Here is a 72089-nt window from a genome sequence, read left to right as displayed (position 1 = left end):
ACCCTTGCGGAGGCAGGGAGAGGGGATGCACTTCGGGCCCTCCTCTCCGGTTCATGAGAGGGTCCCTCCAGTGGACTCGATGGGGCTCTCTCCTCCGGCTGCAGCTCCTCTTGGCTGGCTGGTGGCTCCCGGGAACCCGTGGCAGGGGTGTTGCCGGAAGATCTGGAAATGAAAAAGAGTAAAATAATAGTATTAATTATGTCTCTATTAAATGTTTTGTAGACAAAAAAGGGATTAAAATGTTAGCAATACCACAAAAAAAGCAAATAAAAAAACCAAAAAAAAAATAAAAATAATTTTATATATATATATATAGATAGATAGATAGATAGATAGATAGATAGAGATATATATATATATATATATATATATATATATATATATAGAGAGAGAGAGAGAGAGAGAGAGAGAGAGAGAGACATATAGACACTTACTCCCGGGAGGCACTGCCAGTTACAAGGAACTGCAGCTCGTCGTGGAACGCCACTTTGGCGCGTTTTGAAGGAGAGGCCCCACTGGCTTCCACCTTCCTCAGCTCTCTCATGAACCGGTCCCGCACACTCTTCCACCGTGTGCGGACATCATGTTCTGCAATCATAAAACAAAATTAACAATTACAAAATAACACACAACCAACATTATTAATATTTAATAAAGGGTCCATTCACATGGAGTAATGGGGCACTCATTTTTGTGGTGTCTTTTTTTCGCTTTCAGTTCATTTGTATCATCAAGTTTGATATGACTAGGGTTCCTGTTTGTGGTTTCGTTAAGGGACGGGTTATTAAGATGACCGCAACCTAAATTACAAATGTTCCAAACGGCTAAAATTTCTTTTAAAAAACAACATTAACCCAAAAAAGGCCAAAAAAAAAAAAAAAAACACCTTGACTACATGTGAATGGACCCTTTATTAAGGGCTCGCTGACATGGTGTAACGTGCCGCGTGATGTGGCACGTGTACGCCGCCTGACCCTTTTGCGTGCCCTACATGCTCGCATTCAGTTGAATGGGAGCGGGGATGGTATGCATGGTGCTAGTTTGCGGCCGTGCATTTATTCCCTGCTGCAAACTAGCGCTACCCATCCAATCAACCCTCCCATGCCAATGAATGGGAGCATGTCCGGCACACAAAGAAAGGGTCACACAGCATACATGTGCAACATCAGGCGGCACGTGACACCATGTGAACAAGCCCTTTTTTAAGCTTTCTGAAGAAACCTGCAGAGATATATATACTCACCAATCTGTGTCTTTTGCCGAGCTGGGAAGCTGGCCCATTGCTCATGGTAGAGTTCGGCGCAAACCTTCAACCACCCGGCGTCACGGGCATGGCGATCCCCATAAAGCGGGTGGGCTTTATCCCACAATCGTGGCTTCTGGTGAACCTGCATGTTTACAAGCAAACCAAAACAAAAATTAGTCACCAAAAAAAAACATAAAACTATGGCCCTTCCTTACTAAAAACATTGTGCCAACATATAGCAATGGCAATGGGTTTCAGAAAACAAATACATTACCAAGCATGCTGGACCATAGTACAAACACCAATCTCCATACTGTCCCGAATTCCAACATGCAACCAATGTTACGTATGTGGCCAAATGCAACCCGGCCCCCCCCACCCAAAAAAAAAAAAAAAAAAAAAAATAAGGAAGGCATCGCACTTACTAATGTGATGAGACGCTTCACATTGATGTCCATGCGGTGGTAACTTTGGGATGCGGTGGGCCCACTTCTCTTTGGAGCCGGTTCTTTTGGGCGGGTTGACATGTTTGATCTGTATGCCAAAATGTTTTCAAAGATTAAAAACTTTTAGTCACTTTAAAAAACATGTAATCCAAATAACAAACCTTGAAATACATGTTGCAACAAAATGGTATGCTACCTGTAATTAAAGTGTATGAAAGTGTCCTTTGCAAAGCCATGGTAGCATAGGTCCCAATTTGCATAATTAATTAATAAATCAGAACTTAATTAAAATATATATAAATACTTAACCCTAAAAAATAAAGACAAGACAACCAAAATTCATTTGTGGATGTTATTTGGCCACGGTGTTTATTTAAGGTAACGATAACAATCAATAATTAATCAATCCATCAATCAATAAATAAATAATTAAATAAGTGAATAATAATAAATTAATTAATAAAATAATCATAAATACTTTAATAAAACCAAAACCATCAAATAAACTTCTCAATAAAAGTAAAGTCCAACCAGCATAAGCTGATCGACTAACCACCTTCAAATAAACACCATGACGTCGTTCTTAAAACAATCACCAGCTTATCTGGGGTGGGTGGGCGGGGGCTTGATTGAAGAGGTTCTATCCGAATGACCCGAACAGCTGATTTCCCAGGTATTTATATTCAAATTTCCCGCCATAAAATTGACATGCTCCAATCAGCTGACGAGACCGAACAGCTGACCACTTGAACACGCCCCTTTTAGAAACATCTGGAAGGTCTCGCCAGCTGACCGGAGTGACCTTTCCCCTACATTTCACTACTTGAGGTGACTTGAAAATAGGCGGGAACATTAACCCTTAAACTGCCAGGCAAACAAAACCACAGATTCCTGAGGAGAAATACTACATTTTATTAAATGGTTACCACAGGTTATGCTGTGACCATGCCACCATGAGTCCCCCAGAGCTATGCAGCTCTGTGGGGCCCCCCCATGGTAGCATAGGTCCCAATTTGCATAATTAATTAATAAATCAGAACTTAATTAAAATATATATAAATACTTAACCCTAAAAAATAAAGACAAGACAACCAAAATTCATTTGTGGATGTTATTTGGCCACGGTGTTTATTTAAGGTAACGATAACAATCAATAATTAATCAATCCATCAATCAATAAATAAATAATTAAATAAGTGAATAATAATAAATTAATTAATAAAATAATCATAAATACTTTAATAAAACCAAAACCATCAAATAAACTTCTCAATAAAAGTAAAGTCCAACCAGCATAAGCTGATCGACTAACCCACAGGCCAGAAATCAAAGATTTCTGGCACCCCCAAAACACCGTAGCCACTTTTCAACAATATTCTGTAAACCTAAGTTAAAAATATCGTTCCCTATTTCTGATAAATGCACACCATCGTTTCTGTAAATACCTACCAAAAAGCCCTCCAGGTCGGTATGCCTATAAGAGAAACCATTCAAACTAGGCAAGAACCGCGACATTGCTCTGTTAATTCTTTTTCTTATCTTATCACAAAATTTGCCAGCAAAACCACTCCAAATCAGACGAGGAATAATTTCAGAGAATACTAAAACCGTTTGAGGCAATAAACATCTAATTACAGCAAAATCACGCCTCATCTCCCAGAGCAATGTCGCCGTTCTTACCTTGGCTACATCGTTACCACCACAGTGAATTATAACTAGGTCAGGATATGGAAACATATTAATCAACATTTTAATTTCATCTACCACTCTATTCCATCTTAGACCCCTGATACCATGCCAATAAATAGAAAGTTCCTTTGAAGCTGACAAGTTCGTTGAATAGCTTCTTCTGGAAGCCCGCTCCTTAGCCCAAAAGATAAAAGAGTGCCCTATAATCCAGACGGTCAGAAAGGCACCTATTTAAAAGAAATATAATTAATCATTTGAGATATAACTCCGGACGAATATACAATTTACATCTACTTGAGTTCCAACGCCCGATCTTTTTGATGATTGATTCCTCTATCCCTGACCTAGCGGCTTCAGTGGCCGCTCCTATACGAAAGGAGTGTGTCGTGAACCTAAAATCAGATAAACCTAACACCATTAGTGATTTTTTAAGAATGGATGAAAATTGGAATTTAGTAAGTGGTTTAAAATTAGAGTGCATCAGAAGGGCTCCTGATCCTACTGGTCTTAACTCTAACCATGAGCGGATGGTATGAACAGGGCAAACCTTCTTATCTTGCAAGCAAGACAATGTCAGCGTTTGACCCCTACCAGACTGGTCCGTTTTTGACTTTTTTATTAAAATGTTAACAGCTTTCTCCTTCATTTCTATATCTGAAATTAACAAAGGGGAATTAGAATTAGCATTGGGAGCAACCAGCTCCCCAATCCTAAGTGCGGCAAAAAATGCCAGCACAAAAGCTGTCTTAAATAACCCTGTCTCAAAATTATCTTTACAAACCTGGGGTAAAACATCGCAAATATCACATAAAATTTTGAAAGATATCGGTCTCCTGTTATCTTGTCTGTGTAGATTCTTACCATATCCTTTCACCAACTGTTTGATGGGAAAAAGACTCATTAACGGAGCGTCACCGTTTAGCTTCAGGAAAAAAGAAATACCTGAAATATATTTCAAAACTGTGGACAATGACTTACCCATTCCAAACAGACTATTAACAAAGACCAATTTTAAGCTCACATCTGTAAGCCAACAATTAACATCCCTTGAATCACAAAACAAAACCCATTCTCTCCAAGCTGAAGAATATTCTTCCCAAGTGCGAGGACTAACCGAATTTTTGATATTACCTATTATTGCTCCCAAATCAGATCCCATAAATGACTGGGACAAGGTGTTCCAATTGCTGCTGCTTCCGGTGCCAGGATCCTGAAAGTGTCCCACTGGCAACGAGAAATGGCATCGGCGATTAAGTTTTTTCTGCCTTCCAGATATTTCGCTTTAATCCAGATATTCAACTTGAGGCATAATAAAACTAAATGCCTCAGTAGCCTTGCTGTTAACGCACACTTGGAAGAAAGCGCATTAATCGCAAACATCACACCTTTGTTATCGGTGTGTAACAAAATTCTCCTATTTTGAAAGTCCTTACCCCAAACTACGACAGCTACTAAGACGGGAAAAAGTTCCAACAGCACAATATTATTCGTTACTTTATTCATTATCCAAGACTTAGGCCAGCGTTCACCTGACCACTGGTTCTGAAAAAATGCACCGTACCCTACACTCCCTGCCGCATCCGTAAATAAGTTTAAGGACTCAGCTGATTGAAAATCTTCCTGAAAACAACTCTTCCCGTTATACTGATCCAAAAACTCAAGCCAAATGCCTAAATCATCCTTAAGGGATCTTGTCAATCTTATATGACTCCTTGCTGACTTTAAACCTTTTGTAGAATGGTATAGGCTTTTACAAAAGACTCTCCCCATGGGCATGACACGAGTCGCAAAGTTCAACAAACCTAGCAGGGACTGCATCTCCCTTAGTGTCGTTTTATTTCTTGACAACATATCAATTATAGCTACCTTTAATCTAACTAATTTATCTGATGGTAACCGAAATTCCATTCTGATTGTATCAATAATTATACCCAAGAATTCTAACTCATTACACGGATAAACTGTTTTGTCTAAGGCTAAGGGTACTCCAAAAAGGTCGCAGACTTCTATGAATTTATTCAAAAGATCATAACATAACTGGGATTCAGCGTCTCCAATAAAGAGAAAGTCATCTAAATAATGTAAAACCCCACCTCTACTTACTATACTACTAACTACCCAATGTAAAAAACCAGAAAATAATTCAAAGTAAAAACAAGATAACGAAAAACCCATTGGTAACATCATGTCATAAAAATAAAAACCCTCAAAAAACATGCCAAGCGAATTGTAACCTTTCGGATCTACTGGTAACAAGCGGAAAGCTGACTTAATATCTGCTTTTGATAACAAAGCGCCCTGACCAGCTTCCTTCAATAACGGAACCACATCATCGAAGGACGCATATTTAACAGATGTTAAAGAACTATCTACTTCATCATTTAAGGAACCTCCTGGTGGATAAGATAAATGATGTATTAGCCTAAAAGTACCTATTTCTCTCTTTGGAACGATTCCCAATGGGGAAATTCTAAAGTTAGCAAACGGGGGATGTGAAAAAGGTCCAGCAATCCTACCTGCCTGAACCTCTTTTACTAGCTTATCCAGAACTATTTCCTTAAACCTATCAACTGACTTTAGATTGTTGTAACATCTACATCCAGAACCTCTAAACTCTGGCACGAAAAAACCTCTTGAAAAACCTAAAACTAATAACTCAGCTTTCCGCTTGTCTGGATAATTGTTTAGCCAGGGGAGCATTTTTTCCAGCTTCACCGGAGTCGATGCTTTTTGAAAGCAACTCTCTAGTGCTGGGTTGCTGCTGACTACTCTGCATCCTTTTAAAACACTTTGACACTGGATGGGAGCCTGAGCAAAACGAACATTCATGTTTGTATTTGCAATTTTGCTGAAATTTACAATTTGTATCATTGAATGCGAAACAAACTCCCTTTTTAAAGGGCGTTTGAGAAGCATTGAACGATCTTGCTGGTTGTGATGTCCTCTGTGGAATCATTAAATTGATCCACAGACCAACATCTTTAACTCCCCATTTTAAATTTGGGTGAACTGCAAGCTTCTGCCGGAACATCTCGTCATACGAGAACCATGCAGTACCCCCAAAATTCCTATAGGCTTCCAGCACAATATCTACGTGCTGAAATAGTCCACTACATTTGTTTGGGAATTTTTCTCCCAAAACAGCCGAATAGATACAAAAACCTTGCAGCCAGTTATTAAACGACCGAGGTGCAGTACGTTTACGCTCCTCGTCTTTTTCATCTTTCTTGTCCCCACGCAAGATTGGTTCTCTTGCTGAGGGCAACAAAGATAAAATATCAACAAATTCCATTTTCCATATCTTTTCTTTTACTGTATTATTCAAATGAAAGCCTAATGGAGACAATTCACAATAAATAGCCTCCTTAGCGCACGTCTCGGCCACTCCATTGCCCTTCTCCAATAATGGGAGACGGCTTAAATTGGGCGTAGAAGTGGACGACACCGGTGCACCAGGACACCATACATTCTGTAACATTGGATTCATTTCATTTATTGTAATATTATTAGGAATCACTTCCCTTGCGCAAGACTCTGCCACTCCGCTGCCCGCCCCAAAGCTTGGGGGGCTTGATAAAGTGGGCATTGGAGTAACAGACGCCGATGCACAAGGAAGGCAATCCGCATTTAAAGCATTAACATTTTTTGACAAACTAACACAACTATTCATAAAAGACAAAAATTTAATAAACAAATCATTACTAGGGACAGACAACATAGACTGGCTCTCACCCATCTGTGAAGCACTTCCTCCTTCACCGCTGGTACCAGCTGCCGCTGTTTCTTGGCTCCGGCCTCTGGACGACTCCCTGTGGCCCGCTCTGCTTCCTTCTTCCTGCTGCTGGCTGCGATGTAGGCTCTTCTGCCCTCCTGAGGACGTGCCTCCCTCGGTGGTACGGGCAGGCCTTCTTCCTCTGACTTCGGGTGGCGGAGGGACCGCCCACCGCTCACCTGCTTCAGTCGCCGGCTTGATGACACCGGACGACCTGGACTGCCGGCGCCGAGCTCCGCCTCCGACACGGCTCTGGGAGGGAGGGGGAGGCGTGTATGCGCGCCGGCCCTTTCTAGCTCTTTTGCCGGCCGGGCGCCACGCCTCCTCGCTCCCCCTCCCCTCCGCTTCGTCGGCGACGTCACCCAGCAGCGCGGCTTCTTCCTCTTCCGGCACTCCGACCGACAGGATGTCCTCTTCAGCCGGATCTTCAGCGCCTGCCGCCGCCAGCTCTTCTGCTCCAGCAGACGCCAACTCTTCTCCCTTCGCCGCTTCTTCTTCCTCCGCACCGACCGCCGCCGCTCCTTCGCTGAGGCAGCGCCTCAGCCACTGCTCTCCGCCGGCGGACTCCGCTCTCCTCAGCAGCTGACGCAGGAGCTCTTCCATGGGGCTTGATTGAAGAGGTTCTATCCGAATGACCCGAACAGCTGATTTCCCAGGTATTTATATTCAAATTTCCCGCCATAAAATTGACATGCTCCAATCAGCTGACGAGACCGAACAGCTGACCACTTGAACACGCCCCTTTTAGAAACATCTGGAAGGTCTCGCCAGCTGACCGGAGTGACCTTTCCCCTACATTTCACTACTTGAGGTGACTTGAAAATAGGCGGGAACATTAACCCTTAAACTGCCAGGCAAACAAAACCACAGATTCCTGAGGAGAAATACTACATTTTATTAAATGGTTACCACAGGTTATGCTGTGACCATGCCACCATGAGTCCCCCAGAGCTATGCAGCTCTGTGGGGCCCCCCCATTATTAAAACTATATTAAATGTGGCACTCATTTGTGCCTGATTTGTATGGGGAGCGGCATGTTACAGGAGCATGTACAGTGCCTTTGCGCTGGGGGTCTTAACAGTCTGCATTGACAGTGATGTTTATGCCACGTTTAATGGCGGCTACAGACAACCGTAAGCACCGCGGGATTTAAAGGTTGCGTACATGCTCCTGTAACACGCGACTGGCGGGAAATAAAATGAATACATGAGCATCAAACAGCAGCTGAATGGACCACCATAATTTTTTAAAAAAAGGTGAAAGGATCACTAACAAAATTAAGAACTTGAAATGATAAACACCCCCCACAAACCCCCCCCCCAACACCCCCCCCCCAAAAAAAAAAAAAAAAAAAAAAAAAATATATATATATATTATATATATATATATATATATATATATATATATATATATATATATATATATAATATATAATATATAGTGTGCGCATGACAAAGTTGCTAAAAAAAACATGCCATTCCATTTTGAAAAAGGCAGCACACGTTGAAAAAAGCATCCTTTGTTAACATGTGCTAGCATCGAAGTGAATGGCATGTGTTTTGAAGCACTCATGCATATAGGTACAAAGGGACACAGCATCAGCTCCATTACAAAAATGTGTGCTATGATTTTTTAAAAAAAAAATTGTTTCAAAAAACAAAAAAAAAGCCTACTATGGGCCATTATATACACTGCTATTGGACCATATACTATGTGCAGAGGACACAGTACAGTACACAAGAAATGTGTTGCGATTTTGTGTACCAAATCTTAGGAAATAAAAAAAACCACATCTGATAACTGAAATGAATTATGCTAACATTATTAAAACCAAATTTATCCAACAAAAAACCACTAAAAAAAAAAGGTTACTTACATGAAACACACAGCTCGGTGCGTATTGGCACTTGTCCAATTTGGATGCTGTCTGTTTCGTTTAGTTAGGGCCCTTGGACTATGAAAGAAAGAAAAATATACAAAATTTTTTAAAAAAAACTTAAAAAACACAACCCCCCCCCCCAAAAAAAAAAAAAAAAAAAAAAAAAACATTTATACATGAGGAGACAGGTACAGGTACTGTGACATCACACTGTGTGTATTATCTCTGTCCTGTGACATCACTGTGTGTATAATCTGTGTACTGTGACATCACTGTTTGTCTACCCAAAAAAAAAAAAAAAAAAAAAAAAAGGCTACTATGGGACATTATATCGACTGCTATTGTACATTACACTATGTGCAGGGGACACTAGAAAGCATTCTACCGTGTGATGGTGTAATGGTCCTTAACATTAAAAAAGGTGTGTGCTTTGGCCCTTAACATGAACTGTGTTGCTATTTTGTGTGAAAAATCATATTCAAAAATACACATACGATAACTGCAAGTATTTTAATTAAAAACCAAACTAAAAAAAAAAAAAAAAAAATTTTAAAAAAACTTACATGAAGAGACAGCAACAAGGTGTGGCAATGTCAGGATGGCGGTCAAATTTGAATTAGCGGTGTTTGACTATTGAAAAGAAAACAAAAATGGTCAAAATCAAAAGTTTACGAGAAAAAAAAATCTAGACACAAGACAAATGTATAGAAACCTATACTTACATGAGTAGGCAGGCAGTCTGAGGTGAATTTTCAAACGAAAAGTTTTGAAATTTAGCTTGCACTAAGAAAAGACAAAGTACATATAAGTGCAAGTTGAAAAACAACAAAACCACCCCAAAAAAAGCCATTTCAACAACTTTTAAGCCAATACTTACATGAGCAGACAGTTGGAGCTCCTTCTCCCATCAATTGATGTGTGGAAAGATGGATGTGGAAGATTCTAGGTGTCCTAAAATGGCCGCTGGCTTTTGGTGACGCCCACAGCCCAGCCCTTTTGGGCGTTGCCCATGAATATGGGTTAGTTTCATAGGTCGCGTTTTTTACGACCGTTATGCCGCGTATACGCCGCGTATACGCGGCGTATACGCGGTACGTGTACGCGACGTTACGCGACGTAACGTCGCGTGAACGCGACGTGTACGCTAGTTTACGGCCGTAAAAACACGGCCGTAAAAAATACACGCGTAAACGGAAAGACGGCAGCATTTTACTGCAGAAATCAATGGAAACGTCTTTTTACGGCCGTAAAAAATACACACAAAAAACGGACAAAAAACGCCAGCGTTTACTCCGTGTGAATGCAGCCTAAGAGAGATTTAGTTTCAGATAGAGCGAGGACATGATATTAGAGACAGCAGAGAGACAGTCACTAGTGTTCTGTATGAGTGCAGGGGTGATGTCATGGGAAGATGTGTATAATTGGGTGTCATCAGCATAAAGATGGTACCGGAAGCCAAATCTGGCGATGGTTTGTCCAATGGGGGCTGTGTAGAGAGAAAAGACCAGGGGGCCTAGGACCGAGCCCTGAGGAACCCCAACAGCAAGGGTACCATTCAGTACCATTCAGTACCACGGGTGTCGGGCATTGACACAACTGTGACAGAATCAAAGATATAAAATACAATAGACAACACAACTCAATAGAGTTACTGGTGGAAACAAGTGTAACATATAAGAGCATATTAGTCATGAAGTATATATTTAGGCATGTTAGACGTAGACATATATTTAGGCATGGTCAATATAAGACTATGAGAGATGGAAATCAAACTTTTCTGTAATCTTTTCACCATTGTCTTTAAATGCAGACATTGACTGACATTCTCCAATGACTACACATTCTGTTCCTGTGAATATCATCCCTGTGAATATCAATAGTGAACCTCAAATTATTTTAAATATTAACACCTTCCATCACTGCTATTTTTACTTTGTTTTCTTTTTAATTCCCCACCTTACAGATTTTTTCTGTTTACGGAGCTGTATGATGGCTTATTTTCTCTCTACTGTCAAGTGGGTGGTTTTGGGTCAAAGCAGACAAAGGAAGGGGGAGGGGGATGTTTCATTCAGTACTCTGTCACTGATGGGACAATGTCAGAGCTCAGAATCCTGCCCTCTTGTCTGCTCTGGCACAAGACCACCAACTTGACAGTAGAGAACATAATTAGCATATCCCTAAACTAACTGCACTAATTGCTCAGGAACTGTGAGGGCTAGAGAAAAAACTCCAACTGCTCCAGAATCAGTTGGCAAATATTACAGCATGCAAACAGATAGAGTTGGAGGTGGTGAAAGATCTCTTTAAAGGGGTTTTCTGGGCAAATTTTTTTTTTCTTATAAAGGTCTGTTAGTGCTCGTGATGAGGTAATAAGTACACCCATATACCTTTAGCAGTTATTGGAGTGATTTCTGGGTGTCTTTGGCTGCTGCTGCATCCTCTGTGTTTGTTTACATGTTGTAACTTCCTGCTGTATAGTTTCCTGTGTAGCTGCTGCACTAAGGGCTAGTTCACACGTGAACTGCCCGCGCGGGTTTTGACACCGAGAGAGCCGCGGCGAGCCGCGTCTCTCTCTGGTCAAAACCCGCATGCTGCACCATCGCGGTCGCGGCTTTCCCCTCCGCTGTCGGCTGAAATGAATGAGCCGACATAGGAGGGTGCTGCCGGGGGTGGAAGCCGCCTGAAGAAAGGACATGTCGCTTCTTTTCTCCGCTAGCAGCAGCCCGCCGCTAGCGGAGAAAAGAAGGCTTGCGGTCTGCATAGACCACCATTGTAAAGGGGAGGTTTTTGACGTGAAATCCGCTGTCAAAAACCTCCCCTTTGCTCACGTGTGAATGAGCCCTAACTCCCTTTTACTCAGCCCCCCCTCACTTCTTTAAAAAAAACAAATACATCTCATTAAGCCTAGCCTCTCCCGCCCTCACTGTCTCGCTAAGCCTAGTCCCTCCCATTCTCACTGACTAGTGATCTTGCCCATACTAGCTCCTCCCACTCTCCCCATCTCCCTGGCTAACTATTCCGCCCACTACTAGAAGACAGGGAAAGGGGGAGAACCTATTCCCCAAACACAGGAAAGCTGTCAGGATACGGAGTCGCCGCGGTCTCCTTGCTTCAGTCTTCATGCCGTTAGCCATCAGGTGTGTTTCCTTGCTGCTATTTAAACTCCACCCAGGCATGGATCCTTGCCAGCCATTCACTTTGTGTTTTCTGGTCCCCCTGCTCAGTCTGATTCCCTGTCTGTTTGTATTCCATATGTTTGTATGTCTTTTGATTTGGTACCTTTTATTATATCTCTTGGCTTGACCTCTTGCTCGTCTGACCTCGCCTTCTCTTCTGTGTCTTGCTGGGACTTGTGGTCCTCCCTGGTTCCATGCTGTTTAGTCTTTTGTTTTGCATTGCATTTACACTGTGCTTTCTGTTTAGGTGTGACCCCGTGACTCCAGTCCCTAGGACTTTTAGGGCCTCCTCTTCCCTAATCCTAGCCGCCGGGATAGAAGCGTAAGGAGTCGTGGTAGGCGCACTTCAATTAGGAAGTGCATTGGTCTGCCTCATCTCAGATATTACAGCATAGTTATAGCTGCAGGGCCTGCGACCCCTTTTGTCCTTAGTTGCACAGTGTTGCTTTCCCAGCTGTGTCACCTTGCACTGCCTGACCCTGACTCCAATCCTTACATAATGGCTGGCCCTTACCCTAGACAGGCCGCCCGGCAGTTTAGTATGGATGCCGAACACTCCGTAACTGACTGCCTGGACAAACTGTCAAGGCAGGTGCAGGGCATGGCTGGGTTAATTAACCAAGTCTTGCAGCGTCTGGAGGCTTTGCCTGATCCAGCATCAGCCGCTGCAGGTTCTTCTATTCAAACACCAGTTTTTCCCATATACCCGTCAGGATCCTAAAATGCTCTTGCCTGACCGTTTTGACGGTAAACCAGACAGATTCCGAACATTTCGGGAATCTTGCCGTTTATTTTTCCGTTTTAATTTCCTTTCTTCTGAAGCAGAGCAGGTGGCGCTGGTGGTGTCCCTTCTACGAGGGTCACCACAAGACTGGGCCTTGGCTTTACCTGCTGGAGCTCCAGAATGGAATTCATTAAGTAAATTTTTTCAAACATTAGGTCAGATTTATGATGACCCTAATAGAGTTGCCTTGGCCGAGTCCCATCTGTTGTCTATTCAGCAGGGAGTTAGAACTGCCGAGGACTACTGTACGGAGTTTTGTCAGTGGAGCTCTCAGTCAGGGTGGACAGACAGACCTTTGTTAACCCTTTTTAGACAAGGCTTATCTGATTCTGTAAAAGATGCTCTAGTAAGTCATCCAGTCCCTGAAAATCTAGGAGACTTTATGTCCTTGGCTATTTCTATTGATAGGAGGCGTAGGGAAAGGCGTAGAGAGAAATTAAGCAGATCTAACCCCTTTGTCTGAAGGGAAAATCTTAGCCCGTACTGCTGAGGTGCAGTTTTTTGTTGATTGTTTACATGTTGAAAAAGTGTCATTTTTTGTTATGAAAAAACTTGCTGCAGACGTTATTCTTGGTTTACCCTGGTTGCGTGTACATAATCCAGTGTTTGATTGGGAAACTTCGGAGTTGGTTAGATGGGGAGATTCCTGTACTTCTCATCTTAATACTGTTTGTACTATCAAAAACGATATCAAAATTCCGGAATTTATTACTGAGTTCAAAAACGTCTTTGACGAGCTCAATGCGGAGGCCTTGCCTCCACATCGACCTTATGACTGCGCAATTGATTTGGTTCCTGGAGCTAAACTACCCAAAGGTCGCATTTTTAACCTTTCAGCTCCAGAGCGCGAGTCCATGCGCCAGTACATTAAAGAGAGCCTATCTAAAGGACATATCCGACCTTCAGTTTCTCCTGTGGGGGCGGGGTTTTTCTTCGTTGAAAAAAAAGATGGTGGTCTCCGACCTTGTATTGACTACAGGGAATTGAATAAAATTACGGTCAAAGACCAACATCCTCTGCCACTCATCCCGGATCTTTTTAACCAGGGGGTGGGGGCTCGATGGTTTTCTAAAATTGACCTCCGCGGAGCTTACAACTTGATTCGGATAAGAGATGGGGATGAGTGGAAAACCGCATTTAATACCCCTGAAGGTCATTTTGAATACCTAGTTATGCCTTTTGGTTTGAGCAATGCTCCGGCGGTATTTCAACGTTTTGTGAATGACATTTTTAGGGATCTGTTAGGTAGATATCTAGTAATTTATTTAGATGACATCCTCATATTCTCACCGGACTGGGAGTCACATCAGCAACATGTAAAAGAGGTTCTTCTTAGGCTACGTCAAAACCACCTCTGTGCTAAGTTATCCAAGTGTCAATTTGGAGTCCAGGAGATAGGTTTTTTGGGATACATCCTTACTCCTGGTACCATTGGTATGGATCCCAGAAAGGTATCTGCAGTACTTGAATGGGAGAAACCTACTACCTTAAAAGAAGTTCAAAGGTTTCTAGGTTTCGCCAACTATTACCGAAAATTTATCCGAAATTTTTCTTCTATTGTTAAACCTCTCACCGATTTGACCAAAAAGGGGGCGGATCCTGCCTCCTGGACACCAGAGACGGAGGTAGCGTTCGCCACCTTAAAACAACTCTTTACTTCTGCCCCAGTCCTGGTCCATCCTGATCCTGAATTGCCCTTTATTGTAGAGGTTGACGTTTCAGAAGTAGGTGTAGGAGCCGTCCTGTCTCAGGGCACTGAACCATTTACCAACCTCCAACCTATCGCCTACTTTTCCAGGAGGTTCTCCACTACCGAGGCCAATTATGATGTTGGCAATAGAGAGCTTCTGGCGATTAAGTGGGCCTTTGAAGAGTGGAGACACTTCCTGGAGGGGGCCAGACATAAAATTACTGTACTGACTGACCACAAAAACTTATTATATTTAGACAAGGCGAAAAGATTAAATCCCCGTCAAGCCAGGTGGGCTCTATTTTTCACTAGGTTCCACTTTGTAATTACCTACCGTCCCGGCTCAAAGAATACTAAAGCAGATGCCTTGTCCAGAGGTTTTGGTCTTAGTGGTAGTTCTGATGGGGAACCTGAAAATATACTTGCTCCTGGGGTGGTAGTGGCAGTTTTGACCTCGTATCTTGAAACCCATATTCTCAACACTCAGGATGCTGCCCCTAGTGCGCTACCACCAGGTAAATTGTTTGTCCCTAGCCACCTCCGCTTGGAACTCTTAGAGGAGATCCACTCCTCTGTTCTGGCGGGTCATCCAGGCATTACTGGTACTGGGAATCTGTTATCACGTACGTATTGGTGGCCATCTTGGCAACGGGATGTTAAAAAGTTTGTTCATTCTTGCGAGACCTGTGCCAGATCTAAGGTGCCCCATGAACTTCCAGCGGGTCTTTTACATCCACTCCCGCTACCCAATCGACCCTGGTCACACATCTCCATGGATTTTATTACCGATCTCCCATCCTCTAAAGGAAAATCGGTAATTTGGGTTGTAGTAGATCGTTTTTCTAAGATGTCCCACTTTGTTGCCTTGAAAAAATTGCCTTCAGCTAAATTGTTGGCCTGGTTGTTTATCCGCCACATTTTACGTCTGCATGGTATTCCTTCAAATGTGGTGTCGGACAGGGGCGTACAGTTTGTGTCCAGGTTTTGGAAAGCCTTTTGTAACAGGTTGGGAGTCTCTCTTTCTTTCTCCTCAGCCTTCCACCCAGAGACTAACGGTCAAACAGAGAGATTGAATCAATCTTTGGAACAGTATTTGAGGTGCTTTGTGTCTGATTGCCAAGATAAATGGAATGAATATTTGCCCATGGCTGAATTTGCACTAAATAATCATGTCAACTCCTCAACTCTGTCGTCTCCTTTCCATATTAACTATGGTTTTCACCCCAGATTCTCCTCAGGAACAGGCAATGAATTTGCCTTTTCCTCAGTAGAGGACGTTGCTAAATCTCTCTGTACTGTATGGGCTGAAAGCCTGGCATCACTGAGAAAAGCCCAGGCTAATCAAGTAAATTTTGCCAACAGAAAGCGCCGCCCTGGACCTGACTTTGTGGTGGGTGACAAGGTCTGGTTATCCACTAAAAATCTCCAACTTCGTGTTCCATCTACTAAGTTTGCCCCGCGTTTTATTGGTCCATATCCCATTTCTGAAATAATCAACCCTGTGTCATTCAAATTATCACTTCCTAGGTCCCTCCATATTCACCCAGTTTTTCATAAGTCCCTACTCAAAAAGTATGTTCCGGCAATGGTCACTCGTTCCCCACCCGAACCAGTGATCGTTCAGGGGGAACTAGAGTATGAGGTGGAACGGGTCATTGATTCATGCAGAGTGTGGAATTCCCTTCAGTTCCTCATACATTGGAAGGGGTATGGACCAGAGGAGCGTGTTTGGGTGGCAGCCAGAGACCTTCACGCTCCTAGATTGGTGGAGGAGTTTTTCCGTTCTTATCCTACTAAGCCAGGGGGTCCTCTTGAGGGTCCGGAGGCCCCCCCTCAAAGGGGGGGTACTGTCAGGATACGGAGTCTCCTTGCTGCGCGGCGTCTCCCTGGGAGACGTGTTAGGAGTTCTATTGGGTGTGCTTAGGTCATTAAGGGTTAATCTTTTCCTTGCCTTCAGTCTCCATGCCGTTAGCCATCAGGTGTGTTTTTCTGCTGCTATTTAATCCCCACCCAGGCATGGATCCTTGACAGCCATTCACTTTGTGTTTCCTGATCCCCCTGCTCAGTCTGATTCCCTGTCTGTTTGTATTCCATATGTTTCTTGGTTTTTAGACCCGGCTTGTATTTTTGACTATCCCTTGTCTTTTGATTTGGTACCTTTTATTATATCTCCTGGCTTGACCTCTTGCTCGTCTGACCTCGCCTTCTCTTCTGTGTCTTGCTGGGACTTGTGGTCCTCCCTGGTTCCATGCTGTTTAGTCTTTTGTTTTGCATTGCATTTACACTGTGCTTTCTGTTTAGGTGTGACCCCGTGACTCCAGTCCCTAGGACTTTCAGGGCCTCCTCTCCCCTTATCCTAGCCGCCGGATAGAAGGTTAGGAGCCGTGGTAGGCGCACTTCAATTAGGAAGTGCATTGGTCTGCCTCATCTCAGATATTACAGCATAGTTATAGCTGCAGGGCCTGCGACCCCTTTTGTCCTTAGTTGCACAGTGTTGCTTTCCCAGCTGTGTCACCTTGCACTGCCTGACCCTGACTCCAATCCTTACAAAAGCTTAGTAAATATTGCTGGGGATAGGGGAGGGGAAATAGTAATGGTGACATTCCATTTTGGAAGTGGTGAAATGGAATGTGACTGGATTATTAGAAAGAGTCCCTGGAGCAGTCACATGACTGCTCCAGGGATATGGGTAATTATACATTTTTTTTTTTTATTTTTTTTTTTAGTTTAAGTAAATTAGAACTTAGGTGGGGGAGGAAGTTTAGTTTAAGGGTAAATTGTCAGTTTACCCTGGATAACCCCTTTAAACTTTTAAGACTTATACAAGCTACATATTCATGTGCAGAAACACAGAAAGCAATTGGCTGGAACTTTGTTAGTTGCCAGTGAACGAAAGGACCTTATATTCCATTATCCTGATCTATATCCTTATGCAAAGAAGAAAAAATTGTCTCAGCCCGTATTACAAAAATGATAAATGTCTCTTACTGTTAATGCAGGAGTAGTAGGTGCTTGTAGTCATCTGGATGCCCGGGACGTCATGTCCGGCACAGACACAATAGAAGCAGCAAATTGAAGTAGTCTCAGCACGCCGGATGATACGTTTTTTTAAAAAAAAATTCCAAATTTTATTGTGGAGACATGCTCCAAGTTAAAAATATATATATATTGTTCTTGGAAAAGCAGCCGATGGATATGTCCTTGTGCAGACGGGACAGAAGGACGAGTAAGCCTACGCGTTTCGGGGATATGACCCCTTAGTCATGCCATTTTTTAAAAAAACGTATCATCCGGTGAGACTGAGACTGAGACTACTTCAATTTGCTGCTTATATCCTTATGCAAACTCCTCCTCATGTACTTCCATAAATTAGTATTATGCGACTGACATGTTATGCTTTCCTTCACACAAATCCTATTTCTATTGCCCACAAGCTACACTTCTCTGCTGAATGAAACATCCTAGCAAAGGAGCATGCCTTTATAACTGATAGGGTGACAATGACAACTGTGCAGTAACATATTAAGTCAATGAAAACGTATCATATAAAGCACAAAACTGCAGAAAGCACCAGCGCCCATTAAACTAATTACTGACTAATTTCCTAATACGGTAAATGCTAATATCTCCGAAATGTACACTGCAGGCCTATAGCATCACAGATCTGAACTACCACATGTACAAAGGCTCTGAATATAAAATGGTCAGACAGTTAGTTCTGCTTTAACACCCATGCTGTACAAAGTCACACATTTCTTCAAGATCATAAAACGATATGACCGACTTGGAACAGTCTCTGTTATCATAGCAAATGGCTACAAAGTTCCACCTCCCTGAGACGGCACAACATATCTAAACACTTGCACAAATGTCATGTTTACGGATGTTTTCCTTTTTTTTTTTTTTTTTTTGCATGACAATTTTTATTATAATGATAGCAATGTAGCCGAGTCCTTCATTCAGGATATGACATGAACACATAGAGTATATGAATGAGAAATGGTGCTTGGAGACAGAATTGCATAGATCTGGGAGCAGACATTCATAGTTCATTAGCATCTAGTAAAGAAATCTAAAACTTCAGCAACATCACCAAGAGGTTTTATTTCTCTGAACAGACAACATTGATATACATCTCATAGAAGGAGATAAATTGATTTGTTGTATCTAGGGCTACATAGCAGCAAAATATTTGTAGTATCACTTGTGTGTGTCACTTACACTTTTCATTGTATATTATATTTTAAAGGTACATATCATACATCATACCTTCTGACAAGTCCTTGTTGGAAATATTTTAGGGCTAAGGCCCCATGTAGCGGGCTGCAGCAAAAAAGCGCTGTAGGAGAAACCACGGCGGCAGCGCATTAACATTTTTTTCCAGCAGCACTTTTCACAGAGTCTGTAGAGGTTTTCTGTGCGGACATTCTGCTTCCATTATACCTATAGAGAAACCACCAGCATTTCCATAGGTATAAATGACATGCTGCGATTTCTAAAACGCAATGGGTTTGGAAATCACAGCATGTCCACTACGTATATTTTTATGTAATGTGTGGATGAGATTCTCTAGAATCCCATGCACTACACGGGGACTGGGAAACGCCACATTTTTTTTTCTGTGGTGTTTATGCCGCAGTCACACTGAAGCATTTAGACCTTGTAGGGATCTGCTCTAAATTGGACTACAAGGGCTTGCGGTTTAGATATTGTAATGGCTGCAGTAGCTAAATTGACTGACTGCTACACATCATATGGCAAGTGATAAGCATCTAAACATAACTGACAGCTAGGCTGTTAAAAACGCATCACAGAAAAAAGGCCACATTTATCTAATACCAGTTAAAACATGGCTCTGTGCTGGTTGCAGACAAGCCCTTGCAATATATATAAACTACAAGTGCAAAATGCTAATAGAGCACCCACTCATCCTAATAGAGCACCCACTACACCTACAATCCATGAGAGGGGTGGATGCCAGTATTTCAAATGCAACCATATACAAGTTATAGAAAATGGTAGTCACATGATAATGTGAGGTGCATAACACTGGTAGTTTCCCTGTAAGTATAATAGAAGCAGCAAGTCCACAGAGGAAAAATCTGCAAGCTGTCTGTGAAAAGCGCTGCGGGAAAAACCACAATGCGTGGAGGCTTAGCCTTAAAGTCAGATCTACACCAGTTGGAATACATTGCAGTGAAGTTGTTGGGCTGCAGAGGTCGTGTCCCTCAGCCAAACCTTTGCTCTGGTTTTGGAAAAGTGGAGAGGGCTGTTTAGAAGTAAAAGTCACACATTTTGTTCACAAAAATGGCTTTGCACAAAAGGTTTTGATTTTTTTCTAATGCCATGCTGATTACTCTGTGGTCTTGTATGTATTCAGACGTCCCTCTCATCCTCTTTAGTAAATGCAGTCACAAGCAGCTGTGCGTCTTGTGGATAAACCCTTTCTATCATGAGAATGAGCTGTCCGGTTGCGGCTCATGTTGTGGAGCTGTTGGGGAAGCATATGCCCAAGCTGTGATGCTGGCTGCCAGAGGCAGTGTCCACTGAAGACACATTGACATGAGGATTTCTGACTGAGACTACCCTGAGGCTTACACATTAGTTTTATTTTACTCTCTCTGCTGTCTGCCAACAGCCCTATGAAGAACGTCTCTGAGTTGTAAACAAGCATTTGCTTTTATTTCCAGTGATTTTCCCTGCAACTATTTTGGTGCTTCAGTTCTAACAAATATATTGTCTATCATTGTACATGGTTGATCTTTTCACTCGGCAGTTATAGTTTTGGTCTTTAGGACAATATCAGGTCAGTGTCAATTGACTTTTATTTAACCTGTTTTTATAGGCAAACTCTTCCAGCTCTCTCTCCATAAAAGGCAGCTTATACTACTATTGGGTCCATAAAGACTAAGTGGCTGTATTATGGTGGGCTCTAAGGATAGTGAGAACAGGAATGCCACACACCACTGAGTTAAGTGATTTTAATCAAATGGTCGATAATAAGCAAGTAAATACTATCAAGCAAATCAAAGACAGTAAACAAGAATATAAGCAATAATTTACCTAAGCTTGGGGAAACCAAGTGTCATGCATACTGACACCCCAAGATATACAAGCAGTTCAAAGATCATAGGAAACCAAGATGACATCTGCAGTCAAATGGATTACCTAGTATATAATGTGTTGAACGTTAATAGCTTTCTAGACCATTTCCTTAATCCATAGAACCTTCCAGAAACTGTTATATGTGCATGTCTTATGGTCACAGGTTTGGAATATGACCACACACCTTTGTATAATACAGATCCAAGACTTTCTACAAAGCTAGAATTTAAGTAGAAGAACTATCAAGAAGAAAAATTAACCAATTTAACAAATCTTAACCTAATTTCCATTACCTCCACCATGACGGCTACACAAGGAGGTTGACCTCTGACCCACTGTAGGGACAGGAACTGAGAGACTCGGTAAATAAAACCTCATTCACCAGTGTTTCCTGTCCCTACACAGGGTTGGGTTGAGAGGCTCTCCTCCGTCTGGGGGATAAGTAAAGAATTACGACAGTCCGGCCCTCGGTCGTAGTCAAAGGCGCCTGCCTCCCTGGGCCATTAAGGACATGGGGGTATCGCTCCGGCCTGCCCCTGGGAGGAAAACTCCCCCCTTCCAGCGGTCTGTTAGGGCTAATGCAGGGGGTATTGTGGATGCCGGCCCTGGCCAGCACACAGGGGAGGAACGGCCAACCTATGGGCACTGGCGTTCTAGGATGTGGTGTACATGAGGCAGCCAGGCGCAGTGGCGTGCATCTGTATTCCCAGCTACCTGGGAGGCTGAGGCTGCAGAATCACTGGATTCCATCTAGCTGCAAAAGGTGGGGTCATTATATGAATTCCGGGCGGTGAGTAAACTAGATGGCATTCCTGCAAGGTATGTGGTGTATCACTGTATGCTCCAGCATGTTGCTCTCTGAGGCACAGCTGTTGATCATAGATCCCCTGGCTGCTTCCGGCTTCTTTGGTGTTGTGAGTACTTGGAACAGCTGCTCTGTACCTGAGTTATTTTTTTTCTTTTAATGGGGCAGAGTGTCATTTGGGCTTCCTTTCTCCAATTTTAAGTAGAGATGGAAGGTTCCCATAGGAGCAAGGGTGTATTAAAAAGTCCCAGGAAATGTCCTCTTTGTAGGAAAGAGTTGGCTGATTCCTATTCTAAAGCCCTATGCTCAGGAAGTACGGCAAAGGCACTTAAGGAGGGGAAGCCGACTGTGGAGGACTTAAGCTTTTTCATTACAAAAGAAGTCCAGTCCTCCAATTCTAGCCTCATGTCCTGTCTAGATGACAGGAGGAAACGTAGGTTTATTTCTCTTAAAGCCTTAGAAGAGGTAGGACTTTTTTGGCTTATAGGAGACTTTCCCTGTGCGAAAGACAAAGCTCAGCTAGGGAAAGCATAGATGGTAAAGTACTATTGAGAGGCAAATTCCCAGGAGCCCTAGTGTATAACAGTTGCTATTAGATGGAGTAAAGCTACGTGGTAGCAGTACAGTTTGCTGATTATCTCAGGTGAAGCCTCGCTATCTTGGATTCTGATAAAATGTTTTGCACATGTGCCTGTGCAACACTGTCTGGTGGGGCTTCAGTAATAGTTTGGCCTGGTCTGATCACCACCTGCCACATCCTAAAAGGGCGCGGTGAGTAAGGTCAGGGCTGAGGCCTGGTCAGAACCAGCTGTTCTGCTATGTTAAAGGGAGATGAGTCAGCAGCAGCAGCCTGTGGTGTACAGATAGCAGACAGTGCTCACTGAGACTTCCGGAGTGCACACTGGAGGCTAATTAGCATATGAATAAAAACGGGCTCATTCAGGAACTACTTAGGGGATTAACATACAAAAGGTACGTGGGAAATAGCCTTTCTAAAGGCTATGCAAGTATATGTTTAGTTAAAAATGACTTTTCCCAATGATAGAGCCCCTTTAATGTCCTTTATTTTTATTTTTAACGGACATCCAATAGTAGGTTCACACTAGCATTTGGGTTTCCATCCTTTGGCTCTGCATGGTGACCTGAAAGACGGAGACTTAAAAAGCAGTTACATGCAGAAACCCGTGGACCCCATAGGCTATAATAGAGTACATCAGGTTTCCCGCAGGTTTATACCAAAACTTGTGGAAAGAAAAGTCTTCCTTACATGACTTTTCTCCCCGCCGATTTTAAGCAGATTCTGCAGTAGGTTAATATTGGCATGAAATGAGGTGCTGTAATATGAATTAAGCTCAGGGAATTGTTAACAACATTAAGCTTGTTGTGTTACAATGGTTAGATATGCTGATCATGGGGCAAATAACATTTTTATTTTCTACTACATAAAAAGCCCACATATAGAAAAGCCTGCGGCAATAAAATAGTTGATATGAGACATGGAGGAAGAAAGGTTTGTATTTTGTTACAGCTGACATCTGCTTTGTGTCTTTGGTCCAGAAAAACAACTTAGAGTTAGTTATTGTCATTGATTCTGGCTTGGTCATCTTCCCATTGAATGAAAACAGACAGAGATCATTTAATGTTTTAGAAAACTCTAAATCAATTGGCTGAAAAGAAATGAAAACCCAGAAGTTAAAGATTAGCTCAAGTCCCTGAGCTCCGTAAGGCAGCCTTTCATTCTGTGGTTGTTCAAAGCTTGGCTGCGTTGGTGGAACTAATGTAGTGTTCTTCTCACTTCTTGTTCCAGGTTAATCTGGGTATTCTTAGGAAGTAGTTGGCATTAAAGTGTGATATTTTCTACAAGGAGTAGAGTATTGCTCTAGGGTCCTTTCATGCATTGCTCAGAAAACTGACTTGTGTTTCAAAGAGCAGAGCAAGTCATTGTGTCCTCTGTCGAGTGGCTGAAGTTCACATTCACTGCAGGATTCATTTTATTTATAATGATAAGAATAACACTTTTTATTCTTGACTTTACTGTGTCAAATATCCTTCACTGAAAACATCCCCTTGTAATAATGATATAATAGGGTAAAATACTATCTAGCTTCAGATTAAATTTCTAAAGGTTATTTTGTTGTGTCACATGTATTTCGAGGTAAAACATATATGTAATAGGTTTTTAATATAACTTATATATAGCTATAGCTGCTGGTGAACTCTGGGGGGAGAGGTACGACAAGACAGTGAGCCCTAGGCTGAACCCCCCCTTCATCCTTGCCTACTTGCCTGAACTGTCCCGGGTGACAGATGACAACTTGGCAGCAAAATCCTACCCAGATATAGGTGATGGTACAGAATGAAGACAAGACAAACAACAACAAAAGGGAGGTCAGCTAGCCAAGGGTTCGGTAAGAGTCAAGCAACACAGTACAGAAACAAGATCCAAGAGAATAGTCAAAGATAAAGTCAGAGGTCAGGAATGTGAATACAGGTAACAAACAGCAAGAAAAAATAGCCAGCACACACAAGGCAATTGCAAGCACCAATGTGAATGTGAGCAAACAATAAATAGGAAGGAAGAACCTGCCCCAGACCTGATAGGAAGATAGACTGTCAGTCGCACAGGTAGGCTAAAATTAACAATTAGGCTGGGGCCCCACGGTTCAGAAACACCACAAATTGCCTGCGGTGGAACGCCACAGGAAATATTGCAGTGTTTTACAGTAATTACAAAGTGGATGGGATTTGTAAGGGAATTGCAATAGGAGCAGTTTCCTAGTAGCTGCTTGAAAACCCTGGAGGAAGGAGTACAACAAGATAGTGAGCCCTAAGCTGAACCCACCACTGCCTCTACCTGCTTGCCTCACTGCCCTAGGCGGCAGAGGACAACTGGTCGATAAAGCCCTTCCTATATAGGTGAGGGAACAGGATAGTGTTCACAAGTGTAGACAAGAAGAACCCTAAGCAAGGAATCAAAACTGAACACGGCTCCTGCACCACAGCGTGCAAGCGAATGTTGCAGAAGTTTGAACGGGTGCAAACATAACAATAGGTTTCCCTATAAATCCATAAAGTGCCTTTGCCAAAGGAAGCACTATTATCTTGACCCAAAAATCTACACCCTACTCTGCCAAATAGACATAACTATAGAAAAATAACCATTGATATTGCAATAAAAGAGTTGCTTACTCCCCAATTGTACAGTCTGGGAATATTAGGCAAAATGCATGTTTTGTGTCTGCTTCAGTATTTTATGGATTTATAGGGAACCCTATAGTTATGAATGTTGGCTTGATGCTACGTGTTTCATAGCTGGATTTTGTAATAATTTTGGGGGTGCTGAAATATATTTTATTTATATTGATCACATGTATTCATGATATGAAAACAGGAATATGTACAGTACATATGGGCCCCCTCTCTCTATGTACAGTCCTATGCAAAAGTTTGGGCACCCCTATTAATCTTAATCATTTTTAGTTCTAAATATTTTGGTGTTTATAACAGCCATTTCAGTTTGATATATCTAATAACTGATGGACACAGTAATATTTCAGGATTGAAATGAGGTTTATTGTACTAACAGAAAATGTGCAATATGCATTAAACCAAAATTTGACCGGTGCAAAAGTATGGGCACCTCAACAGAAAAGTGACATTAATATTTAGTAGATCCTCCTTTTGCAAAGATAACAGCCTCTAGTCGCTTCCTGTAGCTTTTAATCAGTTCCTGGATCCTGGATAAAGGTATTTTGGACAAACAATTCAAGTTCAGTTAAGTTAGATGGTCGCCGAGCATGGACAGCCCGCTTCAAATCATCCCACAGATGTTCAATGATATTCAGGTCTGGGGACTGGGATGGCCATTCCAGAACATTGTAATTGTTCCTCTGCATGAATGCCTGAGGATTTGGAGCGGTGTTTTGGATCATTGTCTTGCTGAAATATCCATCCCCGGCGTAACTTCAACTTCGTCACTGATTCTTGAACATTATTCTCAAGAATCTGCTGATACTGAGTGGAATCCATGCGACTCTCAACTTTAACAAGATTCCCGATGCCGGCATTGGCCACACAGCCCCAAAGCATGATGGAACCTCCACCAAATTTTACAGTGGGTAGCATGTGTTTTTCTTGGAATGCTGTTTCTTTTTGGACGCCATGCATAACGCCTTTTTTTTATAACCAAACAACTCAATTTTTGTTTCCAAAATGAAGCTGCCTTGTCCAAATGTGCTTTTTCATACCTCAGGCAACTCTATTTGTGGCGTACGTGCAGAAACGGCTTCTTTCTCATCACTCTCCCATACAGCTTCTATTTGTGCAAAGTGCGCTGTATAGTTGACCGATGCACAGTGACAACATCTGCAGCAAGATGATGCTGCAGCTCTTTGGAGGTGGTCTGTGGATTGTCCTTGACTGTTCTCACCATTCTTCTTCTCTGCCTTTCTGATATTTTTCTTGGCCTGCCACTTCTGGGCTTAACAAGAACTGTCCCTGTGGTCTTCCATTTCCTTACTATGTTCCTCACAGTGGAAACTGACAGGTTAAATCTCTGAGACAACTTTTTGTATCCTTCCCCTGAACAACTATGTTGAACAATCTTTGTTTTCAGATCATTTGAGAGTTGTTTTGAGTAGCCCATGATGCCACTCTTCAGAGGAGATTCAAATAGGAGATCAACTTGTAATTGGCCACCTTAAATACCTTTTTTTATGATTGGATACATCTGGCTATGAAGTTCAAAGCTCACTGAGGTTACAAAACCAATTTTGTGCTTCAGTAAGTCAGTAAAAAGTAGTTAGGGGAATTCAAATCAATAAAATGATAAGGGTGCCCATACTTTTGCACCGGTCAAATTTTGGTTTAATGCATATTGCACATTTTCTGTTAGTACAATAAACCTCATTTCAATCCTGAAATATTACTGTGTGCATCAGTTATTAGATATATCAAACTGAAATGGCTGTTGCAAACACCAAAATATTTAGAACAAAAAATGATTAAGATTAATAGGGGTGCCCAAACTTTTTCATAGGACTGTAAGTGTTATTATTTTTTTTACCTTGTTGTGCTCAATTTTCTGATATAATCTTATTGTATGCATTTCCACTTGTACAATTTGTAATCTGTTTAGTGAATAGTACCGGTAGCATCAATGGAAACCCGCTTAGAACAACATATAACCTTGACTAATGTGTATCAATGTGGCAGTAGTATGTGACTGGCCTAGAACAGAAGTCTTTACAATCTGAATATATGGGCATCAGCATTTCAAAGTCACACAATTTAGTCTCAATACAAAGTTGTCCCTAATATTTTTACCATTGTTAGTTACATTACCAGCACGATTGTGTTTAATTAAATGTGACATTGGTAATTAAAGGCGACAATGGGGGGTGGGGAGTTTAACTGTGTGTAATTTACTGTAGCCGCTGCTTTTTGTAACTTTGGGGAATCCATCATCATATGCACAAAAGATAATGAAATTATTTCATTTATATCCATGCTCTTAGACTCTTAGGGGATGAATGAAAATCTCAAAGGCCTTATAAGATGAGTTATCGGCCAGCTGAAATCTAAGACAAAGGGCAGAATTATGCACAAATCTCAACCTTCTAGCTAATTCTAGATAATTCAAACCCCCGGAGAATCACAATGCTCCAGACCTGCATTAGAAGAGACATCTAAGGGTTTATCAAATAACATATCTCCTTGTCACGCACAGATCTCAAGCATTTCCATACCCTGGAGTTTGAAATTACAGCTTTGTTTGAATAAGTCCACGGGGATCCAAAGAAAGTCAATGACAGAGACTCGCATTCATTAAATGAGAACGAATCAAAACTACAAGGTGAAGTATTAAAGGGAACCGGTCACATGAAAAATGCTGATCGGTCTGTAGGTTATAGAACAGGAGGTCCTACGTGACAGGTTCTCTTTAAGTGAAAAAACAACAAATGACAGCATTATATTGATTGTGGGAAAGTTGCAATATGTATGTGGGAACATGGGTGCTCCTGGGTGACATAAAGTAGATATATGTGCCTTATAGTTGTCTATTCCTATGTTTCTAATCGCAATGTAATCTCCACCGCATAGTACTGTGGTTTAACATTAATATTGATTATTCTTGTGCATTTGCTCTGCTTATCTCATCTGTCATTATGTGGAGGCCAAAACATAATTTCTTTATTGATTAGAAAATGATGGGATTCACGTAGAGTTTTTGACATCCAGATGTAGCAGAGTTAACTTGAACATCTGCACTGGGTTAAACTGCTGCAGCGTGATATCTTATCTTATCAATCGCAATCGAAAAGTTGTTGGAAATTTTTTTAAAAAAATTACTTTTCAATGATTTTTGTCTTCTTCTGTGACAAGATATCACACTGCAGCAGTTTAACACAGTGCAGATGTTCAAGTTAAAACTGCTACATCTGAATATAAGATAATACCACATACAATTTATGTGGAGATTTTAATTCTTTAATTTTTTACTTAAAAAATTTCAATTGTGTCCTCTTGAGGAAAGAAGGGAAAGTGGAGGGCATGATTGAAACTTTTAACCCATTCCAGATATCTGCTGGAATGGTATGGCAGATGTTGAGTATTTAACTATGCGTATAATATGAGTATTATACAGAAGAGTCCTGGCGCTAATGTCCTCAATCAGTATCTGCACTGATCTCGGGCATTAAGTCTTATTTTCCCAGCAGTACATGGATGATGCCAATTTGAGGAGGATAGCCCATTCCCTGAATGAAATCTGGGGCTGACGCCCAGGCTTGTCTGGCAATATGTTTTATTATAAGCTGCTCTATGCAGCCTGTAATAGAACTACCAACACTTTTCAATACATTGCAATGCATTGCTTTAGTGATCAGACCCATTGGTCTAATAATTACTTTTAAAAAATAATTAAAAATAAAAATTAAAAATTCAGATCACACCCCGTTCCCTAGAACACATATAAAAATATGAAAAAAACATACACATGAGACTCCCCTGTGTCCGAAAACACCCGATCTACAAACTTATAAAAATATATTTCCCATATGGTGAACACTGGAGCTAGGAAAAAAATTCTGGGTATCCCCAGAATTGTACTGACCTATAGAATACAGGTGACATGTCATTTTGGCTGCACAGTGAACACTATAAAAACAAAACCCTAAAATTGCAGAAATGCAGTTTTTCTCCAATTCCACCCCATTTTGAATTTTTTCCAGCTTCCTAGTACAGTATGCAGAATATTAAATACTACCATTATGAAAAACAATTTGTCCCACAAACACTAAACTCTGTGAACAAAATTTTTTTAAAAAAAGGGGGTTTGGATGGCGGGTATCAAAAACAAAAATTGAAAAATGCCTGCGGCGTGAAGGGTTAAATATGTTAAAGTTGTATCTAAGGTCAGGAGGGAAGTGTTTCTAATTAAAAAAAAAAAAACTAAAAACAAGAGCTATGTGACACAATCTGAAATTAGCTGGGGGTAGAACAGAAACTATGTCAGGAAATATTTCACTGAAAGAGTAGATGAGGCTTAGAGTAAACCTCCAGCAGATGTGGTTGGTAAATCTACAGTAAGTGAATTTAAACATGCCGGGAATAAGAACATGTCTGTCCTAAAATAAAATGGGAATAACATAAGAGCAGACTAGATAGACCATGTGGTCTATTTCTGCCATCAATCTTATGTTTCTAAATCGTGACAGGACTCCTGAGGCCAGGGCCCACAGGCCGGAAACACTGCATTTTGCCTGCGGCGGAAGCACTGCGGGAAAAATTGCAGCATTTTACAGTATCTTTAAAGTGAATGGGATTCATGCGAATCCCATATCCACTTTGCGTTTCAAACCACAGCGCGGACACGCAGTGATTTCCAAAACCGATGCCTTTTTGAAAATCGCAGCATGTCAATTATAGCTATGGAAACACCAGTGGCTTTCCCGTAGATATAATGGTAACAGAAAGTTCGCAGAAGAAAACTCTGAACTTTCTGTTCAAAGCGCTGCAGGAACAAACACGATACGTTCCCGCCGCAGTTGTTCCCGCAGCGTTTTAGTGCTGCGTATCGTCCCATGGGGCCTTAGCCTAAAAGAAACGTTGTGAGTCCTGCATACTCCACCCACACATGGTGATTGACAACCTTCTCTGTATGCAGAGTAATATAGTGAAAGCTCTCAGTCTGAATGCCACTTCTTTCCCATATTATGTCCCTCTCTCAGAAAGAGCAGGAAAAAACATCTGACAAGTTTGCTTAAAGGCTTTTTTTAGTCAAAGCAAAAAGTATAATGTTCTTAAAGAGGACCTTTCACCACTTGGGGCACATGCGGTTTTATATACTGCTAGAAAGCCTACTATCGGCTTTCATGTTCTGTGCCCCAGGTGAACAGCTATCTGTGCCAGTACCGTAACTCTTCACCGTCAGAAAGGCGTTTCTGACAGTCAGGAACACCCTTCCTCACAGTAGCGCCTATAGCACTGTACTGTGAGAGTGGGAACATCTCCTCCCCTCTTGATAGTGCTCGTCTCCTCTCCGCTCTCACAGTACAGCACTATAGGCGTTACTGTGAGGAAGGGCGTTCCTGACTGACTGTCAGAAATGCCCTTCTGACGGTGAAGAGCTACAGTACCAGCACCGATAGCTCTTCACCCAGGATACAGAACATGAAAGCTGATAGTGTGCTGAATTCAGTGAGCTATTGGCTTTCTAGCAGTATATAAAACCGCATGTGCCCCAAGTGGTGAAAGGTCCTCTTTAAGAAAGCCCTCCATCTTGGAAATAGCATTATGTGTCCAATCTATCGGTCTCTTCGGAGCAAACAGGTGTTTCCACTGCAAAGACGTCTGTGTGCCCCAGATACAAAATAGTACAATATTTTTAAAATCTTATTATCTATAGAAGTCATCACATTATTTGTTAACCTCAGGAAAGATGCATCTCATGTACACGTATAGCTGTTTCCAGACACTTGAAAAGCTAATTCGGGTGCTATCTGTTCCTTTATAGTTGCTCTTCATGTCTCGGTGTGTATTAGGCATAAACATATCATACTATGATAGTACATTGAAATAACTGGAGTAACTTTGTGATTGGTACTTTTACTATTGCAGCTATTTACAAGAGTGAATTACATAAGAGAGACAGGTTTTCTATTATGTCGCCAACATCTGTTACATGAGCAGATGATTCAGGATTGTCAGCAGCTGGAGACCTTAAAATCAATTTCATAAACTGAAAAACCTGGTGAAGAAGAAGGGCTCAGGTTGTGAATTCTCTTACTGTAAGTATTATCAGTCATTTCTAGACTATAATGGAGTATAAACACATTGGTTTACATCCTATAGGGACAGAATTACAGCTTCCCCAGTGGTTGGTACTGAACCACTGCTGTACTATCACTGCATAGGTTAGTAGGGTTGCCTTTCAGACTCCTATTTTTGGGCTTTTGTCACAGCAGTATTTGGGTCAGTAAACCAAAACCAGCAGTGGTTCCAAAATAAAGAAGAATCTCAGATCTTTCCAATAGGTCAGAGTTACACTAATATTTTTTTGTAGTACTAACAATTGATTTTAACAATTAAATGAGTTTATATCTAATCTAATGAATTGATCTGAACCCACAGCTGTAGCTCAATCTAAAGCTAAAATCAATGAGGTGGGCTACTTAAGTCACAGACTAGTCCTGGCCTAAGGATTGTGACACCCAATGTACCTGCCACATACAGTCCCTGGCCACCGGTGTTACCACTTCGCTGTATGGCTGGGTTCACAAGGGGATTCCGCATGTCATATTCCGTTGCGGCTGCCGCAACGGGATGCCGATACAGTGCACGGCATCATGTTGTGGCTTTCTGCTCCAAATTAGGTCCAAATGAATGGGCCTAGTCTGGAGAGTGCTGTCACAAGGCAGACACTGCGACTTATTCAGTCGCGGAATCCATCTAAAGAAAGGGCAGCTCATTTCTTTTTTCCGCTAGTGGCAACATGCCGCTAGCGGAAAAAAAGAACACTAGCAGTCTACATAGACGACCTTTGTGAGGGGGCGGAATATGACGTGGATTCCGCACCAAAATCTGCCCCCTCTTACACCGTGTGAACGGGACCTAAGTAAAACATTGACTCTAATAAATACAAAAAAAAAAATGAAGAAAAACAGGGTGGCACTACCGTCACTTTAAATGTCCAACTTGCATGGAGAAATGGCAGCAAAGTTCATGGATCAAGCCTGTCAAGGCTATGCCTATATGAATGTGATGTTCAACATCCCACAAATAAAGTCATAGTAGAAAAATGATAGTAGAAAAAACAGGGGGCACTCACCATAGGCAATTCCTTCTAAAAATAGTCCTTTATTGTAGAAAAGTAAAAACAAACAGGGAGGGAGCAATGACACAAAGGCAAATATAAGGCAACAGTCGTTTCGTGCCTCAACTAGCGCTTCCTCAAGCCATCTGGCACACCTTTTTAGAAGGAATTGCCTATGGTGAGTGCTTCCTGTTTTTTCTACTATTATTCTAAAACAATGACTCTTTTCAGCTGGATTTAACCTGTTCGGTAACAGCAAAACTAGTGGCCAGTCATGAAATGTAGCTGAAAGGAATCAGTGTTGTACATACTGAGAAGTCATAGCTATAGCCACTTCCTATTTTATCGTGCGTCACCACCTTTAGGCTAAGGCCCCATGAGGCGTCCTGCAGCAGAAAAGCTCTGCGGGAAAAACTGTGGCAGCAACGTATCGTGGTTCTTCCTGCAGTGCTTTAGACAGAAATGTCACAGAGGTTTCCTTTGTGGACTTTCTGTTAAAATTATATAATTGACATGCTGTGATTTTTACCGCAAAGTGGGTTTGAGATTCGCTAAAATCCCATCCACTTCGCCCTGACTGTAAAACACCACAATTTTACCCACGGCGTTACCACCATGGGCAAATCGCGTCATTTACTCCAAGTGGGTCCCCCTGGCCTTAAGCTAGTCATACATATAATATATTTATCTGCAGATCTAGTTAAATTCGGTGAAATCTGCTGAGAATCTGATGTCTATATTAATAGCACATGCTACATACGGTTCATTCACAAGGAGGAAAATGGTGAGGAATTTGGGGTGGAATTTCAGTGCTGAAAAAAAAAAAGCCTCCCATTGACTTCAATGGGTTCCTTTTTCTGCTAGCAGGACTTTTCTCTTTGCTTTTTTTCTGGTGGAAACCCGGAGGACTCCATCATAGTTTAGCTTTTTAAGTGGATTGGGAAACCCGAATACTAGTGTGAACCTAGCATAAGATAAACTGAATCTGCCAATGATCTACAGATAAAATATCTTATGCATATAACCAGCTTTATACCTTTACTCTGTGTATGTTCCAATTTTGGGCTTTGACTTACAAATACTGAACATCTTCACATACTTTTAAACAATCTGACAAATGAGAATTACATTGTAGCTTGATGGTATTTGTATAGCTTTCTAAACTTACTTTCTTACTTTAAACTGCTTTCTACAGTATTTCTTCTATATATTGACTTGTTCTTACACAATTATTCTATTTAGTTGGATCAGTGAGTATTAGCGTTAATATAGAAAATTCTCTGCCTTCCCTTTGAAATACAATACTATAATTTAAGGATTACTATGGTTCTATGTAAACTTCTTTACAGAAAAGCCTACAATACAATTATTTGTGTTAAACCAATTCATGGATGTGTTTTGCTTCTCTCTGCATTGAATTATTGTTTTCTTTATAATAATGCATCTTGGAATTCTCAAAATCTAATAAAAAGAGACAGCAGCCTGTGTGTAACAAGTATATGATCCTCGGGAGCACTTGGCCCGCTGTGCTCTTTGAAGTATGTTTCATATTTTCTCACTCTCCACTGAACTTTTGGCATCTTCGTCTAGTACATCTTGAAATGATAAATTGTTGGGCCTGAAGAGCACATCATTCCTTCTGTACTTGGTATCGCCTGAAAGATCTGGGCATATACCTTTTTATATGCCAGGGCGTGCGGCTGCTCTCTTATAGCAGCTTCTGCTCCTCTGTTCCCCACCTTTGTCTCGTTTGCTGTGCTACTAGATGGCAACTGTCTAAAAAGCATCAATTCAAGTTAAATAACAAATGTTACTAGAAATACGGCGAAATGTGTACTTGTAGACTGTATAAATAGTACAAGTAATGTAAAAATCTTTAAAAATGAATTTTGCATGGATGCCTGTGTACATGAAGACAGCGATTATTATTACATGTCAGTAATATATAATGTGTGCATGCTCAGCAATCTGGGGTAGGTGTGTGAATGAATGTTTTATCTGCATTTTGTATCTGTGCAGCCTCTGCCACTTGGGCCTGCCTGCATCCTGCAGTGAACCATTACTTTACTTAACATCAGGCAAATATGGCCTCTCTATCTGTGATAAGATTATGTATAATGCTTCTTTGTATGCAATTTTTTTGTATAAGAACCCTTGAGGCAGGTTTAAAGCTTGTGTATAGACAAATATGGCCTATTTCAGTATTATAATTTTTAATGATATCTCTTTCAGTGAATTGTTTTTGATCATAGAATAGGGGCTTGCAAAACATGAGGAGTTGGGGACCCTTCATGCAGGCTGCAAGATTATGTATTATAAATATCTACTAATATTTCATGTTGTTAACTAATTTTTAACAGAATGCAGGAATTACGTTCCGGCACATTCCAGCCCAAATTAAGCACTGTGTGTACTTTGTTATTGTGCAACTGGCATCTTATTTAAGCTTTACGAATGTGAATTTACAGAACTAAGCATCCATGGATTTAGTGGATTTCAGGTATGTGAGCGGATGTGTTATCAGTGTTTTGCACTGACGTTAGGTAAAGCAGGGTAACTGCAGGATGCAAAGAAGCACAGGTACAGCCTACATCATATGGCACTTGAGACTGTCTACATGCTGCAGTGAACCATTGTCTCACCTATCATCAGGCAAATATGGCTTCTCTATTACGGATACAGATGTGGATACACAAAGCTTGGTGACCCTTGGAAGGTGAAAGAGTTTAGCAGTATATTTGTGGTGTTAAACTGTAGCCCTTTTGGTCTAAAGAGCTTCTAAAGTACTGAAGTTATTGGATGGTTAAATTGTGCAATGATGGGGCTGGATGACTGTGATCCTGAATGTACATAGACCTATGTGACTGCAGAACTATGACTGTACACTAAACCAGAAAAGGCATCATTTTTTCAGCTCTTGAGAATTTGCTACAGTCTCAAACATGCTGAGTTTATTGAAATTATATATGGTTTATCACTTTTTTATAGAATCTTATAAATATCTTATGGCAATGAAAGTGTTACTCATGCAGAATACTTTCAATGTGTAATGGATTGCAGGACCATGATGCTGAGTAATTCCATCGGAGTTTGCCAACAATATGTAATCTGTGTCTCTATGTGTTGTTGTATTCGGCAGCCTGTCCCTTCTTTGTTTGTAATGAATGGGACTCTCCGATTTTGTTTCTTGTTAAATCAGTAAACAATGCAACCGATTTGGCAAAAAGGGATGAACGGCAACATCTGAGCTGACTGCACCAAGGAGATAATGAAAGGAAAGGCTATTCCTCACCGGTATGAGACGAGTCCTTGTGTGTCTCCCAGCATAAGAAAGTGGATAAAGAATTCAATTTATGCTTCAAACTGCAGCAGATTTCACTTTACATTCTTAATTATGTTGACTTGTAGCCGGGTTTTGTATTATAAACAGGTCTTTTCTGAAACAAAGACATTGATCTTCAAGGGACCAAGCCACTAGGAATTGTACATGTGAGTACATAGCGTTAAAAAAAATTCTCCACAGGTTATGTAAATAGAAATTTGTATAACAATGTATTGTAAAAAAAAAAAAAAAAAAGATAGAACAAATCCCAAAATTCTTTCATTATGTTGTAATAATGTTAGTGTAATACCCCGCAAAAAAAAAGACTTCATGAATATAAAGCAGAACCCCCCCACACCCAGAAACTCCTAATCATTTCTTACACAACTGTAGATGTGTATTAGATGTAGGCCAGCCACAAATGTATTTAATCTGCATATTTTGGTCTCCATCTACTTGCTGGTTTTTGTAAGTGCACCTTTTAATGGGTTTGGGCACAGGCAGTGTCAGGAACGTCCTTCTCTACAGCAGCACCTATAGCACTGTACAGTGTGAGCGAGGAGGAACGCCCCCTCCTTCTCCTGATAGTGTAGGTATATGGACGAGCACTGTGAGAAGAGGGAGGGGGGCCCGTCTGACGATGAAGAGCTATGGTACCGGTTAGATAGCTCTTCACCTGGGGCACAGATTGTGAAAGCAGACAGTGCGCTGAATTCAGCGCACTGTCGGCTTTCCAGCAGTATTTAGAACTGCCTCTGTCCAAAAATGAAAGGGAGAAAAAAATGGAATTCTAAGGATAGAATCCCTTTAAAGAGGACCTAACACGTAGGAATGGCCATAAGGCTAAGGCTTTTTTGTTGCAGTTTTTTGAGCCGAAGCTACAAAAGGCTACAAAAGGAATGGGAAATATATAAGAAACTCTCATACTTCTCCCTTCTGCTCAATCCACTCTTGGCTTTGGCTCAGAAAAAACACAGCAAAATATGCTTAAAAAAAGCTGTTTCCGAAAAGTGGGGCCTTAGCCTAAGAAAGGCTATTTTTCTCCTACCTTTAGAAATCTTCTCCGCGCTGCCATTCGGTAGATATCCTGGTTTTCTTCGGTATGCAAATGAGTTTTCTCACAGCACTGGGGCGGTACCCAGCGCTCAAACAGCACTGGGGGACCATGCTGCAAATTCTGCTAGTGGAAAAAAAAATAGCAGAACCCATTGAAATCAATGGAAAGCTTTTTTTTCAGTGTGGAAAATTCTGTTCAAAGCACTGCGGGAAGAACCGCAATGCGTTCCCGCTGTGGTTTTTCAGAATGCGGAGGATTTGAAATAAAAGTGAATTTGTGCAATTTTCTTATGGGATTCATTTTTATGGCATTCACTGTGCAGCCAAATGACATGTCACCTATATTCTATGTTTCGGTACAATTCCAAGGATACCAAAATTATATGGTTTTATTTACAATTTAACCCCTTAACAAAAATCCAAAACTGCACCAAATTTTTTTTTTCTCTAAAAGTTGGCATATTCTGACACCCGTATCTTTTTTATAAGGATGAAGTAAAAATCCAGCGTCAACCAGGTGGAAAATGATTTTTCAGACTTTTCTCTTTTCGGACCCCAGACTATAATGATTGGCTGCCTATGGGAGTGTTACTCACTAGAGATGAGCGAGTAGTATTCGATCGAATACTACGGTATTTGAAATACTCATACTCGATTGAGTACCACTCGCTATTCGAATGGAAAAATTAGTTGCAGAACCAGCGTTGAATGGCTGAATGTTATACAGTCGGCCAATCAACGCTGGTTCTTCTCCTACCTTTAGAAGTCTTCTCCGTGTAGCTTCCCCGCGGCGTCTTCCGGCTCTGAATTCACTCTGCCAGGCATCGGGCCTGGGCAGAGCCGACTGCGCATGCCCGCGCTACAAGAAAATGGTCGCTTTAACTGTAAGCGGCCATTTTCTTGTAGTGCGGGCATGCGCAGTCAGCTCTGCCCAGGCCCGATGCCTGGCAGAGTGAATTCAGAGCCGGAAGACGCCGGCGGGATGCTGCACGGAGAAGACTTCTCGGAGGATCCAGCCTGACCCTCACTCGTGGACTTGGTAAGTTCAATTTGATCGAATGTTGCCTACCCCTGAAACAAGCATTTTTTTTTCCCATAGAGTATAATAGGATTCGATATTCGATTTGAGTAGTCGAATATTGAGGGGCTACTCGAAACGAATATTGAATCTCGAACATTTTACTGTTCGCTCATCTCTATTACTCACCACTTCTGTACTACAGCTCAATTCCCTGCTCTTTTATGTCATCTTCAATGATGTCACAGGCCCAAAGACAGCAGGAAGTCATGCTGAAGCATGCGAGAGGTGAGTAACTGGTTTTTATGTTCTTACTTCCTCTGGGCCTCTGATCATTATACTCTGGGGTCTGAAAAGACCTGCTCATGGCCGCCTTTGCTTCCCCTTCTTCCCTCCAGCGACATGGTATGGAATGCATAGGGCCCCCTGGAGGGCAGAAGTGGAAGCAGAAGTAGCAGTGAGCAGGAAGGGGGATTGTTAAGTAAATAGGGCCCGTTACCTACAGGAGTCACTCCAGCAGGTAACAGTCTATTAAAATAAAATTGAGCAGCCTACTGGGTCCCCTAAGGTCGCGGGCCCTGTGTCAGCTGCTGCAGCAGTACTTACAATACTGGGGACAACCCTGTACCCAGTTTTACCTCAAATTTCCATGGTTGCATGGCAAGACCCGATCCATGCACAGACACGTTAAGAGTGCATTCACATGGATGAAAATGGCGCTGAATTTGGCGTGGAATCCACGTCATATTCAGCACTGAAAAAAAAGCCTCCTATTGACTTTATGGGTGGCTTTTTTTTTTAGTGCCGAATCTGAAGCGGATTCCACACCAAATTCAGCACCATTTTCCTCTGTGTGAATTCACCCTAAAGTAAATGGTAGAATATGAAACAGTTTATGCAAGAGAAACAATGTAATGCCCTTTGACATCTGCTTTCAAAGAACACTGTTATTTAATATTCTCCGGATTTAATGTTTTCCAGGCAATGAAAACATAGACTGCATAAATATATTCTTTTCTTATGAATAATACTATATTTGTCTTTCTTTGCACTGCCCTTATACATTTGGATAGTGAAATCTAGCTATGTGATTCTAATAGTCTGATAACCACAGGCAGCATGAAATGCCTACAGGCTCGCCTATTACAAAGCACTGTGTTTTACTCTGAAACACTGCAATGTTTCTGAGAAAACAGTCTTAAAATGTGCCAGACTCCCCTCTGGCTTCTCCTATCGGTCTCGTCCTGATTGACAGTTCCTCCTTATTTGCAAACAGGGTGATAGCTATCAATCAAGCCAAGCTGAGGAGGAAGAAGCTGGAGGGGGAGGGCGCTTATCACACACATCTCCCAGTGTCCTGCTCTGAAATGTGGCAAATATAGTGATTTGTAATATGGGAGCCTTTCGTTATTTCATACTGCCTGTGGTTCAGACAGCATGAAGCTGCTGACAGATTCCCTTCTAATGCAAGTGTTTGAAAGCTTAATACCACTTATATATAAATACAGAGTAAATACAGTGACCCCAGCAATTGCAGCTGTAACGTGCATAGACGACCTAGTCATTGATACTGGACATAACTGAAATCCAGATAGAAGAAGGTATCAGAACATGCAGGGGAAAAAACATTTTGCAGAATTTTATAAAGTATTTTTAAGATAACACATTATATCAAATATCTGTATTTTGGTTTTGCAATTGTGAAAGATCTCTGGATGTAATAACAGTTCAGCTCTTCGTGGCCCTACTAAATGATGTTCATTTCAGAAGTAAGGTTTTCCCCTCTTATATTTATCTTAAAACCTCGGATGGGTATAAAGGTCTGGGGACAATTGCTTTTATTTCTTCCCCGGTCAGTGTTCTACCAACTGTATTCACTTGCTTGTAAACCTTTAGTACATTTGCTGGTTTTAAAGTGATTGTGTTAAACCATAAGTTTTTGGTTTTATGTTCGGCTATGGTTTTTCAAGGTTGACTGGGTGATAACCTCAGAGTCTTAATACAATTTGCTGTTTCCCCATTATATAGAAAAATTACAGCTGAATTGAAAAGATATTTCTAGAGAAGTACCACCTATTCATAAAAATGAGCTTTACTAAAATACTGCACCCTATACAGACCGTTCCCATGTTACTGAAGAATAAGGGGGTTATCTGCATTTACCTCCTTTATATAAGCCCACAAACATCTCAGGATAGCACTTTACCAGGTTTTAGTGGCAGAGTCAACTTCCCGAATGTTAGCTTGTTGCACTGTAGGTTTGCAGAAGTATCGCCAGACAAACAGAATCCAGGAAAAACACAAGTAACTTCTTCCAGGTTGATCCGGACTTCCACTGTTTTTTTTTTTCTGTTTTTTTTTCTCCACTATGTAAAAGTCCACATGGACACCCCAGAAGAAGCCAGCAGGCAAATCTCAGGTTGGACTACAGACTAGCACCTGCTTCATATAGAGAACTCTTTTTATCTATGGTTCTAACTCTATTTTATATTCAATGAACTGAAACTGTGCCACACTATGGCTTCTTTTTTTACCCTACTAACTTCAGGAGGACGTTGTGTGGATACTAAAAAACAGTAGAAAGGGCCAATGAACCTGGAAGAAGTTCCTTTTGTTTTTCCTGGATTCTGTTTTTCTTGAGGGAGATACTTGCATAGATAATCTCTAGGTGAACGCAGAGATACATTTTTGTTTTTATTTTAATGTGGAGGGCAGATTCTAATTCTCTCTACGATGTTGCACCTAGAAATAAGTTTTAAAGGGGTTTACTGGGCAAAAATATTTTTTAAAAAAATCTGTTAGTGCTAGTAATAGGTTAATAAGTGCAGCCATATAACTTTAGCAGTGTTTTGAGTGATTTCTGGGTGTCTCTGGGAAGGCCAAAATGCATCTTCTGCATTTGTTTACCTGATAGATCTTCCTGCTACAATACATTCTGGTATTTGTAGACTCTCACATGATCTCCCTTTCACTCCTCCCTGTCTCCCTAGCTGTTCCTCTCACTGCTAGCGCTTCCCAATTCACTCAGCCACATCCCTACCCTATTATACTTTACCTGTCTTGGTTCTGTGTGGAACGCACAGCACTGTGCCGTAGCCTTTAGAGATGAGCGAACACTGTTCGGATCAGCCGATCCGAACAGCACGCACCCATAGAAATGAATGGAAGCACCTGTGATGCTGACTTTGCTGGCGGCCGGCTGGCATCACAGGTGCTTCCATTCATTTCTATGGGTGCGTGCTGTTGGGATCGGCTGAGCCGAACAGTGTTCGCTCATCTCTAGTAGCCTTCAATACATCTCTATTACTTAGGCTCCCAGCTTGCGCAATACATTATGTACTGTCAGCTTCAGCACTAAGACTCTGGCTATGTTACACATATGCGTGCCGACGTCAAGGAAGGATATGGAGCCATATGACCACCCCAGGGATATAGGTAACTATACATTTTTGATTATGTAATTTAGAAAGTAGGAAGGGGGAGGGTGTTTAGATTAGTGTAGGGATTTATAGTTATCCCGGACAACCCCTTTAATGTTAGAAGAAACATGATTGGCAGTAAACATCTTTTTCTATTTGTGACCTTAGTTTTGATAGGTTGGTATTCTACCTTGCCTTTAGTTCCAAGAATAGTGTGATCCTTGAAAGAACTTTTACATACTCTCTAGTCTACCCAAAAGTGTGAATGGAATATTTCTACTAATTGACACTATAGTAGCCTGCAAAGCTGACAATGAGCCACTTTATTTTAGGAGTCACACGTGATGAGTAAACATTTGCCTTTAATAAATTACCCTGAATTCACCCAGGGGCATAATTACAACAGAAATATTATGAAGGTTTCTCACTATTACACCCACAAGTGCCTAAACTACTTAGGGCTCGTTCACATCTGCGCCCAGGTCTCCGTACTTCAGGTTTCCGTTTCCTGCATAAAACAGAGCAGGAGACGGAAACCTGCAGGAATCTTTCTCACCCATTCATTTGAATGGGTGAGAAAGATGTCTGGCTGTGAGCGGCGGTGAGCGTTTTATGCTCTTCGCCGCGAAACCGGGTTTTATAATCCGGACACAGAGTCGGACATGCAGTACTCTGTGTCCGGATTAAAAAAAACGGTTTTGCGGGGGAGAGCATAAAACGCTCACCGCCGCTCATGGCCGGACCCGGTCTGTGGTTTCCGTCTTCTGGCATGCAGAAGACAGAAACCACAGAACGGACAGCTGAACGCAGGTGTGAGCCTAGCGTCGCTTTCTCAAAGTTTTGTTGAATACAGCCCATGTTCCTGCCTTTTGATGGATAACTACATTTCTAAAATACAAACTTACTAACTGGAAACAGGAGCAGTCATCTAATGTCATTGACACAGTCATGTACTAATCCTAGAATATATTCAATCTCAATCCTTTGTCATACTACAGGAGGATGTGGTCCCCAAATAGAAGACTCCTCTTTTGGGCTTGGGGCGAGAGCATTCCAAGACATATAGCTCACTAACAAAATCCTAGAAATCCCACTTTACACTCATGTATCACATACTGTATAAAAATACCACTGCACCCTAATGTGCTGACTGCCCAAATGCTTTACCTAAATGTAGAGTCAACAAAACCAATTTGTTACATGGCATCTAAAAGTGTGCCAGTACTGGTGAATTTTCACCACTAGTGAATTCACAAATAAAGGATACTTGGCAGCTGATCCTTCCAAAGGAACCATGGTCCCTTCTATTTCGCTATTCCACCCATACTGTTAAAAGTGCTTCATGTTTACCTTTAGGTAGAAAAAAAGATGTCCGCTGGCAGGGCAACTTCAAACTATGGAGCCCAGTGTATCTGATATAGTTACTTAAATAACCTAAAAAAGTTGGAATGTTGTGTAAAATGTAAAGACAAGAAGAATGCAATGATTTGGGAAACTCATATAACCATAATTTATGCACAGTAGAACATAGGATGGCTATCAGGAGATGAAAGTTCCATTAAATTTGATAAAAAAATATGAGTAATTAGAAAAATTTGGTAAATTTGGTATTTCTGTAAAACTCTTGATTCTGTCCAGAGATGTTCTTCCCTTTTCTATGCTACACATTCACTGGCGTGACATTGTGACAAATTTGTGCCCTTTTGATAAATCTGGTATACAGACACTAGATAGGCTACCCATACACAAAATATTGGAAATCTCTCATTTGAGACTGAAGTGCAGGGTGAAATATATAAAGACTGGGGGAGATATATAGAAACCAGCATATTATACATGTGTCTTTATGACCCCTGTCCAGCGAAGGATGCAGTGAATCTAGATTTTGGAGTCATTTACCTCAAAAGTGGAGAAAATTATGATGAATATGGGATAGGCGATAACCCGTCCAGGCATCGTCCACATTTAGAATAGTAGCAATGATGGTGCAAAAATGCCAATTACAATGATTTTAGTAACAAGTCATCAGTTTTCAAATAATTTACATAAAATACTGGAATAAATACAATAATGAATGTTTAAACAAGTTTATAGAGTAGTAATTTTGGCTATTTTCACATGTCCTAGACTGCTGCATAACTAGATAGAGTGGGGCATTCTTCTATGTGCCTTGCAGTACATTAATGTGAATGGGCTGTGAGGCAGAGTATTCGCTGTCTGTATCACTCCGAATATCTATGGTGCTCATTTGACTCAGCAACCAGTAATTGCTTTGTTTATCTTGAATGTGTCAGCTCAAAGATACCGTTTGTTATGTTCCTTTCAAGAAATCTTAGGCACTGGTAAAGTCAATGTCACAGAAAACAATTATAGGTAATATGTTAGGAAACTGAATGGCCCAGTATGGCCTTCCCCTTAATGCAACATCAGTTCAAGTCTTTAAAAAAGATCTGAAAGCCACAATCTTATAAAATTATGAAAATATTTGCAAAAATATAGTGTGTGTGTGTGTGTGTGTGTGTGTGTGTGTGTGTGTGTGGGATTTATCAGTGCCTCTATGTCAGTTTTATGGCATAGAGGGATGGATGTGTGTTGCACATTTAGCACAAGGTCCTTTCTTGCACCATATGTGCGCCACAACCCCCGTTCTATGCCTTGCTCTCCACATATGGGCAGGGAGCAGAAAAGGCAAATGCAAAGATGCCATGGTTAGACATATTCATTATGCTCTTGTGCACATTCCTATCAGGCCTGGTGCACAAGAGCCAGTTTTAATAAAGCTGCCCCAATGTTCCTATTTAGTAATGAGCAAATACTTCACCATATTTAATTTTGTGTTTTGCTACATATAGCAGAAATAGCTTCTGCCCAAGACTTTGTCTGCGTGTTGTTGGTGTCAGTGATGCGCCCGCTTCGGCATTTCAGCAGCTCTCCAGTTGGCCCACCGCTGAATTTGTTCCTCTCGCTGTGCCTGTGAATGTTGCGGCATCTCAGCAGCTTGCTGGCACACCATATAATGAGCGTGTTGTTGGCATCGATGATCTGCCTGCTTTGGTGTTTTGGCTGCTCTAAGAGCTGCTTTACGCCCAGCTTGCTTAATCCTCCTCAGCTCCGCTTGAGGAGAATTCTGTTACTTCTGGCTACCCTCATAGCTCTCGTTATTTGAGAATTTTGCAACCAATTTGATTTTCGTTTTCCCAGTGTGTTTAAAATTGAGAAACTGACAATTTGTATTAAATGAGTTTTCCCATCTCAGTGTGTCAGCACTCTGCCTGCAGTGTATGCTTCTCACTTCCTTTCTCTCCCCCCTCCTCCCTATGGCTGAACGGGACACAGAACACTTATGCAGATCAGATAATATGTAGATGTTTGTACAGAATGAACTGTGGTATCTATGTGTTTATAGAGAGAGATAATAGACCAGGCTTTATCAGCAAACTGCAATCAGCTGAATGATAGTCCTGAAAGCAAAAGCAGTTTAATATTAGTAGGATACATAAATTAATAGATAGTTTGTAATCTGGATTAACACATTGGACATGGCTTCACAACTATGTGCCAAATTTCATCCAAATCCATTCAGCCGTTTTTGTGTGAGTAACAAACATCCAAACTTTGACATTTATAATAATATAATATTAGTAAAATAAAATAGAATTCCTTTGTCCTCTATTCCTCAGAACCTGACCCTCAATCTAGAAGTTACACTTCACTCTATGCACTTAGTATAGATATATAATTTACAGCTGGTGACTGGCTCATTTACCTTCAGTTATATGACTTTATTTATTAAAAGATGGCTGGACCATTGTACCAAACAAGTTCTCTTATCTCTTGTGTCTCCCTGTTTCCTCATAGGAGTAAGTTAACTGCTCCTGAGAACTTACAATCTATTGTTTGATATTTTAATTTTGTTGTCACATTGTAATGTCAAATACTGTATGCTCTGAGTTGTAAAGTGTTGCACAATATGTTGGCACTATATAAATAAAATTATTATTATTAGAGATGAGCGAACAGTAAAATATTTGATATTCGTTTCGAATATTCCCTCAATATTTGACTATTCGAATGAATGATGAACCCCATTATAGTCTATGGGGATAAAATGCTCGTTTCAGGGGATCTCACTCTTCGACTCAGGAGAGTCACCAAGTCCACTATGACACCCCAGGAAATTATGCCAACACCCTGGTATGCAACTGGGACAGCAGGGGAAGCATGCCTGGGGGCATCTAACATGCTTAAGTCACTGTATTACGTCGGGATCCCTGTCAGCTTGCGATATGAGCGAACTGACTTTTTCCCATAGGAATGCATTGACCAGTGTTGATTGGTCGAATGCCATACAGATTACAGCATTCGGCCAATCAACGCTGGTTCTGCCGGAGGCTCATCTGTGAGGAGGCGGAGTCTAAGATCGGACCAGAATGGAGACCGCTGTGGACCGATCTTAGACTCCGCCTCCTCCGGCAGAACCAGCGTTGATTGGCTGAATGCTGTACTCTGTATGGCATTCGGCCAATCAACGCTGATCAATGCATTCCTATGGGGAAAAGTCAGCTCCCACATATCGCAAGCTGACAGGGATCCTGATGAGATAGTGGCGTAATACAGGTACTTGGGCATGTTAGATGCCCCCAGGCATTCTTCCCCTGCTGTCCCAATTGCATTCCAGGGTGTTGGCATCATTTCCTGGGGTGTCATAGTGGACTTAGTGACTCTCCTGAGTCGAAGTGTGGCTTCCCCTGAAATGAAGCATTTTTTTCTCAAAGACTATAATGGGGTTCGATATTCATTCGAATAGTCGAATATTGAGGGTCTATTCGAAATGAATATTGAATCTCGAATATTTCAACGCTGATCAATGCATTCCTATGGGAAAAAGTCAGCTCACGCATATCGCAAGTTGACAGGGATCCCGACCAGATAGAGCCCAAAGAGCTGAGTGAGTGACATTCCCACCTAAATAAAGGTAATCCCTAGCTAACCCTGCCTGTACATCTATTCCTGTCTCACAGTCACACAGTTCACAGTCTTAAATTAACCGAATGTTAAATCCACCATTTGTATAAATTGGAGGTCACCTGATTTTGGCCGCCAATTACTTTTTCCCATTTTTTTCGATGCCTCCGTTGTCATAGTTCCTGTCCCACCTTCCCTGCGCAGTTATTGGTGCAAAAAAGCGCCAGGGAAGGTGGGAGGGGATACGAATTTTTAGTGCCTTTGCTTCGTGGTATTCGATTGCAATCGAATACCTCAAACGACCTGATATTCGATCGAATATCTATTTGATCGAATAGTGTTCGCTCATCTCGAATTATTATTATTATTGTTATTATAATTCTCTGCCCATTAGGTTTTTTTATGCAAACTCAATTTATTGGCCTATATTACTATACCTCGTACACCGGTTTTCTGAAAAAAAAACTCACAATTTTTGTGTGCAAACCCTGGATCTCTGAAAAAATTGCGTCTCATTACAATCTGCTACACCTTCATCACTTTTTGAAATTTTGAAGAAAATGATGGGGAAAATGCATGCCAGATGAAAGCTGATGTCGATTTTCCTCTCTCTCGCTTCTGGAATTTTTCTATCCTCTTTCAAACATGCTGTCATAACCCAGCTATTGAAAAAATCCTCCCTTAACCCGTCCTGTGCTGCTAATTATTGATCCGTCTCTAACCTCTCCTTCATATCCAAAATCTTGGAACGCCTGGTCTGTTCTCATTTAATCCGCTATCACTCTGCTAACTCTCTTCTTGACCCCTTACAATCTGGTTTCCACTCTGCACTCTACTGAAATGGTCCTCACAAAAGTCTCCAATGATCTCTTGATGGCTAAATCCTACATTGATGTCTCTGGTCTGTGTCAGTCGCTGCATTGGCTGCATATTCATTACAAAATTCAATACAAACTTATCACCCTCTTGTACATAATACTGCACCTCCCTACATTTCCTCCCTCATCTTTGTCTACCGTACAACCCGTGCTCTCCGTTTGCTCAATGACCTAAGATTTATATCCTTTATTATCAGAACTTCCCATGCTCGTATACAAGACTTCTCCCAAGTTGCACCACTTCTCTGGAATTGTCTATCCCGGACAATAAGATTAACTCCCAATTTCTACAGCTTCATGCACAAACTAAAGGCACATCTTTTCAGACAGGTCTATCACATTTCCTAATGTAAAGCGTTCTGTACCTTAACTAGAATCCCTATAATGACCCCTTCTCTCTTCCCACTCCTACATTACCCCACACGATATGATGCCATTTCAGGCTAACTTTATATGTCCAGGCACCTTCTGCACGCTAAAGGACATGACTGGTCACGGTTCATACAGTTTTTTTTGTTTGTGTTATGACAGTAACCTCTGTTAAACAATTGTCTGACCACTGTATAAGCAATGCTACCACTGATGCCGCCCCTGCTGCCTATTGTGTCACCTCCTCTACCTCATAGATTGTAAGCTCTTAGGAGCAGAGCCCACAGTCCCATTGTGTGAAGTGATTATTTCTTTGTAAGGTATCTTTTTGTCTGTATTTGAACCCTACAAATTGTACATGTGGCGCTATATAAATAAAATTTGATGATGATTATTATTATTATTAATATTATTATTTAAATAATTCTGCCCCACTATGTTTGCCATTGGCTTTGGAATACCAATTTTTTTTTTTTTTTTATCAGTCTACAAATACTGCCATCTTGCTTGCTAAACCTACTGCACCATTTTATATGATTTTTGTGACTGATATAATGTGGATAAGGGGCTTTCAGGTTTACAGATCTACTGTACTATTATGGGAAATGAAGGTTTTCTTTGATTGAATTTCAGAGCTGATCTTATTGTTCTCTCCATTTAGAGCTGCCTGCCAGTTATTCAGCCCCCTGTCCTCCTCTTCTCCCCCCTCCTGCCTCTATAAGAATTAATATGCACATTTGCCCAGGATTAATGTACTCGGTAATGAGCAGATTGTGGGTAATAACTGTTACTAAGACAACTTTTGGCTAGCTATTCTATAATGTTGTATGGATGGCTTTGAATAGCTTACGTGTGAAATAAAGAAGGTTTTGTAAGTGCTGTATTTCTAATTTGCTGAATATATACGTGTCCCTATTTGGTTTATTGAAAATGCAAAGACGAACTTGCCAGAGGTTGAACACACCAGAGTGCATTCTCCCATTGTCACACATCATAATAGGAAAATGTCCACTAAGCTACGTTAAATATATCTCCAGTCTAATAATACAGACCAAGTTCCATCCATTAATAACATTGGCTACTCCGGTTACCGCTTGCAGTATAATAGCAAATAGCCTTTTAAACACAATCGGAAAAGCTTTAGGCGAAACATTTAATCAGAGGATAGTAAAAAATTAAATAGAATGAGAAATAATTCAGGAATGTTTTTGTGGATCCTGCAATGATCAGCACAAATAATGATTACTCTTTCACAGCTTACCCATGCAATAATAATAAGTAAAGAATTTCTGTTGCTACAAACTGTATATTGTAATCTTTATAAATAATCAGATTGTCATCACAAGTTTTTCTCCAACTTCGCTGAACTAAATTCTCTACATTTTTACATTTTTAGGTATTTTTTCATTCCGTCATGTTTAGTATGGATCAGTTGAAGGACTAGCTAACTTTTAGGAAATTGATGGCATATCCTTAAAGCATATCATTAATAATAAAACCACTTTTCATTAATAAGTACATTTGAAGAAACTCTGTAATATATCTTAAAGAAATATGCCTCTTCCTCCACTTATTAGGATGCTTTTCTCCTCCTAATAACTCAGACTATTTATATGAAGTCGTATCCAACTCACACACAGAAGTCTATGGACATGGAATGGGAAGAGGAAGAGGCTGTCAAAGGGTACTGCAGTTTTCAGCCAGAGGAAATTCTGTGCAGCATATTTCTGGGAATGTTGAACTCTTAATAGCAGGGTAGTTTTTCATTGTCTAAACTCTTTACTTTGGGTGATTTACACTTCGGTTATCTGGCATTGCTGGTTGCAGTTCACACTGAGCTTGGAGACATGGCAGTCTGGCAGTATAGTAGTGAGTGTAATGTGGACTGCTGAGGACTGCAGGGCTCACTGGCTGTCTCTTTGATAATGGCGGCTATGAGTTACTGCAGCTGTCTTTAAAATTGATGGTCTAGCTTAAGTCAGTGTAGATCGGAGAATGGTAAAATATTACAGCTTTAAAAATGGGCAATGCTGCAGATAGGCAGGTCAAATGTAGTTTTACATGCTGGCTATTAATTTGTTCAAGCAATAATATTAGTCATATACCTAGACAGGCTGAGTTCACCAATGCAGTAACAGCTTTGCCAATGACTCTCCTATTGCTGAACTACCCTTAGGATAAGTCATCCATATGAGATTGGTGGAGGTCCGACAACTGGCATCCCCATGATCAGCCACAGTCACTTTACTGCTTACGAGCAGAGACCTGTGCATGGTACATTCCTCCACTTCAAACAACTGATTTGAGGGGTGTCATGGATAGGGGGGTGTCATTGGGAAACCCAATTCTGCTACTGAACTATGTTTAAGGGTGAGTTCACATGGAGTAAAGTGCCGCGTGATGTGGCACGTAGACGCTGTGTGAGCTTTTGCGGGCCGTATACGCTCCCATTGATTTCAATGGGAGCCAGGATCGTATACGCGGCGCTATTTTGCGGCCGCAAAATTACAGCCGCAAAATAGCGCCGCGTATACGATCCCGGCTCCCATTGAAATCAATGGGAGTGTATACGGCCCGCAAAAGCTCACGCGGCCTATACGTGCCACATCACGCAGCACTTTACTCCGTGTGAACTTACCCTTACTCTAAAACACTATAGTATTTTACAAAAAGTATAGATTTAACTTTGTTTACCAGCTAGTTTTACATTTGAGTCTCAAAAAGTGAGAGACCTACTAATCATAATGGAGTGAATTTATTAAGACTGGTGAGGCTCCCCTGAGTTATCAAGAGGTTATAGTCACTTAGTGAATAAGATGCATGGCCATGTGCCAAAATGGCATGGATTTCCTATATAAATTTACAGAAATTTGCACGTGAGGTGCGGAATGTGCAATGTGGCGCATCTTTGGTATAAGAAAGAGCCATGCGCCAAAAGTGTTTCACATTATTACTCATCTATACCAGAAAACTGACATGGATGGGTTGATAAATTTCCACCATTAAGTATGGTGAAAGAAATCAGAGGAGATCCTGAAACCTACACTTAAGCATGCTGCCTGTGGTTAAAAGGGAATAGTAAACCATGAGAATGTCTTCACGGACCAAGGTTTTGGTTTCCTATATATGCCTATAGTATGTCTGTCGGCCTGCGTTAATAGTTACTGACTGCTGTGCTCCCAGTGAATGTGCAGTTCTTTAATGTAGCTGGAGCAAAATATCTGAGCTTCAAGGTACATGTTCCTGAACCCCAGTGCATGCGCAATGAAAGTGAAGCGTTCTGCTCCTGTTTCATTGAAGAACCAGGAGAACCAGAAATGTGTTTTATGTTATAAAGACCTTTTTAAACACCCTGGGGTGGACAGGCATACTACAAGCATATTTGGAAACTTAACCACTGCTCCAGAATGGCATGCTGATGGTTTAATGTGCCAAATTTGCCTGTCAGGTTCCCTTTAGGACAACATGATTTTCCTGACAATTTCCTTTTAAATATTTTTATATTAGTGCATCTCAATAAATTAGAATATCAAAAGTTATGGACTGTTGCTCAGTGGTCAAAGGTGTTTTCAGATGAAAGTAAATTTTGCGTTACATTTGGAAGGTCCCAGAATCTGGAGGAAGAGCAGAGAGTCTGCTGTACACAATCCAAGCTGCTTGAGGTCTAGTGTGAAGTTTCCACAATCAGTGATGGTTTGGGGAGCCATGTCATCTGCTGGTGTATGTCCACTGTGTTTTATCAAGACCAAAGTCAGCGCAGCCATCTACCAGGAAATTCTAGAGCACTTCATGCTTCCTTCTGCCCCAAGCTGTTTGGAGATGGAATTTTCATTTTCCAACAGGACTTGGTACTTTTGACAGTGTGGACAGGTGCCAATACCTGGTTTTATAACCACAGTATCACTGAGCTTGGTTGGCCAGCAAACTCGCCTTACCTTAACCCCATAGAGAATCTATTGGGTATTGTCAAGAGGAAGATGAGAGACCCCAGACCTAACAATGCAGACGAGATGACGGCTGCTATCATACAACCTGGGCTTCTATATCACCTCTGCAGTGCCACAGGCTGATCCCTCCATGCCACATTGCTGCATTGATGATGAAAGAGCCCCCACCAAGTATTGAGGGCATTTACTAGACATACTTTCATTTGGCCAACATTTCTGTGTGAAATATTTTTTTTATAATTGTTCTTATATGATATTCTAATTTTCTGAGATAATGGCTTTTGGGTTTTCCTTGGCTGTAAGCCATAATCATCAACATTATCAGAAATAAACACTTGAAAAAGTGACTCAATATATGTTTCAGTTTTTCAATTGAATTACTAAAAAAAAACAAAAAAACTTTTTGATCTTCCATTTTATTGAGACGCACTAGTATATTAACTTTAACTTAGTTATACACGAAAATATTGGCGAAGTAGATATCGCATTAATGGAAAGTCAAGGTGACTTTTACATTGTTTAGCTGCAGAGAACAAGATGTTTCGGTTTATGTTTGCATGCTTTCTTCATTCTATGTTCGGTAATGCTACAATAACTATTAAGAGTTCATATCATTTAAAGCCATCACAGATGCAGATATTATATTAGTGACATTTTATGTAGGCGATAAGTACAATAGAAAAAAGTTTTAGATGAGACAGCTTAGATAAAAACTTCGGAAGTAATTATAATTCACAATAGAGGATAAGCAACATAAGTAACAGAAGAGTTGCTGGCTTACCATTAGTCAGTATGCTTATGTGTGAGGTCTATGAGTCAAACATGTTCATTTCTTGGTCAATTATTACAGGTCATACACATTAATAATAATAATAATAATACATTTTATTTATATAGCGCCAACATATTCCGCAGCACATTAGATCTGTATCGGCTGTGACTGCTGATTTCAATGGGAGAGAGAGCCTTTAAAAGTTTCAGATTTATCACGATGGCTCATAATAAATAAATCTAGTGCATCTTCATATCAATTATTTGTTACATTACTTTCGCTCAGAATTTTATGCCAAAATGTAAGCATAATTTTTTGCTTTTTTCGTCCATTATTATATTTTTTTCATCTAGATAACTGACTTATGACAAATATTATGTTTCTTTACATGGGTATAAATATAAAAAAACAATATTTAAAAACACAGTTACTAAAGCTTAACCTCTTCCGGTACCATGATCTGTTAGCACGTCAAGGACTGGTGAAACTTCCTGCACAAGGGTATGTTTCCTGTCGTCCTCAACAGCGGCACAATGTGGGGTATTTCTGCCCCTGTGTGCTGGTAGGACAGGCGGATATTTAATTAGCCAATAAGATGCGTGGCAGGCCCTATAAGAGGGCACAAGAACCTCCCCTCTGCGTGTTTTTTTTCTGTCCTGTGTGGACAAAGGACAGGTGTGAGGACTTGTGTCCTCTTACAGGGCTCAGCTGTTGAGCTTGATGTTTTTGTCAAGCACCCTCTTTCCTATGGAGAGGGTGCTGGTTAGCCTGCGTTGGCTTTTTCCCCTGAATCCTCCTTCTCCTCCCCCGCTCCCTCCCCTCTCCTCCCTACCCTTTCAGCTCTGTTGAGCGCTGATCCTCAGAGCCGCACCACGCCACTGCGTGGTTACGGCGGGTCCGTGCGGCAGCCGGAACTCGCTCTGTATGGCTGCATTCGCGGCGGCCGCACTTTGCTTGCGCGCACTTCCGGTTTTGACCGGAAGTTCGCGGCGCGGGTTAGCAGGCCGGCCGGCGGGCCAGCTGAACTATCGTTCTCTACACTTCAGGCTCCACTCCAGTGTTCGGAGCCCCAGCGGAGGAGAGGGTGAGTGTTCCCCTGGCTTGGGGATTGCTGGGGAGGGGAGACAGTAGCCTTATTAACCCCTGTTTGGGGTAGTGGATGGGAGCGTTTAGCTCCTCCCATTCCGGCCGGCCAGGTTAAAGGTCAGGCCGGCCGTGTCACTTGTACCTTCCTGCTGCATCTGGAAGGCTGTGCTATTGTGAGTCTGCTTATTGGTCTCACTGGCATTGCGTTTTGCGTTGTTAACCCGAGTCTGGTTATTGTCTGTCACCTTTACTCATCCGGTCTTCTGAACCTGGTAAGATCTACCCCTTTTTTTTTTTTTTAAAAAAAAAAAGGTGCAATGTATGATGTATGGTGACAGTTTGCATGGTCTATTATCTCTTTATTGCAGGATATGTCATCCTCTACTACCCCTCCTGGGGATGGTAGGAGGAAATCCTCTGCCAAGAGGAAACACCTTTCCTGTTTTAATTGCGACACACCGCTCCCTGATTGTAGGTAGCGGCTTAAGGGGTTGGTCCCTTTCATGTAGTGTGGTCCTATAACTTGCCTATTATTTTTAGGCTATGAATGGGCCCGTTGTCGCGGGTGTAGAGGTCCTCCACCTGAGGAGCCCTCTCCCAGAGATATGATGGCCTGGGTCAAGGAGATGGTGAGTTTGGGCATCGCTTGGGTAAATAGGTTTTCCCTTGCTTGTTTTCTCCTTTTGTTTTGCAGGACGATTCCCTCAAAGGAATTCATGCCACCTTGTCTCAGCTTACCAAAAGACCATGCCCTGAGCACCGTTCCTCCTCCCTGCCACCTTTGGAACTGTTGCGGGTGGCAGAGGATGATTCTTCTGAGGACGACTCAGTAATTTCCGGCAGACCTGTGTTCCACTATGAACAAACAGGCAGGCTGCTGAAGTCCATCCGGTCTACAGTGGGCCGAGATGTTGACGGGGAAGCCTCCACGTCTGCCTCTGGGGGACATATTGCCTTCCATGCGGACGCCACGCTGTCCGACCTTATGGCACAGCAGTGGAAACAGCCAGAGAAGGGACATACTCTCTCCAGGATTTTCAAGACCTTGTTTCCTGTTGACACTGCCCAGTGGGATTCCTGGGGGCCTCCCCCGAAGGTGGATTTGGCAGTTGCCAAGCTGTCCCGCAGAACCCTGGTGCCCCTAGAAGATGGTTCCAATCTTCAAGACCCTCTGGATCGCAGGGTGGACTCTGCTCTAAAGAAGATCTACTCCGCTTCCTCTGCACAAGCCTCTGTGGCCATAGCCTCCTCCACGGTTGGCGACTTTCTGCGCAACCGTTTAGCCGCCTTGGAGCGGGATATAGATGCGGGCGTGGATAGAGACGAAATTCTGTCCTCTATGAAGAGAGTTCATAGGGCCGCAGATTATCTGGCGGAAGCTTCCCGCCATCAATTGAAGATCTCCGCCAAATCTATGGCGTTATCCACCGCTGCCCGTAGACCCCTGTGGCTAAAGCCTTGGCGTGCAGATTTTGCATCTAAGGCAGCTCTCTGCGCTCTCCCCTTTGAACCGGGAAGAGTGTTTGGCCAAAGTTTGGATGCCATTATGGAGGGTTTAGCTGAAGGTAGGGGAAGGTCCCTACCTCAAGCATCCAGGGGCAGACGTGCTCCCTCTAGAGGCAGAAGTTCTTCCTCTAATTATAGACGCCCGGCTCAGCAGCGGCGTTCTAGATACCGCCCTAGGGGTGCCGGACGTGGCGCTCCCAAGGAGGATGCCAAGAGGAAGCCTGAGTTTTGACGTGGGGCAGCTCCCTGTGGCCCCTCTTCCTGTGGGAGGACGTCTCGCCTCCTTTTTCAAAGCATGGTCCACCCACATTCAAGACCCTTGGGTGTTGAAGATTATACAGCACGGGTATCACATCGATTTTCATCTTCCTCCTCCAGATCGGTTCGTCATCACCCGAATCCTTCCACCTTCTCAGCAGTCCAGTCTGGAAGCCTCGGTCACCGATTATGTTACCAAGGGCGCCCTGGAGAAGGTACCAACCTCAGATCACGGCCTGGGAGTTTACTCCCCCGTCTTTCTGGTCCCCAAAGCCACCGGGGGCTGGAGAATGATAATAGACCTGAGGTACCTCAACCAGTTTATCAGGAAGAGGTCATTTCGTATGGAGACCGTGGATTCCGTAGCTGTTTTTCTTCAACCAGGAGAGGTGATGGTTACCCTCGACTTGAAGGACGCTTATCTACATGTCCCTATTGCTCCTTCCCACAGGAAGTTCCTCAGGATTACCGTTTCTATGGCAGGCCACAGGGAGCACTATCAGTTCACAGCTCTGCCTTTCGGCATCACATCCGCCCCACTGGTATTCACCAAGGTGATCGCTCCGGTCGCTGCGACCCTCAGACTTCAGGGTCTTTTCATCGTCCCTTATCTAGACGACTGGCTATTGAAAGCTCAGTCTCCTGCTGCCCTCCTCCAGCAGCTCAATCTTGCCATCAACTTCCTACAAGAATTAGGATGGATTATCAATTGGGAGAAGTCCGAAGTCGTTCCATCCACCCGAAGGAAATTCCTCGTTTTTTTAGTGGATTCAGAAGCGATGCAGATCTTCCTCTCCCGTCCAAGAAAGGAAAGGATCCAAGCCAGTGCACGATTCCTATTGCGCACTCGGCAGGTAACTATCCGCACCGCCATGAGAGTTCTGGGCCTAATGTCATCCTCGGCCAGGGCGGTCCCTTGGGCTTTATGGCATTTGCGTCCCCTACAGATGGAAGTGTTGAGAACCTGGAACAGGTCTCCACGGGGACTGCACAAGAAGATCTGCCTTTCTCCCGCTACCCGTCTTTCCCTCAGATGGTGGATACACCTGAAAGACGGAAGGTCCACGGTCCCGACAGTGTGGACCCTGTTGACAACAGATGCATCCCAGTGGGGATGGGGAGCCCATTGTCAAGACAAAACTGTACAAGGACGATGGAGATGTCCGGAGCTGGGGTCATCCAATCTCAAGGAACTCAGAGCAGTGTACCTGGCCCTAGTACACTTTGCCCCGGAATTGAAAGGCAAGTCAGTCAAGATCCGGTCAGACAATACGACGGTGGTTGTTTATATAAACAAACAAGGGGGCACTAGGTCACCAACCTTGCTGAGAGAGACGAATCTCATATTCACCTGGGCAGAGAAGAATTTGGTCCAGTTGTCCGCTGTTCACATAAAGGGCTCCCTGAACATAGTAGTGGATCAGCTGAGTCGGGGTATTACCGTATCAGGAGAATGGTCTCTCAATCCAGACGTATTTCAACAGATCGTCCAGAGATGGGGTCTCCCGGAGGTCGATCTTATGGCTACCCGACTCAACGCCAAGGTAGGGACCTTCTGCTCCCTGTACCAGGAGGACAATCCTTTGGCAGTGGATGCCCTGTCCATCCCTTGGAGGTTCAGGCTGTTTTACATTTTCCCTCCAATTCCAATCATACCGAAGGTATTGATAAAAATAAGACAGGACCAAGCCTCGGGAATAGCCATAATCCCGTTCTGGCCAAAAAGGGCTTGGTTTGCTCAGCTCATACAAATGAGTCAGGGCATATATTGGAGGCTTCCCCCACTCCCAGACCTGGTAACCCAAGGAGAGCTGAGATGCCAGGATCTGAGGAGACTCAACCTGACAGCCTGGAGGTTGACCAGTCCCTATTGAGAAATAGAGGACTGTCACAAGCCGTCTTGAAGACCCTATCCAGCGCCAGAGCAGATTCGACTAACAAGAACTACCGTCGAATAAGTAACATCTTTAATGCCTGGTGTCTACAGCATCAAGTGGACTCCACCGATCCCCCTACGGAGGCGATCCTGGACTTCCTTCAAGACGGACTAGACAGAGGTCTCGCTGTGGCCACACTCAAAGTACACGTTGCGGCCCTGTCCGCCTATCTGGGGAGGCGTTTGTCTCAAGATTCCTTAGTGAGCACCTTTATTAAAGGGGCAACTAGGCTGAGACGGGTGGTAAACACCCCTGTCCACCAATGGGACCTTATTCCGGTCCTAAACGCTTTATGTGTTCATCCATTTGAACCTTTGGAGGAAAGCTCCCTCAAGTCATTAACCGGCAAGATGGCGCTACTATTGGCAGTAACAACTGCCAAACGGGTTGGTGAACTACAAGCCTTGTCCGCTGAGGAGCCATATACCACCTTTTTCTCTGACCATGTGCAGCTTAGGTTCCTCCCGGGTTTTCGTCCCAAGGTTCCATCCGCTGTAAACAGAAACCAGATAATCTCCCTTCCGGTATTTTTTCCTTTCCCTTCTTCTGCTGAAGAAGAGAGATGGCATAAACTGGACGTGGTCAGATGCCTACAGATTTACTTACAGCGCACTCGCCCTTTTAGGCGAACTGAAAACTTGTTGGTCAGCTACACGGGGAGAAACAAGGGCGCCAAAGCCGTTAAAGCCACAATATCCCGGTGGGTGACCGAGACTATTAAAATCGCCTATACCACCCAAGGTTTGTCGGCTCCAGCATTTCTTCATGCCCACTCAACCAGGGCAGTGTCTACCTCTCAGGCAGAGAAGAGTGCCTTGCCGGTGGATCAAATCTGTGCAGCGGCCTCCTGGGCGTCAGAATCCACCTTCATCCGGCATTATCGCCTGAAGGACCAAGTGGCAGGTTCCACTGCTTTTGCCCATACCGTTTTAAGTTCGGTTATGAGTTAATCCCACCCATCCTGGGGACCTGCTTGCTATATCCCCACATTGTGCCGCTGTTGAGGACGACAGGGAACGAGTGATTATGAAGATAATCTTGTTTCCCTAAGTCCTAACAGCGGCACAAGATTTCCCACCCTGGGAATCATATCTTATGTCTAAAAGCTGTATATAAATATTATGGAGGTACTTTTGTATTTACACGCAGAGGGGAGGTTCTTGTGCCCTCTTATAGGGCCTGCCACACATCTTATTGGCTAATTAAATATCCGCCTGTCCTACCAGCACACAGGGGCAGAAATACCCCACATTGTGCCGCTGTTAGGACTTAGGGAAACAAGATTATCTTCATAATCACTCGGTATGTCCTGTTCAGGGGGTGCTGACTGATTTCCTTGGCAGCCCAGGATCTTATTCATTCTTCTGGTCTGATCCTGCCGTGTATTGCAGTGTTTTACATTGAACCAGCGATCAGAAGTGGGTTCACATCCTCTACTGGACAAGAAAAAGTTTTAACAAAGTTAGCAAAAAAAAAAAAAAAATCATAAGTATCAAAGAAAATTAAAAATAAATAAAGGCCTGTTTTCCCACATAAAATCATTTATAAATGTAAAAATATATAAAAAAATAAATAAAAAGTGATTTTCGGTATCTTAACATCTGTAACAACCTGTAAAACATTAGTTAACCTGCAGCTGTTAGCGGTGGGTGCTGGCTCTGTTAGGCTGCATTCACACAGAGTTTTTTGGTCATGAAACTGACTTAAATTCCTCCTCCTAAAACCGTCTCACCATAGGAACTGAGGCCGCCTCAGGTTCCAATCCAAAAAACGGCTCGCCGCAACTGAAAGTCGGTGCACTGCATTGGCATGCAGCCGCGCACTTCGCTCCAGATTAGGCCCAAAGAATGGGCCTAGTCCGGAGGATGGAGTTTCTTCAGGCCGATTTGCGAGGTGACTCGGCCCGAAGAATGAGCATCTCACTTCTTTTTTCTGGGAGCCGGAAGAAAGGGCTCCCGGAAAAAGTTCCTGAACGGCTCCCATTGATTTCAATGGGAGCCATCTTTTTGGTCACGGTTTTGAGGCAGTTACGGCCTCAAAACCCTGACCAAAAAACTCAGTGTGAACTTACCCTTATACAGCCGGTATCTGCCAGGTATAGACAGGGCTCAGCTCTCGAATCCTCTCCATACACTCCTTCATACCTAAATACATACCTGTTCTTGTACATGTACGTTGTTATGTGTGAAGTGGTTCAAATCTCCTTCAGAACTAAAGTGATCTATAAAAAGAGTTTGAGAAATTTCTTGTAAATGTGGAAAATTGCTGATAGATTTGTAAGCTTTTTAAGGCTGGATTCACACCAGCATTAGAACTCCATTAGAGCTTTCCACCCCTGAATCCTCTTGAAAAATGCAGAGAAGAAAGTGCTGCAAGTAGCATTTTTCTCTCTGCATTTTTCCACATTTTTCTGGAGGAAACAAGGCGTAACCCCAGCGGACCCCATTATAGTCTAATGGGGTCTGCAGGTTTCCGTGTTTAACTACTTTAATAGCGGACCTGAAGAATGGATAGCCAAATGCTAATGTGAAGCTAGCGTAAAATCCAAAATAAATTTAATGAGAATTAAAAGATGATGCCAATGTAACATATAGATATGAAAAAATATATTTATTAACTAATTTAGGTCGTATGACTGGAAAACGGAGCATTTTACATTATGAAAATGACATATTTTCAAATGTTCTACTTTTCATAAATAAATGCAAAGAAAATTAACAAAAGTTTACGAGCAGTATGATGCACAGTAAGTCATGAAAAAACTGTCAAAATCACTTGGCTAAGTTAAAGCATCAAATAGATATTATCACATATCAGTTTTGAAAGAGAGTCATGTCCTTAAGGTATTTATAGGCCGGGCCCTTAAGGGTTTAAAAAAACAAAGCAATCTAGAATTAGTTATTTGTATGCAGTGTTGAAAAAATTCACTATGGAATAGTTGCCTGTCTTTATGTTAAGAGAAAAAAAATACTTCCAGACTCCAATATATCCCTGGATCAGTGGCCTTACGTAATGTAATTGCCCTGCACTTGTTCATACAATGTACTAGGTAGAAATATGTCCGCGTATCTTTTAGTTTCAAATTTTTCAATGTTGAATGTTTGCACTTTACTGTATAGGTGTATCTTTTAGATGATGAGCCAGTAAACCTGGAGTCCATGTGTTATGTACTGTAGTATACAAGGGACTTACAAATATGTAGTTTGTAGCTGAACACAATACACTTTTATCTTATGTCATATGCCTTATGCCACGTGCCTTATGCCATCTTATGCTAGGCCATAATACACAATTTATTTTAGATTTGAATATGGATAAAACTGGTGTACTGCCAAGGCAAATACAATTATGGGATGCATCAAAAGAGGTATAGATGCTCATGACAAGGACATAGTTACGTCTCTATACAAATTTCTAGTATGGCCACACATAGACTATTGTGTGCAATTTTGGGCCCCAGTGTAAAAGAAGGACAAAATTAAGCAAGAGATACAAAGAAAGGCGACCAAAATGATTAAGGGGATGGGTGGATTGCAGTACAATGATAGACTGATAAACTTGGGGTTATTCAGTTTAGAGAAAAGACTACGGGGACATCTAATAACAATGTACAAATACATGAAGGGACAATACAAAGAACTTTCTAATGAACTTTTTACTCCTAGGCCAGTGACAGTGACAAGGAGACATCCTCTACGTCTGGAGGAGAGAAAGCTTCACCAGCAACATAGAAGTGGATTCTTCACAGTAAGAACAGCGAGGCTCTGGAACTCTCTGCCCCAGGAAGTGGTGATGGTGGATTCATTAAACAAGTTCAAAGAGGGCCTGGATGCCTTTCTTGAACTGAAAAATATTATGGGTTTTAGATTTTGTCAAGAAAAAGTTGCTCCAGGGTTTTATACTGTTTCCCGATTGGAGTTGGGAAGGAATTTTTTTGCCTGACATGGAGCAATTGGCATAAGCCTTGTAGTTTTTTTTTTTTTTTTCCTTTCTCTGGATCAACACTGTAGGGTTATAGGTTGTACTTGATAGACCTGTGAATTAATCCAACTTCATCTACTATGTAACTAGAGATTTGGAGAAAGAAAGTTATTATCCTTGGGTTTATGACTTTTTAAATGCCATTTGCCACAAAAATGGTTGCAAATGGTGTTGCCACCCTTGTCACTTTCCAAAAAGTTTTCTGGTGCTAATGATGACTCAAATCTACAATAACTCTATTGGACTCTTGGGGATGCATCTAATATATGACGAAGTCTGCTCTTTGTCATAAATTTGGTGCATTCTCCCCTGGAACAGAAAATATCAAGTGATAAATCCCCTCCATAATGTAAGCAAACTTCAGTCCTGGAACACTATATGATGCACCTTGTATTCCTTCTTGGTTCCATTTAACATCTTTCACTGATGTAGAAGGCAACAAATAAATGCTAGCCATTAGACCTATTAGTGTATGCAGTCTTCAAGGAAATGGAAATCACTAATATTTTTTCTAGGTGGTAATGGACCACATTGCCTACAGGACCCTCATCAATTTGCACAGGTCACACATATTGTATGTTTGCCCCTGTCTGGTGTGGTATTTTATACACAAACCTATCAACACTACTAATTTCAATAAAAGGGAAGCTATCACATGCTATTGTGGAATTATATTTTTGGTGCTGGCGTTTCTTTTTCTTCAGTCTTAATAATCATATGAGGTTATACATTGTAACCCTGCATACAATCCACTAAATTACAAATAGTAAAGGCTACGTACATTTATGTTGTATCAAAATACCTGCTATTTCGGTTGAAATCCTAAAGTCAGAATAAAATCATTTCATGGGCCACTCTTATGCTTAACCACTATGAAATGTATGTCAGTTTGCTTACCTAGTAGAGGGGATAATCGCATCTGGCAATATAAATGGATTGAAAATAATAGGTCATGTGTGGAGCAGCAGATGGGAGCTGTCAGCATGAAAACCTCAACTAAAAGTGTGAGCTACCAGAGACAACTTGAGGCCAGACTTTCCTATCTATAGAAGGCACACTTTTTGTCTCTGACAATATATCTGGGATTATTCAGCTTGAATTTGAAACTGTACAGACAAAGTTATTTCCTATCATCTACTATGGTGCACTATCACTTTCTTTATTAGGCCGCGGTCGCACAATCTGTGTTTGCAGCGGGTTAGCTCTTGTGAACTCGCCAGTGGCTAACTCGCTGCGATCTACAGTAAACAGCATTGAAGATGACATTGAAACAAATCTTCTCTACATGCTGCAAATAAAACCTGCAGTGCAGAGTCACTTGCTCTTTGTGTTTTATACCCATAGCATGGAAATTATTGTTGTAACTTAATGCTTGTGGATTTCAACCTTTGCAAAGGAAAGATTGAAAGCTACAGGCGACCTGCAGAGGGTCCCGAATTTATTTTATTGTAGCATTTTGCAGGAAAAATGCTGCAGAATCTCCCTGTGTAAATTCTGCAGCATGTTTGCAGTGTGTGGTCATAGCCTTAGGCTGAACTGATATGAAACACTGGCCTAGTTTTCTCCTATGCGAACACAAATGTATTAACTCTTTTAGTTCCCAGTCACATCATGGATTAAAAAATAGGTACAATTGGTACTTCTTAAAATGTTATACTAATTATATATCCCAAAGGAGATCTAAATATATGTCTCCATTTATCATCTAGAAAAATGAGCCTTGGGTCAATGTAATGTCAGGGGGATCTTCTATACTCATCATTGCCATTCCCTAAGAAGAAGCTCATCAATCACGGAACCTCATTTATCTATAAAAGAAAGGTCTCGTGGGGACAGGAGGTATTACTGCACTATAAAAATACCAGGTACAAAGCACAAGAAATGTTTCCTAGATCTTAAGTCAGACTAAGGAGAAACTTAGTTACATTACCATCTCTAATGCTCTTGCAAATACCATTTAGAGTTTAGGATTTCTAAAAAAATAACACTTTGAAATGTGTAATTTTATTGCATTTGCTCACCTTGAGCAAACATTGAGTATGGGGGGTTATAGATAGGATCTCTTAAAAATGGAACTCAAAATACTAAATTATATTCATAAATATATAGAACCAGGGGAGTTGTGAGATAACCACTTTTCAATTCTATCATTATAAGAGAAACTGAATATAAATAAAACTGCAAAAACCAAGTAAACAAGTTGGCTAAAAAGTTACTTTATATGCAAAATAGGAATGAACTAAGAACTATAGGGTAAGATTATGTGATAGAGCCTCCTCTAAAAAGGAAACTATGTAGATATATAGAAGACGTCATACGATAAGGTCCCATCGAAAGCCCAAGTAAGATTCTTCCTCTGGCTTGATTGAACTTTTTCATCTGCTTTTGGCTGGAAATGTTGCCTGGAGCATGATAGGTTTATCTTTTAAGCCTTGTTCTCATAGCACTTCAAAGTGAATGCTGAATTCATCGGTGTAGCCTACAGTCTGTACAGTTCTGTTCCCACACCAGAATTCATGAAGGAGGTACCTTTTTGATCTTCCATAAAAGAATAAAAATGACCAGAATATGCTTTAATAATCACAATGTTGTTGCTCTTGAGAATCTTTGATATGCGGGACCTTTTGTATTCTCATGGTCTCATGGGTTCTGTGATTTAATTTTTTAGTTGATGTACCGATATGAACTGTATATATATACTAGTGCATATTGTAAACTTCTCTGTTATTCTGTTGAATTGGTGTATAGAGATAAATACATTGACAAAAAGAACATGTAAGGGTCCTTAAAGGTATCTGGGTACCTTAAATAGAACTCCAGGGTCCTTATGATCCCAAAAGTGAATAGGCAGATGTTCCTTCCGCAGTCTCCTGGCCACCTGCTGTGCAGAGATTGGAACATAGTTCCATTGAAATGAATGAGACTGTGTTATATTTTCTTGCACAGTGGGTGGCCTGTAGCACGGATGTGGAAAGAAAATCAGACAACTTAACTTGGGCTGCAACTTCTTCTTTCAAAGGATTTTTAAAGTCTTGGCAGTTGAACTCCTACCCAGTTGGAAAAGAAGGAAAAATCTAGCAATGCATTGCTTTACTTACTGTAGTGAAAAAACTACGGCAATTTGAGCACTAGAGATGAGATGTGAGATTCTTAATATTTTTTTTTAAAATATATTTTCTTAATATTGTTTCTTTAAACCCTTTTAACTATTTTGACAGGGTTGGAAAACACAGGCGATTGGTAAAGTAACTGGGCAGGTCTCCAGGCCATGGCAATGAACAGCGTGCTGCCGATGTCACAGGGGAAAGTGCTGCTCGCCACTTCCGAAACTGTACTCCTGAATAATAAGTGATTGTTAGAGGTAAATCAGTTCAGTGAACCAGCTGCCGACTCCTCTAGCTTGCTCGGTCTCTAGTTTGATCACCATCCTCCAGCAGGAGCTATCCTACCGCTCCTACAAGCTGCCTCCAAGCCACCCCCCCCCACAAAGAGCGGGAACTGAGCCGCTAAATACTGAGCTACTTTCTGCATTGGGTCTCCTGGATAATGCTTGACGTCAATGAGTTGGACAACAGGAGCAAGATAATTGTTCCCATGGGGTCATCAGCCAATACAGTCTCCTGAAACTACCAGAACAACTGATCTTATGTCGACCTGCAACTTTTAAAGTGACATCACACATGCAAATGCTATGAATGCCAATACAACATAGCTCATAGGTCAATGCACAATGCATAACAACATGTAACTATAATGTGCCTATATGCAATGCCAAAACCCTTTAGTCTTGTTCTTATGTAGGAAGCTTCCCACATCTCTCCCATCCAAATTATACCATTTGACAGGGAAAATAACCAACTGCTCAAAGTGTGTGTCTGCACCACCTTACCAACACCACTCGTTTCTTTTTTTTTTTTACTTTTTAATGTAGATTGGGAGCCCCATATAGGGATCACAATGTACATTTTTTCCTATCTTTGGAATATGGGAGGAAATCCACGCAAACACAGGAAGAACCTTCAAAGTCCTTGCAGATGTTGTGCCTGGCAGGATTCAAACCCAGGACTCCAGTGCTGCAAGCTTGTAGTGCTAACCACTGAGCCATTGTGTTGCACCCAATACCACTTGTTTCTGTTATGACCAGAGTACATAGCACTCAAACTGAGAGATCAGACTTTCTGAAAATATAGAAGGCTATAAACTGTCTGGTCATATGTAGATCATCTATGGACACACATACTAAATTATAATATGCCATATAAATACAATGACACAAATACAAACACAAATGATTACATCATATGAACTATAAGCTACATAAAATGAAAAATATTGAATAGTATATAATAAATATATAGTAAATGACTGGTAAAAATATGTTACAATATAAATGAAAAGCAAATATTTATAGTAATTAAATCAATAAGCACATGTAAGTGTTCCTGATGAGAGCGAGCATATAAAACACATAATAAATGAGTAAACAAACATCTGTCTATATGCATATTACATGAACATGACTAAACCCACAGAAATTCACAGTTGGGCTCAGAAAATTTAGAACCATATAAAATATAATATATTATAAATTATAAATATAATATATATTAAAATATAATAATACAATAATTATAATATAATCTCTCATAGATTGTAAGCTCTTGTGAGCAGGGCACCCACTTCTTTTATGTGAATTGATTCATTGCTCTGTAATGTCTCCTTTTATCTGTAAGTGAACCCTATGATATGTAAAGTGTTGTGTATATCTTGGGACTTTATAAATAAAATGTATTATTATTATTATCTGAGATTTTGGCCATTGCAGCCACCTGGTCTGACCTCACCAGTAGAGATGAGCGAACACTGTTTGATTGAATAGGTATTCGATCGAATATCAGGCCATTCGAGGTATTCGTTCCCAATTGAATGCCACATGGCATACACAGTAAAAATTCATATCCCCTCCCACCTTCCCTGGCTCGTGTTTTGCACCAATAACTGTGCAGGGGAGGTGGGACAGGAACTAAGACAACGGAGGCAGTGAAAAAAAAAAATTGAAAAAACCCATTGGCTGCCGAAAACATGTGACCTCCCATTTATAAGAACGTCCGCCGTCATATTCGCCATTTTTGCGGTCAGAGATAGGGAGAGAAACATATCTGCTGAGGGCATTAGCTTGAGATAGGCAGGGAAAAACTGAAGAACAACAACAGCTCTTCTCAGAGCTATACACTGCAGGGGCAGGAGTCCAGCTTTCCACAGACGGTGGAAATCAGGGATACAGAACAGTTACTTGTGATATATACGTGCACACCAGCTTTTGTTAGGGGTGTCCCCACACAAAATAGCAGGAATCCACAGCAGTTACTTCTTGCTATATATGTGCAAACCTGCTTTTCTTTGGGGTGTCCCCCCCCCAAAAAAAAATATTAGCAGGAATACAGAGCAGTTACCTCCTGCTATATATGTGTAAACCAGCTTTTATTAGGGTGTCCCCCACAAAATAGCAGGAATACACAGCAGTTACTTATTGATATATACGTGCAAACCAGCTTTTCTTTGGGGTCTCCCCCCCCATTTTTTTTTTAGCAGGAATACAGAGCAGTTACTTCTTGCTATATACATGCAAACCAGCTTTTCAGGCAGTGTGTAACCCCAAAACAGGCATACAGAGCAATTGTCCGGCTCAATCCAGATATCCAGGGTGTGTACTCCCAAAACCTAGGTGGGAGATACTGAAATTCAGTCCGGCTATGCACGCTCAATCCAGATATCCAGGGTGTGTACCCCCAAAACCTAGGTGGGAGACACCGAAATTCAGTCAGGCTATCTCCGCTCAATCCAGTTTTTCACAGTGTGTACCACCAAAACCTAGGTAGGAGAGACAGAAATTCAGTCAGGCTATGTCCGCTCAATCCAGATATCCAGGGTGAGTACCCCCAAAACCTAGGTGGGAGACACTGAAATTCAGTCAGGCTATGTACGCTCAATCCAGTTTTTCACGATGTGTACCCCCAAAACCTAGGTGGGAGAGACAGAAATTCAGTCAGGCTATGTACGCTGAATCCAATTTTTAAGGGTCTACCCCCAAAAGCTGTGTGATACACAGCAATTCAGTCACGCTATATCAGCTCAATCCAATTTTTTGTTCAATCCAGTATTGTTTGCTCTCCATGATGTGAACTATGCCTTTGTCTCTTGAAAAGCAACCCAACATGAAGTCAGCCATGTGTGCCAGTGTGTTACTTGGCATGACTTCACTTCCCCCAACTGTAAGGGTCACTCTCCATTTCCTCCATTTTCCACTCCCCTTCACACCATCCGTGCTGAAGCAATGGGATGCACTGAACTTCACCCTCAAGCTTCATGTGGGACAGTGACATGAAATACCACTTCATCCCCCTCGCCTTCCTCCACCAGCCAACAGTGCGAAGATGACAGGAGTGTGCTCTGAATGTTTTCTGGCTATTTCTCACTTACGAAAATGGCCACACTTTGACCAGTATATCAGGTACAATGGTGTAGGTTTCAAAGAACCTTTGCACCAACAAGTTGAAAACGTGGGCCATGTGTGGACCGTGTTTGAGTCTGACAAGCTCCAGATCTGCTACCAGGTTCTGGCCATTATCAGATACGCAAACATGCCTGGGCACAGGTGCAGCGGGGAAAACAATATTGCTATATAATCCAGGATGGCATCCCTCACCTCGGAGGCACTGTGCTGTCTGTCCCCCAAGCTGATGAGTTTCAGAACGTCAGTGTTACAGCGTTTCCAGCTTGTAGTTGGGGTCGAGGTTGCAGCGCAGGAGTAGGCTTTCAGAGAAACACTGCCATGAATTTTGGGCTGGGAGAGGAGATAGGCCACCCCAGTTTGCACCCAGAGCAGAATTGTGCAACACTGATGGTGGAGGAGTATGAGGAGGAGGAAGAATTGTAGAGGGTGAGCACACACATCAAACTTCATGTCAGGATGCTTGACACTGCTGGAAATGAATATGATGGGTCTATCCAATGGCTGCTCATTTTGATCAGCGTCAGCCGGTCAGCACTGTCAGATGACAGCTGGCTGTGTTTATTCGTGATGATGCCACTGGCTGTGATGAAACATTTTCCGATAGCACACTGGCGTCAAGGCAGGAAAGGACCTACAATGCGTATAGCGCAAGTTCCAGCCACAGATACAACTTGGAGACCCACTAAATGTAGGGCGCAGAGGGATTGGAGAGGACAGGGCTGGGGTCAGCCAGGTACTCCTGCAACATGCGCCTATACTTGTCCCTCCTGGTGACACTAGGCCCCTTAGTGGCGGTAGTTTGGCCACGGGGTGCCATTAACGTGTCCCAGACCTTGGAGAGTGTGCCCATGGTGGGTGTGGACCAGATGGCAGTTGTTAGCCTGTTGGAAGAATTAGTCTGGCAACATGGGTGAGTTTTACATGAGTGGCTAGTACAAGGAAAATCTTTGGCCTTGCTGCTTCTGGACATGCCTCTGCCTCTAGCCACCTTTTTTGCTGCTGCACTTGCATCCACATCTACACTGATTTCACCCCTAAACGTTACCCCAGTCCATGCCTCTGCCTGTAGCCACCTTTTTTCCTGCTTAGATTGCCTCCACATCTACACTGCTTTCCCCGCTATACATCACCCCTGTCCATTTAGGGTCGGTGGCCTCGTCGTCCACCAACTACTCTTCCAATTGCTCACTCTCCTCTTACTGGAAACCGCACATGACAACAGCATGCCCTGATGGCAACTGTGTCTCATAATCATCACTGAGGACGGAAAATGCTGATTGCAAGTCCACAACCACAAAATTGCCAGGTGATGGCAGATGCTCCAGTGTTTGGGCATTAGTACACACAAAGTCGTCTGGTAGCTCCTGGGATTTGGGAAGTGGTTCAACAGAGGGAGAGACAGTAAAAGGACCCAAAAAGAGATCCTGGGAGGGGGCAAGGCTGGAATGACTCTGTAGGGAAGATTGGGCATGTTGGGAGGAAGGAGGGGCAGACTCTTAGGTATGAACACGACTGCAGGTAGTGCCTGACCGGCTGCTGGAAAAGCAGCTGGAAGCAGTATCCGCTAGCCATTGTAACACCTGTTCCTGGTGCTCGGCCTGGTCTGCATTGTACCCTGCACCCTGCTTAACGCAGCTGTCATATCGGCAATTGTGATGAGCGCATGCTATTGTTTCTTGTCCAGTGGAAAGGATGGGATAGGATTTCACATAAGTCTGCCACCCATGGAAAATCATGGTGCAGAAACTGAGGGAGCTGACTTTGATGAACCCTTGGGTTTTGTAGATGGAACTCCATCAAAGGTCTCTGCTGCCCACACACCCTGCTCAATATACGGTATCTAGGGTTTCAGCGTGTGGTGACCTCGCATGACAGCTGGTGCTTCAGGCAGATGTAGGCATTGCTGGAGGCTAGCACCAGGTACTGTAGACTTGCCAAAGTGGGAGCACAAGCGCCGCACTTTAACCAGTAGCTTGTGTAAATTGGGGTAAGTTGTTAGAAACCGTTGCATCAATAATTTGAAAACGTAGGCCATGTGTGGACCATGTTTGAGTCTGGCAAGCTCCAGATCTGCTACCTGGTTCCGGCCATTATCACATACACCAACCTGCACCTGGGCCCAGGTGTAGCGGGGCAAAAAACATTGCCATCTCATCCAGGATGGCATCCCTGACCTCAGAGGCACTGTGCTGTCTGGCCCCCAAGCTGATGAGCTTTAGCACGGCCTGTTGACGTCTCCCCACACCAGTGTTGCAACATTTCCAGCTCGTAGATGGGGTCAATTTAACGGCGGAGGAGGAGGAGGGTGGTGTTTCAGCATTCCTGCCAGGAATATTGGGCAGGGAGACAAGGCAGGCTGCCACAGTTTGCGACCCGGTCCCAGCCTCAACTACTTTCAGCCAGTGTCCCACGATTGAGATGCAGAATCCCTGGCCGCATGCACTTGTCCACACGTCGGTGGTCAAGTGGAACTTTGTGCAACCTAGTGCAGAACTTAGGGCCCACCTGATGTTACGGGACACATGCTGGTGGAAGGCTCAACTCATTGTAAGGGCCAAAAACACTGCTGGTGAATTTTGTTCTGTTCCAAAGGACTCTGTGTTTAGATTTGGCTCAGTTGCAGCTCCAGGACATGCCTTTGAAGGCAAGGTTTCCTTTAGTGGCTCCATCTCAGCAGGATGATGAAGGTGAAGCTTGGTTAAATCTGATGTCAGAAGGGAAAGTGGTTTCTGATCTACATCTAAAGTACTGGAGCATGTAGTTTGGACTATTAAGACCTGATCAGAACCCTGTGGAGGTAATGTAGAGTCCGATATTAGAGGACCATTACCGGTAGTAGTAGTTGTAGCCAATTCTCCACCTTTGCAGTCCTCTAAATAAAAGTTACCCCCAGGACTTGATGCCAAAATGTTATCAATTTCCCAATCCAAATCAAGGTCATTGTCTGGTTCCTCAGTCCAATCCACTGCATCAATCCCACACAATGAGAGTGATGGTTCTGGAACCACCGTTTTAGGGGCTAGGAATTTTAAAGGGGCTAATACTCTGCTGGTGCAAGGCTCAACTCACCCAAAGGGCAAAAAACTCTGCTGGTGCAAGGCTGAACTAAGTTAAATGGCCTAAAACTCTGCAGGTGAGAGGCTGAAGTCACCTCAAGGGCCTCAATCTCTGCCAGTAGCTCAGCTTAAGGGCCTCTATCTTAATTTGGAAGGGCTCACGTTAAGGGCCATAAAAGTGAATTTTGGAAGGTCTTACCACATCACACACACACAATGACAGTTCAGGGAGGGGACTGAAGGATTTCCCATTGCCTATTCCATCTGTGGTTGTCATGGGCAACGTGATTTAAAGGGGTGGTGGTTAATGTTTCTTTAGCTTAAATTTGGGTTTCTGTCCATCCATTTGGGGAAGAAAGAAGGTTTCCAGGTATTTTCCCACTTTGATAGAGGTTTTTTTTGAGTGTGGAAAGTGTCTAGTTGATAGGCTGTGATGGTGGGGTAAAACTGACTTGGGTTTGTTAAATGTCCCCAGGCATGCTTCCCCTGCTGTCCCAGTTGCATTGCAGCGGTGTTGGCATCATTTGCTGAGGTGTCATAGTGGACTTGGTGACCCTCCTGAGTCGAATGGTGGGTTCCCCTGAAACGAAGCATTTTTCCCTATAGATTATAATGGGGTTCGATATTCGATCAAATAGTCAAATATTGAGCTGCTATTCGAAACGAATAATGAATATTGAATATTTTACTGTTCGCTCATCTCTACTCACCAGGCTTTTTCTTGAAGTTTACTAAGATGTAAACAATCCAGGCAATGAAAAAGGACATTGCTCAAGAAATTGCTTCAATAATGACTGACAAGCTTACTAGAACGTTCAGCAATATGGATTGCCAGGTTCATGCATGCTTCACTGCAAACAGAGGATACTTCCAGCACACGTTACGAGCAGTGATGTAAGTAAAGTCTAAAGAATATTCTGTGTGAGCAGCACAGCGCCCAGCACGTAAAAAATATTGGGAGCTGCGTGCGATCAGTGGGGGTCCAACACCCGGGGCTCCTACTAATTAACTGTTTGAAAGTACTGTGGTGCTTTAGCTAGTACCGTGACTACTTCACTATTTTCATTGCACAGTATCTGTTTTATAATCACCAATTTGCCTGTAATAATAGTGTATAGCTGCTATAAAACAGATGGAGTGTGATAGGAATAGTGAAAGAGCCCTCACACAGTATAATATGCACCATAGTAGCCTCCACACAGTATAATGTGCTCCACAGTGGCTCTCTCATAGCGCAACATGCTCCACAGTGGCCCCCACACAGTATAACATGATTCTAAGAGTCACCCTAGAGTGACTTCAGGTGAACCCTATGAAATTAAATAAATATTCGTGAGGTTTGACCCACTGCTTTGGTGCTATATTATATGCTGGGGTCTCCTCAGACCTCAGTCTAAATGGTAGAGGCCCAGGGGAAGTGATTTAAAATTACAAACACTTATACTCACCTTGCCTCACCTATCCTTAACATTCTCACTCTATCTAACTGTCTTCGGCATCTTCTTCAGCTCTCTTCTGCCTGTGAATGAGGTGATGACACTACGCTGATGCATCCCATGTGACCACTGGGCCCCAATTACAGGTCAGAAGAGTTACAGGTCAGAAGAGCCCCGGACAGGGTTTGAGAAGCCCTTTGCTGGGACCCTTTCCAATAACAACATGTATAGAGGTTGTGGAATCAGGCTATCCCCAAACGCAATCATGGTGGTCTGGGACACTGGTCATCTCCAGTTGGCCGCTGGCCTCCAGGCCTGGTTGTTATGCCCCTGGTTATGAGGGGTTCCTGAGTCTCAGTGAGTAATGTATTTTTTTAACACATTTTATTTTAGTTTTGGATTTTTTTTTTCTAGACCTTTAGAAAGTGTGACACCCTACAGATATATATTTTAACATCTATTTATTTTCACACCCTCTCTGGCCATCTGGCTTGTGTGGCAGCACATGGAGGTTATACTTCTCAGTTTTAGGCCCCATTCACACGGGAAGTGGAAGTGTGGATTTTGGCACCGAGAGTGACGCGGGGAGCTGCGTTACTCTCGGGCTAAAATCTACCTGCCACAACTGTCGCAGCTTCCGACAGTCGTGGCTTCCCCCTCC

Source organism: Leptodactylus fuscus, chromosome 1, assembly GCF_031893055.1.
Source record: "Leptodactylus fuscus isolate aLepFus1 chromosome 1, aLepFus1.hap2, whole genome shotgun sequence".
NCBI lineage: Eukaryota > Metazoa > Chordata > Amphibia > Anura > Leptodactylidae > Leptodactylus > Leptodactylus fuscus.
Note: the sequence above shows the minus strand (reverse complement) of the source record.